The sequence below is a fragment of the Panthera tigris genome, chromosome B3, assembly GCF_018350195.1.
Source record: "Panthera tigris isolate Pti1 chromosome B3, P.tigris_Pti1_mat1.1, whole genome shotgun sequence".
In the NCBI taxonomy this organism is placed as follows: Eukaryota; Metazoa; Chordata; class Mammalia; order Carnivora; family Felidae; genus Panthera; species Panthera tigris.
In genome coordinates, this window is record NC_056665.1 from 25,548,772 (window position 1) to 25,620,860 (window position 72,089).

Genomic DNA, 72,089 nt, shown 5'->3' on the forward strand with positions numbered 1-72,089 from the left:
TTTTGGTTGGCACATTTAATCATTTACGTTCAGTGTTATTATAGAAAGATACGGGTTTCGAGTCATTGTGATGTCTGTATGTTTTATGCTTGTAGCAATGTCTCTGGTACTTTGTCTCACGGAATCCCCCTTAGGATCTCTTGTAGGGCTGGTTTAGTGGTGACAAATCCCTTCAGTTTTTGTTTGTTTGGTAAGACCTTTATCTCTCCTTCTATTCTAAATGACAGACTTGCTGGATAAAGGATTCTTGGCTGCATATTTTTTCTGTTCAACACATTGAAGATCTGGTGCCAATCCTTTCTGGCCTGCCAAGTTTCAAAGGAGAGATCAGTCACGAGTCTTATAGGTCTCCCTTTATATGTGAGGGCACGTTAATCTCTTGCTGCTTTCAGAATTTTCTCTTTATCCTTGTATTTTGCCAGGTTCACTATGATATGTTGTGCGGAAGATAGATTCAAGTTACGTCTGAAGGGAGATCTCTCTGCCTCTTGGATTTCAATGCCTTTTTCCTTCCCCAGTTCAGGCAAGTTCTCAGCTATAATTTCTTCAAGTACCCCTTCAGCACCTTTCCCTCTCTCTTCCTCCTCTGGGATACTAATTATGCGTATATTATTTCTTTTTAGTGTATCACTTCGTTCTCTAATTTTCCCCTCATACTCCTGGATTTTTTTATCTCTCTTCTTCTCAGCTTCCTCTTTTTCCATAATTTTATCTTCTAGTTCACCTATTCTCTCCTCTGCCTCTTCAAGCCGAGCCGTCATCTTTTCCATTTTATTTTGCATGTCGTTTAAAGCGCCTTTCAGCTCCTCCTGACTGTTCCTTATTCCCTTGATCTCTGTAGCAAGAGATTCTCTGCTGTCCTCTATACTATTTTCAAGCCCAGCGATTAATTTTATGACTATTATTCTAAATTCACTTTCTGTTATATTATTTAAATCCTTTTTTGATCAGTTCATTAGCTGCTGTTATTTCCTGGAGATTCTTCTGAGGGGAATTCTTCCTTTTGGTGATTTTGGATAGTCCTGGAGTGGTGAGGACCTGCAGGGCACTTCCCCTGTGCTGTGGTGTATAACTGGAGTTGGTGGGCGGGGCCACAGTCAGACCTGATATCTGCCCCCAGCCCACCACTGGGGCCACAGTCAGACTGGTGTGTGCCTTCTCTTCCCCTCTCCTAGGGGCGGGATTCACTGTGGGTGGCATGGCCCATCTGGGCTACTTGCACACTGCCAGGCTTGTGGTGCTAGAGATCTGGTGTATTAGCTGGGGTGGGTAGGCAAGTGCACGGGGGCAGGAGGGGCAGGCTTAGCTTGCTTCTCCTTAGGTGATCCACTTCAGGAGGGGCCCTGTGTCAGCGGGAGGGCGTCAGACCCTCTTCGGAGGGGTGGCCCTGCAGAAGCACAGTGTTGGGTGTTTGTGTGGAGCAAGTTCCCTGGCAGGAACTGGTTCCCTTTGGGATTTTGGCTGGAGGATGGGCAAGGGAGATGGCCCTGGCGAGCGCCTTTGTTCCCCACCAAACTGAGCTCTGTCGTCAGGGGACTCAGCAACTCTCCCTCCCTTTGTCCTCCAGCCTTCCTGCTTTCCCGCAGAGCTGTTAACTTATGACCTCCCAGATGCTAAGTCCAGCTTGCTGTCGGAACACACTCCGTCTGGCCCCTCCGCTTTTGCAATTCAGACTCGGGGGCTCTGCTTGGCCGGCGGGCCACCCCTCTGCCCCGGCTCCCCCCCCCCCCGCCAGTCACTGCAGTGCACACCACCTCTCCACCCTTCCTACCCTCTTCCGTGGGCCTCTCGTCCGCGCTTGGCTCTGGAGACTCCGTTCTGCTATTCTTCTGGCGGTTTTCTGGGTTATTTAGGCAGGTGTAAGTGGAATCTAAGTGATCAACAGGACGCGCGGTGAGCCCAGCGTCCTCCTATGCCGCCATCTTCTGCCGGTCTCCGGGCTAATTGATTTTATACAGTACTAGTCTGGAGTTCAAAGCACTTAGCGACACAATCAGAAAAGAGGATGTGGTTAAAGAGGGGAAAACATATCAGATGATGAGACTTTTCTTCTGTGACAGACTCATCTCAGGGCCTAGGATGATGAACTGATTTATTGGTTAAATAAACTCATGGGTGCCTGAACTCTATTGTTTCATAAAGTTCACTTTAAAAGGAAAATTGTATGGGTGATGGGTACTAAGGATGGCACTTCTTGTGATGAGCACTGGGTGTTGCATGTAGGGGATGAATCACTGAATTCTACTCTTAAAACCAGTATTGCACTGTTTGTTATCTAACTAAAATTTAAATTGAAAAAAAGTGAAAAAATGTACAAAATAACAATAAATAAAATAAAACAAAAAGACAATTGTATGAAAGCAAGTAATGAAGTAAAGAACTCAGTTTTATAGAGCTAACACATGCCAATCCATATTTTGACTAAGGTATGCTCAGTGAACCATCAAATCAAGTTGTAGTTCCTGCTTCAAAGTTTGGCATTTATCTAACAACCATTTATTCCTTCCAATTTACTATGATAGCATTGGCATTGAATTCCCAAACTAGAGAGCTACTGTGTGGTAAACACAGAGACAGAAAACAACTAGCAAAGAAAAAAGGCTGGGGAAAGAGAACACTATTAGAAACATTTACCAGCCTAAAAATGACTACTGGACTACAACAAAGGTAGGGATCACCTATTAATGGAACATAAATCGACTGTTTTAAGCACAGTGTGTTCAGACTGCTTGCAGGTACTTCTGATTATTTTTAAAAGATGGCAAAGTTTAGTTCTGTTCTGCACAGTTTGGCAGCTAAAATAATAGAACATTGGAAATTTCCCTTACCAGTACTTTCTTTTATTGCATTATAAATTGTTTTTCCTATAGTAACTCACTGGGTAAAGAATAATAACCATGCCAAAATTAGAGTAAATAATTAAAAACAAGTACAATTTTAATATGTTTTTTCTGTACATTATTTAATATTAAGTTGCAGTGAAACTGCTGAGGAAGTGTTGAATTTGTATACCCAGCATGCACAGGAATTCCTTTTGATGATAGAGACGCAATAAAAATAAAATCAATGGTCATAATGTTATATTAAATGACTTACATTGAGCCTGAAGACATTCCCTCTATTTGTCTTTTTGAAGCATACATTAGTTTATTATTTCTGTAGTCTGTCATGACTAACAGGTATTGCCATAAATTATATTTTCTGAGTCTAATAAATTCTTAATATTATGCTGTTTCAATTGTTTTTATTTTCTAAAAGTCTTCATTAAAATATACTCTGGAATTTTAGAATCTTAAAATCAACACAGGTTTTCTAGATGCATCCGTGATGCATAATTATCTTGTTCATGTCTTATTTAGCTTTCCCTTGAACATGGGCCAGGCTGAGGTCAATGGAAGTATATTCCAACAGCACACTGCACTGGAGAATCTTGTTAAGTTTCTGAAGTTAGCATTCAGTCCTTTCATTTATTATTTGTCTTGGTATTCTGTATAAAATTTATTAATTCATTGATTCTAAAAACGTTTACGATGTTCTTGTTATGTATAAAGTATATTAATAACACTCAGATAGAAAATGCATAGTTGGGGTGCCTGGGTGGCTCAGTCGGTTGAGCATCCGGCTTTGGCTCAGGTCATGATCTCGCAGTTAGTGAGTTCGAGCCCTGCATCAGGCTCTGTGCTGACAGCTCGGAGCCTAGACGCTGCTTTGGATTCTGTGTCTCCCTCTCTCTGCCCCTTGCCCGCTCATGTATGAATAAACGTTAAAAAAAAAAGAAAGAAAGAAAGAATGCATAGTTGATTTTTACCTCCAAAGAGTTCATAATCTGGTAGAAAGGTAATGCAATATGCTAAATGTAATGGTGGAGTTATGTATGTTAATTTTTATGAGTAAAGAGAAAGATTTCTAATTGGCATTGAGAAGAGAAGGAGATTAAAAAAAAAACTTTCAGAAGATGGTGATTCAGGAGTTTACTATTAAGTAAAAGTTATGAGTTGGCTAGATATGAGGAGAACCATAAAGGAAGCAGGAAGTGGGGAGGTGTTTGTATTTCCTATTTCCTTTCCTTTATTCCTCTTTTTCTTCCAATAAATATCCTTTGAAACTTATGTGCCAGATATACCACAGATGAATGAGATAAAGTCTAAAGAAAAGGTACAAAGAAGCAAAGAGATACAGGCAAAAAAGATATGGTGTGTGTGTATAAATATACAAAATTCAGAGGCAAGAGTGGAAAGCTAGCCAGAGTTCAGGTTACAAAGGATTGTTTATGTCCAGAGATGGATTTTGGACATTATCCTATAGATAAAAGTTATCTTTGAAAAGTAATTAATATTTAATATTAATTGTAATGTAAAAGTAACTAACAGACTTTGAATTCATTATACTAACTAAAATAAGTCAGACAGAGAGATGGATATTAATTATACTTATAAATAAGTTAGGAGAGAAAATAATTTGAATTTAGAGACTTAATATATAGATGTGGAAATTGAGGAAGAGGGGAGAGTAAGAAATGACAATTCATATTTAGACTGAGTAATGTGGTAGTGCCAGCATGGGAGAATAGGTATGAGTAGGATTCAGTTTTGAATATGCTGTATTTAAGGCTACTAGTGTACCCAGGTAGGTGTGTCCATGAGTCAGTTGTTTATGTGAGTCTGAAGCTGAGTGTAGAGTCTTGGATGCATATTCAAATTTTAGACTCATCAGCTTTTAGTTGATAGCCAAACTAATAAAAGCATATGATATTATTGATAAAGAATTGAAGATAGAGAATAAAAGTGACCCCCAAATAGTGGTGGGAGATATTATTTTAGGGATTGATGAAGGATGAGGAAGGAACCACTGGATAAGCAGAAAAGAGGAAATCAGAGGTGGATGAGAAAAATTAGGAGTGCATTAAAAACTAAGGGAATGGAGAGCCTAAAGAACAGGGTTGGTTGACTACTGAGTGGAACAAAAAAGCCAATAACATGGGACATGAAATATGAGTGCTGGATTCGGCTTGTTGGCAGTCATTCCTGACTCCTTGAAAAGGTGGCATCAGTTAGGTGGGAAAAAAAAGAAGCAAATTTGGGATGAGATGAAAGATAAATGGAACAAGAAGTAACTGGTACTTGTTTTATGCTGTTGTTTGAGAAGTTTAGATGTGATAAGAGGAGATAGACTTTTCTAGAGGAAGTTGTGGAGTTGTGGAAAGTCTCTTCAGGATGTGAAGGAGTGGAGATCAAAAATGATCAAAAATACTTTGGGGAAGTACCATGGGAAAGGGAGAGTTTCCAGTACCCGATCTAGTTCCTGGCACTTCCTTTGGTGGTAGGCCTTAATGCAGTTAGTTTTAGATCAAGAAGAGGGATAGATGAAGCAAGGTCCCAGAGAAAGAGAGGCAGGAGGGATCATGGGTGGAGAGGCTGACTTTGAACAAGAGTACACTTCTCTAGGAATCTTGGAGACAGTCTAAGAAGGATGAATGTGGATGTAGAGAAGTTAAGAGTTAGTGGGGAAAGAACAGAAAGTGAGGAAGCAAGGATAAGGCCGGTTGAGGAAGCTAATGATTGATCTTCTTAATTTGAAGGGACTAGTTAGGAATGGCCCTCTGCTAAGAGTTGAAGGGAGGCAGGTAGCAATGAAGTATAGGATTTCTGGGAGCAACAAGTGTTCAGTATATTTGATGAAGAGAATGGAAATGGGAGCTGAGCAAGGACCAAGGAACAAGTACCCCCTGAAGCTAGGGACCATGAATTCATTCTCCAGTCCCATTCTGGCTATAGAAATGAGTAAAAGAAGGTAACAATATAAATCTTGGACCAGACTTTTGTTAGGGTGGGGTGCAGCAGAAGGCTAGGAAAAGCAGGGGATTGACAGTGCTGATGAAAGTGTAGTACAGATGATCAAGCATGGGATTTGTGCATCTACCCTGGGTCTGGCTCAGGGCCAGGTGAGCAAGTGCATGGTCCTGAGCAGGGTCCCTTCTATGGCCAAGATGACAGAAGTTGCAAGAAGAGCAAATCTCAAGGGCAGTACTGGTAGTGGAACTAGTAGAACATTACTATTGATGAAGCAAAGCAGCCCTCATAAAAAATCTATGTTCATGTTAGGGATATTAATATACAGTGGTTCAACAAACAAAGATGCCCTTGATATTATACTCCCTTAGAAAAATACCAAGAATCATGTCTGTATATGTGTATGTGCATGTGTATGTGTGTGTGTGTATGTATATATATACATCTTTAATGTTTTACTAATTAAATTTCTGTAACTGTTTTCAAGTGTATGTAAAAGTGCTTCTTCAAAATAGCCTTTTGAGATTATCATCCTGGGATTTAATCATACATCTATTGGCAAATATTTTGCACTGTTGTATTCTCTATATGTATTGGCCTACCTAATAATGTACTGTAGCCAAAGAAAATCCATATTTCATAGATTTATTGAGATATAATTTACATTCCAGAACATTCACTGACTTAAACTGTAAAAATCAATGTTTTTTTTAGTATATTTACAGAGTTGTACAACCATAGTTAAGCAGCCATTAGTATAATCTAATTTTAGAATATTTTCATCAGCAGCAAAGAAACCTCACAACCATTAACAGTCATGCTCCAGAGCTTCCCAGTTCTAGGTGGCCACTAATCTACTTTCCATCTCTGTAGATTTGCTTATTCTGGACATTTAAACCCTTGTGTTTTAGTATTCCTTTTTGTCCCCCCCCCTTAAATACATAAGCTTATGTCTAGAAAAGTCTGTGTATTTCCTCTAGTTTATGGCTAATTGTTCCACTTGTTTCTTTCCCACCACAATGGTCTTTCCCACCACAATGTCAGTGGTGAAAGCAGTAGTCTATGATCTGGATGTGATGGCAGTGTTGTATAGTCTTTATGTTTGATTTGAGACACTGGCCCTGGCAGTGTAGCTCCAGATAGTTCCAAGCCTGTTTCTTTAGCATTCCAAATGGTTCAATAGCCTCATTTTCTGTTTCCTTTATTTTTTTAAGTTTATTTATTTATTTTGAGAGAGACAGAGATAGCACAAGTAGGGGAAGGACAGAGAGAGATGGGTGGAAAGAGAGAATCCCAAGCAGGCTCCGCACTATCAGCACAGAGCCTGACATGGGGCTTGAACTCACAAAACTGCAAGATGATGACCTGAGCTGAAACCAAGAATCTGATGTTTAACAGACTGAGCCACCCAGGTACCCATCAGTTTCCTTTAATTTTAATCAAAGGTGTGTATGAACATACTTTAAAGAGTCAAATCATTCTCTGTAGCTACATTTGAAAGCCAGCATCCTCCTAACCAGTTGATACTCCATCCCAATTTTCAGATGCTCAGAGATTTTCAACGTTTTTAGTTATCATCATCATCATCGTCATTATCATTTTGGCATTTACTTCCATAATTCTAGATACCATGTTTGTATTGCTACTTCTTAATTTTTTTTTTTTAGTTTTAGAAGTCACCACTGACTTAACCTCCCTTTTACCACCTCCATGCACATATGCATGCATATCATTCATCTATCATTTCAATATGGTTAAATATATTCAATGCATAACCATATTTTGGGTTAGATTGGCATTCAATGTTTCAGAGCTGAAACCTATAGTACATACTAACCTATACTTTCTTGAGTTTTTTCTTTTATGAGATTAATAATCATATTTTTGTTATTGTTTGCTTAGCTTCCATCATCACTAATTTGTCCCTAATCTTCCCCTAGTTATCTAAATCTCCTTAAATATATATTCTACCAATTTTACCTTTTTTGGAGGCATTTCTTCTTGAGCTTTCTGCAAGCTGCAATCTAGATTTGTTCCTTTTTCAAGAGGCCTGGTACACAGCTATCATATTGAGTTGCCCTTGGCCATCATCCTTGGGATCTCCTGTCCCTTGGATCTCATTGTCTTTCTCTTTTTGTGTTTTGTTTTCTCATTTGGGGGAGTTATATCCTTCAATAACTTTTGGAGAGAAGATTAATAGATAATTTTTTGAAATTTTGAATACTTTAAATTGTTGTTTATTTTCACTCATAATTTATATTTCTGTCGAGTATAGAATTTTTATTAAGGTTAGTCATTCTTCAGAATTTTCAAGGTAATGTTCAATCATTTTTTGTAGTTTAAATGTTGAGGAGACTTAAGAAAATTTGATTTTTAATTTTGTTTTTGCCTTGCTTTTCTCTAGAAGCTTTTAGAATCTTCTCCTTATCCCCAGTTATATTAGAAAACATAAGTGTCTTCTTTTATTACTCATACAGAACACTTCACCTCTGACACTTCTGGTCACCGAATATGTGTTTGTTTGTTTGTTTTTTTTCCCTCTCACCAAATAATCTATGACACCAGCTGGATGTCTTATAATTTAAATCAATCCTGACACCATCTAGCTGGAAGTAGCATCAGATCCCACAGGTTAAGGGCTCAGCCTCACAAGACTACCCCCAACTTTAAGTGTCAGTCACAAGTCCAGGTTGTCACCAGTGCTTCTGACTGATCCATTACAAAGCTGAGGTTCCCATGCTCCCCTATTTTGGTTCAGCTAATTTTCTATAGTGGCTTGCAGAATACTTATGTTTATCAGTTTATTAAAGGATATGATAAAGAACACAGAAGAATAGTCAGATGAAGAGATACACAGGGTGAGGTCTGGGAGGTTGTGTGTGTGTGTGTGGGGGGGGGGTCCCAAGTGCAGGGGTTTTGTCCCTGTGGAGTTGTGGTGCATCACCCTCCCAATGCATTGATGTGTTCCCTTACCTGGAGGCACACTGAACCCCATATTTTTGGAATTTTTATGGAGGCTTCATCATGTAGGCATGATCAATTATTAATTTCATTTCCAGTCCCTCTCCTTTCTCTAGAGAAGTGGGGTGGGGGAGCTTAAATTCCAAGCTTCTAATTATGTTTTGGCCTTTCTGATGACAAGCTCTCATCCAGGAGCCACCTAGGATCCCACCCAGAGTCCCCTCATTAAAACAAAATATGCTGTTAGTGTTCTTATCACTTAGGAAATTACAAGGGTTTTAGGAGTTCTTGGTCCATAACCTGGGGCAGAGACCTATATATTTCTATATATACCTCACACTAGCATTCTTAGATTGTATCTTGAGGCAGATCTATTTTTGCCCCATTTTTCAGAAAGTCATATAATCTTTCAGTCTGAAAATATATGCTTCAAATCCTAAAAGAGGTCTTTAAATATATCTAGATAATATATCCTCATTGTATTAATTTCTTCTATTTTTGGAGTTGCTTCAATTTGACTGTTAGACTTTCTAGAATGACTTTAATATTCTTATATACTTTTTTCTTTTACTTTCTATTAGAAGTCTTTGACTTTAATTTTTGAGAGATTTTCTCCACTTTATATTTCAATCCATCTATTTAATTTTTAATATTTGCAACACATTTTTAATATCTAAGAGGATTATTTTTCTCTCTGAATGTCCTGCTCCTCTTTTATTTATAGCACTCTGTTCTTTTATTTATAGCACTCTTGTTTTCACAAGTATATTTTTTCTTACTCCTCTGAAGGTATTGTTGCTAACTCATTTTTAGAAGTTTTCATCTCTGTGCTATGCATAATCTCTATTTTCTCAAAGTTGCTTTTTCTGTTTTTTTAAATGTTTTTTATTTTATTTTCGAGAGAGACAGAGCATGAGCAGGGGATGGCAGAGAGAGAGGAAGACTGAATTGGAAGCAGACTCCAGACGCTGAGCGTGTCTGCACAGAGCCCAACATGGGGCTTCAACCCACGAACCATGAGATCATGACCTGAGTGGAAGTCAGATGCTTAACCAGCTGAGCCACCCAGGTGCTCCATCTTTGTTTTGATCTCTTTCATGTGAGAGAACTTCCGCAGATACAGGATGATCCTTGACTGTCTACCTGTATTTGAGACTAGGGCAATAAAAAGCTAGGTAGCAATTCTCTTTGAATTAGAGCTCTTGACTGTAAGTTTTATTTTGTGGTAATATGACTAGGGCATTATATAAAGAAGTCCCAAATCACCAGTATCTTTAGTTTTTGTCCCCCTACCTCCTTTTGGAACTTGTCATCTTCCCCAGAAAAGAAACTTCTAATGCCCTCCAAAGCCTATTGCTTATGTTTTATCTATTGAGATGGGGAAGAGGTCTGGAGGTTTTCTTGAGTCTCTCTGCTGCATTTTAATGAACATTTCTTAGCTCGTATAAGTCAATTATCACTCTTTTAATACCTTTAGACTTTCCAATTTTTATTGCTTATTTCTCTTCTTTTATTCTTTTGGATTTATGAGTTTATTCCTTTAAAACTCATTCCTTGCTTCTTTTTAAAATTTTTTTAATGTTTATTTATTTCTGAGAGAGAGAGAGAGACAGAGCACGAGCAGGATAGGGGCAGAGAGAGAGGAAAACCTGGAGTCCAAAGCAGGTTCCAGGCTCTGAGCTGTCAACACAGAGCCCTACATGGGGCTCGAACTCATGAGCCCGGAGATCATGACCTGAGCCACCCAGGAGCCCCTCTTTCTTTTTAGTAGAGCTTCAAGAAGGAACAAATTCTATGAATTAATTATCCACTTTTTTCCACTTAATCATTCATAGCTAAGTTCTATAGCTTACACTATGTACTTCACCTTATATACAGACACATGAATAATTTTAATTCAACTTAATAAATGTTATAATAAAGGAAAGAAATGTACTGAGTGCATAGAGGGTAAGACTGAACTTAATTAGAAAAGTTCAGAAAGGTTTGTAATTTTATTTATTTATTTATTTATTTATTTAATATTTGGGCTAGAACTTAAAACATAAAAATCAGATTTGCTATTCATTAAAGGAAGTGAAGGAAATCTTGACACCACGACTTTAAATTAGGAAGGTACATTTCTGGGTTGTTTCACAGACTTCATATTTATATCCTCAAAATAATTCTCTTAATTGGGATAATATCCCATATTGTAGATAACAAAAGTGGGACTCAGGAGATTTATTTTTAAAAGAATAAAATTATCTAACAGGAGATGATAGAGCTTGAATGGAAATATAGTTTCCTATTTCTCCAAAGCTATGCTTTGGGTGTAGAAATATAACAAGAATGAAATAAGAATCTTTATCAGAAACAAAAATGGCACTGCTATTAACTGATAAAATAATCACCCCTCAGAGTTTTCAGGAGTGATTATCTAATTTACATTATACCAAAGTGCATTTTCTCCCCTTATCTCACTGATAAATATCCCACTCTGTTGGATTTTTTTTATTTGTTTGTTTGTTTTACTTCTTTCCTACACTTGTACTTATTTTGTGTACAGAGAAAGGGCATTTTTTTTTTTCTTCTGGGGATTGTGGAAGGAAGCTAAATCAAATCACTTAACTTATATTTTGAGACTCATGGATTAATTTCTTCACACCCTTTCTGTCCCAAGTTTCAATGACCTCCAGATATATCTCCCATGTGTGTTAGCAGAGGCAGAACTATAAGACAGGTTTCACGTGTTCAGCATTTATGGATTTATGGATGCTCAAACATGATTTCTACCTGCTCCATCTTCCACCTTCCCTTCCCTTTTGGGGCTTGTCATCCTTGCTTCAAGACTGAGCACGAGTAAACTCTCCTTATATGAATTCCTTTCTCTCAGGTGGTTTGGACACAAGTGGCATGAAGTGTATCTCTTGATTTTCTGTAAAGTATTGCAACAATACCATTTGATCAACCTTTTGCTCATTTATTCCCTTATTTGATCTTTTATGAGACACTGAATACAAACTTTGCATAGGGAACTAATTAACTGTAGGGAAACAGAAATGACAAGACCTAAAATTTATTGAGTGCTTTTTTTGCACTAGATCCATTCTAAATATATATACTGTATCAGTTCTCACTATTTCAAACTTCTATGAATTTCCATTTATTATTATTATCATTATTCCATTTTACAGATGAGAATTTTGGGGTACAGATTTAAGTAAGTTTCCTCCAATCCAGTACACAGTACTAGGTAGAGTCTATATTTGAACAAGTATAGTCTGGCCAGGAAAAAAGCTTCCACTCAACCCCTTGTGGGTCAAGATCAGCCTTGTTCTGCAGGGATGCGTTTAGCACTTACTACCTGGAAGTTTCAGTTAACATTTTAAACTTATTTGTGTGTTCATGGACATTTTATAAGCATTGAAAGAGTAGAGGCCCTTCAGGCAAGCAGAATAACAAAGTAGGCACTTAGACTTTACAGAGGAGTTTAGCCCAAATGCCCTTAGGGTTAGAAATCTCTTAGGCACCTCAATCCACAACAACTCATAGGCTAATCTTAAATGGACCCAAAACAATGTAGTCAGGTTTCCCAGTGCCATATGGTAGAAGAAAGAACACTGGACTAGACTTGGAAGACTTTGTCTTAATTCTGGCTCTTTCTCTTATTTTAGTATGAAATTGGGGAATTGAAAGCCAGTCACTCTTTCTACACCTTGGATTTTACATCTGGAAAACAGTGAACCTAATACCTGATGCCTTACCTTGTACTGTTTGAGTATAAAATTATACAGTGTATGGAAGAGGTATATAAACTTTAGAGCACTAAAAAAGACAATCATTCATTGGGTCAATGTGAAAAAGGTAAGCAGTTGAACTGTAAAAGTAATCATACATTAAGTCTTGTTTCTTTTTCTCCATTGAAAAGATTTTCATCTGTCTTCTAGGAGATCATACTTGCCCAGTTTTCTTCCTACTTTACTGGCTGCACCTTTTCAGACTTTTCTGATAATTCCTCTTCTTCATTCTGACCTTTTCAAACTGGAGATTTCCAAGCTCAGTCCATGGACCACTTCTCTCTCACTCTTGACATGATCTCTTCCATTGTTCTGGTATTAAATGCCATACATATGCTAATGAATCTGAATTATACCTTCAGCTCAGTCCTCTTTCCTGAGCTCCAGATCCAATACCCAGGGTGATGATTAAAAAAAAAAAAAAAAAGTTGGGGCGCCTGGGTGGCTCAGTCAGTTAAGCGTCCGACTTTGGCTCAGGTCATGATCTCACGGTTCGTGGGTTGGAGCCCCACATCGGGCTCTGTGCTGACAGCTCAGAGCCCGGACCCTGTTTCAGATTCTGTGTCTCCCTCTCTCTATGCCCCTCCGCAACTCATGTTCTGTCTCCCTCTGTCTCAAACATAAATAAACATTAAAAAAAATTTAAAAAAATTAAGGGCACCTAGGTGGCTCAGTCAGTTAAGCGTCCCACTATTGATTTTGGCTCAGGTCACAATCTCATGGTTTGTAAGATTAAGCCCTGCATCTGGCTCTGCACCGATAGTGTGGAGCCTGCTTGGGATTCTGCCTCTCTCCCTCTCTTTCTGCCCCTCCCCTGCTCTCTCTCTCTCTCTCTCAAAATAAATAAATAAATAACTAAAAACATTTTTTAAAAAGATCGTGTTGACCATACTCAAAACCTTCCAATGCCTCTTGATTCCATTCAGAGTAAAAGCTAAAGTCCTTACAGTGACTGACAAGGTCATATCTGTCTTAGCCCCTTATAGATCTCCAAAATCTCCTGTTTGTCTTTACCTGGCTCCCTGGGTTCCAGCCATTTGAGCCTCCTTAATGTTCCTTAAACACAGTGAGCACTCTTGGTTACAGAGCCTTTGTGCAGCTTGGGCACCCATCCTGCTGATGTTCATATGGACAAATCCCTTGACTTCCTCAAGTCCTTCCTCAATATCCCCTTCCAATGAGACCCAACCTGGACCAAAGTATTTTTTTTTTTGACCAGCCTATTTAAATATGCTTGTCCCCATGTTCTGAGAACCCTGAACACATTACACTGCCTACATTTTTCCTTAGCCCTTGTCTACTAATATACTCTATTTACTATTACTGTCTGCCTATTCTATGCTAAAATATAACCTTCATGAAGGTAGAAATGGTTTTCATTTGTTTTATTCAGTGATGTTTCACAAGTACCCAGAATACTGTCTGGCATATGATGGACACTTAACTGACATCCACTGAATGAATGAGTGAATTGATGAATGAGTTCCAAGACATAAAACAAACTGTTAAAATGTATCAGAAAGAACATCATTTAGAAATCTTGGCATAAAGGGAGGGTAGGATTGGATCTATAAAGCTACTGTCACACACATGGACAGGTCAACTTGTTGGTTCCCAAACCTCCCTACTCCATGCAACTCCTGATACTACATACCCAGGAGCCTATCTCTTACTCACCCTCAGTAGGAAAACAGAGGAATTTTTGGAGAAGAAGCTTAAAAAAATCATAATTTTCTATTATGTTTTAAAGATTTATTTTTAGTTCTACTTGGATAATAAGGAAAGAATTTTTGTGCTCTTCAACATATTTGAACATTTGAACATATTATTTTCTTATAAATAATTGACACCCCTTTAACCAGTGATGACAAAATCTTATTCCACAGTTGAGAGAGAAAGAGCGCCCAAATCTAAATGCTTTTTTAACATTTGTACCTAATCTAATCTAGTCTAATCTAATCTAAATTGTAATGAAGTAATCAAGCAATACATATAAATAGCTATTATCAGATGCTTTCCTATTTATTTCCATAAAAGGAAGAGCTTAAGTTACTTAGGAGGCTCAATATTCTGAATACTGGGGTCACCCTAATGAGGGAAAGGGGCACACAATTGGAGGTTGAAAATGACAGTGGTAAATGTGTAAATTTAGACAAAAATCATAGCCATGCTTGGTTATCTTTGACAGACAGAGTTTTTACAGACTTTGCCTAGGAACAGAGAACAGGTGGCACTGAATCAGAGATGTGCCCTGTGTCAGTCTTTCAAGGGTGCTCCAGGCCTTCAAACACAGGAGGATGAGGATCCTGCTATAGACTGAATGCTTGTGTCCAAGCAAAATTTTTTATGATAAATCCTAATCCTTAGCGTGATGGTATTTGGAAGTGAGGTCTTTGAGCACTGGTAGCTCATGAAAGAGAAACCAACGTAAAGGAGATTTGTGACCTTATAAAGGAGATTCCAGAAAGCTAGCTGGCTCTTCCAACATGTGAGGTCATAATGAAAAGATGGCTGTCTATGAACAAGGAAGCAGGCTCTCAGCAGACGCTGAGTCTTCCAGTGCCTTGATTTTAGAATTCTTTGACTCCAGAACTGTGAGATATTAATGTGTATGTACTATTTATAAGCCATTCAGTTTATGATTTTCTGTTGTAACAGCCTGAATGGATTAAGATAGACCCATGGGTGTTGCTGCCACCACCTTTAGGCATGCTACCTCTGTTTCCCTCTACTATCTACTATGTCTTTTAAAAAAAATAGATAATTTTTTATATTGAGAGGAATAATTAACCAAGTATTATTGTTCTTAAAATAAAAATTAATTAATTCTTTGATCAAATGATAAGAGTTTGGTAAACTGCTTCAGCTCAGCCTGACTATAGCACCAGAAGGAACAGCTTGTATAAATACAGTTCTCTCTGCTGAGTGGAGTGAATTTCCTACTTAATTTTCAACCCTTTCTATTGGCTATTTTTCCAGAAATAATTCCATTTTGTGCCTATTTTGACGACTTATGATGATACCTACTTATAAAAATACTCACCATTCATAATTCTTCATATCATCTGTGCCCAAGTACACGTATAGGCACATGAAACAGACTGAATCTAAGGGTCTGAGAAGAAAGTGGGCTTACAGAAAAATTGTTTTACAAAATCTCTTCCTTGGTTTAATAATGTATTTATTTAGGTGCCAGCAAAATTGCAAAGATTGTGACATATTCTGATTGATATTTTATGGGTTAACACATTGGTCATTTACTTTAAGAATAAATCATAGAAGTCTTCTCCCCTCAGTTAAGATACTAAATTAGACACAAACTTGACTGTAACAAGTCACAGAGGGAAGGGATATCAAGAAATACATACCATTTTCCCCAAAATTTCCTCATGACGTTGAATATAAATGTCTTTCTCATTTACATTGCTGGGGTTAATATTGTTGGTCACATGTCTTACAGTAATTTCAAGTCCATAGAAAAACAAAACAAAACAAAACAAAACAAAAACTTTGCCTAAAATTTCATATGTTAGAAAATTGCATATTTTTTGTTAATTGTCAATTCACTGGACTATTAAATCCACTTTAGTCTGTATTTTGTGGAGTGATCTAAAGAAACTGTGAAATTATCTCATGTTGTTAACAGGAGGGGCAGCTTAAACTTATAAACAACTTGTTAGCACAGGTTTTAAACCTTTAAATATTCTTTTGGTATGAATCATGTTTCAAAGCCTGTCTTCCATATTATTTCTAAATGTACAAAAACAGAATCAATTGGTTACTGGAGCCAGCTTCATAAACTCAGCCCTCAGTATTTTCTTCCCTTAGTTTATCAATTTCTTCAGGCTGGGTGACAAGAATATCCCCATCCCCTGTTCTTGTCCAAAAGGAAATGGAGTACTACAGATGCATTCCAAGGTATTTGGAAACCTCATTCTAACATAAGGATCATTCCTCCTATTGGAGAGAACACTGCGGAACCACAGATGGTTCAGGAACAAGCAACTGGGCCAAGTTTTAACATTTTAGTGTTGCCACATTGGGTTTTGTTTCCTACTAATAATGCAGCCAAGTATCTTGAAGCTCTTGCCCCTAACAGGAGGCTGCTTCTCAGTGGTCCTTAGTCAGGGATTAGGATCCTATTTTTTTCCTTCATTAGATGGGTATTAAGTCAATGCACTGCCTAATAATATTTGGCCCAAACATATCATTCCTTATTTTTAAGTTGGACAACTTATAGCTCCAGGAAACATAAATAATTGAAACACACTTTATATTTTATCAGTTTCTCACAACACTTTTATGAAGTGGGGTAGTGTTACTGAGATATCATTGCAAATGAAATGATGGGTGATATGTTTCCTTTTCACATAATGAACTGCAAAATAAGGTCACCAAGGGAAAATCTGGAATCCATTAGAATTTTTCTTTTAAAACTAATCATTATCATTTACAAGGAAATAATAAATCACCTTAAATTGAATGTAGCCTGCATTTATGTCTATAGAGTAGTAAGTGCAGAAGAGGGTTGGTCCCCCAGTGACCCAGGAGAGGGAAGGTCAAATCTTCTGCCTGTACCCATATTGTAAGAAGCTGAAAGAAATCCTGGAATCTTATGAGATTCTAGCTCATACTTTCTAAGGTATGTATTTTTTTTTACATCATGAATTGCAAAGGGAGATCTGTGGAAAGTCTCAGATCCTAGTCAGGTGAGCCACAGCAGTAGAGGCCATGACTCACTGGCTAAGGTGATGTTTATTTGCTTTGTGCTGTGCCACTTTCTCAGCTCCTCTGGGTCCTTTTCTTCCAAATTGAAAGCAGTCCCTAAAAATGAGAAATAAAGTAATAGGAAAAGTCATTTCTTTAAGGACTAGGTTACTAAAAGAGCCTGCGTTTCTGTTCCTGGCATTTTCCTCTTGCCTAGCCCTAGCCTACTGCCATTGGTGTGCCACTTTGTTTATTGGAGTGGACAAAATGCATCTTCCTTTACAGTTGAGCTGTTGAATGCCAGCTATGTTGTGTGCTAAGGCTCTGTCCAGCCTCATTTGTCTAATATTGGAGCTGCTAAATCTGTAAGGACACAGCATGAAGCAGAAAGTGCACATTCAAATAAGAATTTCCTGAGTGCACACTCTGATGGTCCGGCATGGCAGGTTCCCAGGGGAGAGGAGAGAAGCACAAGGATGGGCTCTGACTTCCCCTTTAACCCCTTTCTCCTAAGTCAGAATGAGTAGCAGTGGGATAGTGAAGAAGTACAAATAAGTAATCTGAATTACTTCTGAACTTGTGCCAGCATGTCTAGACAATCCTTTAATCAACACCAGTTTCCTAGTCATTTAAGTAGCTTCATTTATTGCTTCATTCTAGAAGTACATCTGGGAACTTTCCAAACATACAGACTCTAAGCATTCTAACAGCTAAGTCAAGATAAGTCCCAGTAAGTGGCTCTTCAGTTGTGGGTTTATGTGATGGTGAACTTTGTCTTTTCTTTGGTGACAAGTTTACTAAGAACAGACCACTACAACTCCTCTGGTTCTATCTTTGTGGTTCAGATAGAGAAGCATTAAAATAACCGAAGATATGTCACAGCCTTTCTGTCTAAAATATCTTTAGATGGCATGTCCTCAGTTGTAAATCTATTTCTTGCAAAAGGAACTCCTGGGTTGGAAATTTTCCCATACTTTTACATTACGGCTTTCTTTGAAATATTAGAAATTATCTCCAATTCTAACCCTGTCTATTTTATTGACAGAGACATGGAAAAGTGAGGGATATGGAGAAAAAATAATTGCATGCTAAATTCCCAGTCTTCTAGGAAAAGCATAATGAAATGTGTTGCTATTAGATAAATTAATAGATTATTATAATATTTTTTTCTAAGGAAGTTGGTCATACCTGAATCTTGTTCCAGATAAACCATTTGTATCTTCCTGATCTCCAGTAAAAGTGAATATACAGAATATATTCAGCAGAGCAAGGCAAATAACATGTGAATCTTTGACCCCAATTTAGGCTGGCTCTTGAGGACATCATTGTACCCTAGTGTTGGTGGGCTCAAGAGGTTATTATTGACCTGATCCCACAGCTGATCTTTATGATGAGTTATTTGTTCCAAAGTCATAGGCCCTGGGAGCTGTTTGCCAGGTGGTGTGTATGACATTATTGCCACTACAGGCAAAACAAAACAAACAAACAAAAAAACAAACAAAAAAAAACTTGGTGAAGAGGAATACTATACTGATACCTTAAAATCTTGATGTGTTTCATTCACTGGGGCTGATTCAGTAATAGCTTAAATTCTTCGGATTGTACAGGTGGTGAAGACAGAATGTAGCCTGTCAAAAAGCAGATTTATTGACTGTGGATGCAGAAAATGCAGGGTTTTAGTTGATGGGTAACTGAAAGCAGGGGCTCCATACCTCTTGCCTGGCTCATCTCCTTCTGCATTTTCCTTGAAAGTGAGGCATGGTGCTTACACATTTGTGTTAACTTCCTTACAAGTCACTGCCAAAGAGGAAAGGATGTACATGTTTCCTGGCTTCCATTTAGAAATCCTAGGGGCACTTTTAATAGGGCCAACTTGAGTCCTTCCAGCAATTATTGTGGCCAGGGAGATGAAAGACAGTGATGGATCTGTCAGATTTTGATACTGTCATTTCCAAGGGTTAAGGTCAGCTGTCAGTGTACATATGGACTCAGGGGTTAGATGCTGTACTGAGCAATTGCTGATGTTGGTCTGGCACCTTAACCTCTGTTTACAGCCATTGTCCAGGATGTAATGAATTAGATCACTATTTTTTGCCTTGGGTGAATTAAGTGTAGTTAGAGAGGAATGGAGGACTCAAAGCTTTTCTTTTTCCTTCCTTCCTTCCTTCCTTCCTTCTTTCTTTCTTTTTTTTTTCTTTAATAGGGAAAATTCACATATTTCTAATTCTCTTTGGCAGAGATTTTAAGAGCATATTTGAGGTGTGAAGAGTTTGGAAATAAGGCAGCATTGAGGTTCCCTTGTACTTCTCTGCCTTACTGGTTCTGATAGTGCGTCCTGAGGTTTCACTAGTATGCTTTTATCAGTACACACTGCTACATGTACTTTTATTTTCCCCAGTGACCATAATTGCAATTTGGTATTTATAAACAAAAGTTGCTTCACAGAGCTAGAACAAACAATCCCAAAATTTGTTTGGAACTGCAAAATATCCTGAATAGCCAAAGCAATTCTGAAAAAGAAAAACAAAACTGGAAGCATCATGATTCCAGATTCCAAGCTATATTACAATGCTGTAGTCATCAAGACAGTATGGTACTGGCACAAAAATAGATAGATACATAGATCAATGGAACAGAATAGAAAACCCAGAAATGGACCCACAACAATATGGTCAACTTATCTTCAATAAAGAAGGAAAGAATATCTAATGAAAAAAAGGTACTCTCTTCAACAAATGATGCTGAGAAAACTAGGCAATGAATGCAGAAGAATGAAACACATCAAAGAAGGCAAAGGGAACAAAAGCAAACATGAACTATTGGGGCTTCATCAAGAAAAAAAGCTTCTGCACAGCAAAGAAAACAATCCACAAAACTAAAAGGCAGCCTACAGAATGTGAGAAGATATTTGCAAATGATATATGATAAAAAATTAGTATCCAAAATTTATAAAGAACTTACCAAACTCAACACCCAAAAAACAAATAATCCAGTGAAGAAATGGGTAGAAAACATGAATAGATACATTTCCAAAGGAGACATCCAGACTCCTGGTGAACTGGTGAAGCCACTTTGGAAAACTGTGGTGGAGGTTCCTCCAAAAGTTAAAAATAGAACTACCCTATGATCCCACAATTGCACTACTAGGTATTTACCCAAAGGACGCAAAAATAATGATTCTAAGGGTTAAATGCTCCTCAGTGTTTAGAGCACCATTATCAACAGTAGCCAAACTATGGACACAGCCCAAATGTCCATCGACTGATGAATGGACAAAAAAGATGTGGTATGTATGTACAATGGAATATTGCTCACCCATCCAAAAGAAAGAAATCTTGCCACTTGCAATGACATGGATGGAGCTAGAATGTATTATGCTAAGCAAAATATGTCAATCAGAGAAAGAAAATACCGCATGATTTCACTAATAGGTAGAATTTAAGAAACAGATGAATATATGGGAAGGAAGAGAAAAAGAGAAGAGGGGGAAACAAACCACAAGGGACTTTTAACCATAGAGAACAAACTGAGGGTTGATGGAGGGAGGTGGGTGGGAAATGGACTAGATGGGTGATGGGTACTAAAGAGGGTACCTATAATGAACACTCGGTGGTGTATGTAATTGATAAATCACTGAATTCTACTCCTGAAACCAATACTGCTGTATATGTTAACTAAAATTCAATTTAAAAAAAGATTTCTTTGATACTAATTTTTTTTTTTAATGAAAACAAAAGTTTTTATTTGATTACCTCTTGGTATGAACCACAAGCAACAAAGCTGAGGGCTCTTTTTGTTTCTGCTTTTTTTTTCTTTTTCACTCTCTACTCAGACTGAATTAAAAATTTAATTTTAGTTAAAAACTGTTAAAACTAGAAGGCTCAGAAATGTCACAGGTCACACTTAAGTGACAGTGACAGCACTAGAATCAGGATCTTCTGGCTCTCAATTCAGTATCATGTACAGCTTTGCTGTATCATCAAGCCTTGTGACTTATCCATGCAAAGTTTAGCATTATAATTAAAAAAAAACCAAAATAAGGTCTATATACTACGTATTTAATGATTTGTATGATAGTTTCAGTGTGTGGCAAATGGACACAATGAATAAGCAATTTATATAGATTCTTATTATTCATAATATTGCTATGTACCCAAACCAAACATTTCTTTTTTTTTTTAATATATGAAATTTATTGTCAAATTGGTTTCCATACAACACCCAGTGCTCATCCCAAAAGGTGCCCTCCTCAATACCCATCACCCACCCTCCCCACCCTCCCAACCCCCATCAACCCTCAGTTTGTTCTCAGTTTTTAACAGTCTCTTATGCTTTGACTCTCTCCCACTCTAACCTCTTTTTTTTTTTCTTCCCCTCCCCCATGGGTTTCTGTTACGTTTCTCAGGATCCACATAAGAGTGAAACCATATGGTATCTGTCTTTCTCTGTATGGCTTATTTCACTTAGCATCACACTCTCCAGTTCCATCCACATTGCTACAAAAGGCCATATTTCATTCTTTCTCATTGCCACGTAGTATTCCATTGTGTATATAAACCACAATTTCTTTATCCATTCATCAGTTGATGGACATTTAGGCTCTTTCCATAATTTGGCGATTGTTGAGAGTGCTGCTATAAACATTGGGGTACAAGTGCCCCTATGCATCAGTACTCCTGTATCCCTTGGATAAATTCCTAGCAGTGCTATTGCTGGGTCATAGGGTAGGTCTATTTTTAATTTTCTGAGGAACCTCCACACTGCTTTCCAGAGCGGCTGCACCATTTTGCATTCCCACCAACAGTGCAAGAGGGTTCCCGTTTCTCCACATCCTCTCCAGCATCTATAGTCTCCTGATTTCTTCATTTTGGCCACTCTGACTGGCGTGAGGTGATATCTGAGTGTGGTTTTGATTTGTATTTCCCTGATAAGGAGCGACATGGAACATCTTTTCATGTGCCTGTTGGCCATCCGGATGTCTTCTTTAGAGAAGTGTCTATTCATGTTTTCTGCCCAATTCTTCACTGGGTTATTTGTTTTTCGGGTGTGGAGTTTGGTGAGCTCTTTATAGATTTTGGATACTAGCCCTTTGTCCGATGTGTCATTTGCAAATATCTTTTCCCATTCCGTTGGTTGCCTTTTAGTTTCTAACCTCATATTAGCTTCCTATTGCTGCTGTAACAAATTGCCACACAAATAGTGGCTTAAAAGAAGATGAATCTATTCATTCTGTAGGTCAGAAGCCCTAAAATGAAGGCATTGTTGGGCCTGCCTTCCTTCTGGAGGCTCTAGGAAAGAATACATTCTTTGTCTTTTCCAGGGTCTAAAGGTTACTCACATTCCTAGGTTTATGGTCCAAATCACTCCAAATCATGTTTTGATCACATCTCCTCCTTGATCTGGACTCCCCCACTTCTTTCTGTAATTTATAAGGACTTTTGTGATTAGATTGGGCTCCCTAGATAATCCAGAATAATTATCCCAAGATCCTTAACCATATCTATAAAATTCCTTTCCATGTAAGTTAAAATAGTCATGGATTCCAGGCATTAGTACTTAGACATCTTTGGGGACTGTTATTTTGCATACCACAAGGATCATTTAGGAATAAACAGAGAAATCTGAGAAAAGAAGCTCCAATGTCCCTCAGAATTTCTGGGTGTGTAACCCATATTTTAACAGGAAGGTCCCATGCAGAACACCCAGGTAGTGAGAATCCTCCCCTTCCCTGACTCACTCAAGCCAATTAGTCTATGGGGTGGGGTTTTCAGGGGGGGTTTTCAAGAGAGACAAGGATGTGTGGAAAGGGAGTTCTTTTAAGTGTGCAGGCAAGCTGAAGATCTGCTGCCTGGGGCTCTGTATAAACTAAGGAGAATGAGAACACATTCCTCATGAGGGACAGGAGGACAGAACTGTTGGAAGAAGGATGGACTTGCTGTGAGGTTATTATCTCAAAGATAAAGGAAGACTTTGCTATTGCTTCCTTTTCATTATTGAGCACTTTTTTTCTCTTTTTTTATGTCTCATTATTTTATTATTATGGCAGAACATTTATTATCAGATGGCCACTGTTAAAATAGGCTATGTTCCTCAGGTTGTTCATGCAAGCAGAAATATATGCCCCCACTACTGGCCAGGTGGGCTGGGAGAACTGCTAAGGATACCCAGAGGGTTAGCCTGCAGCTGAAGCAGGGGGCAGGCTCTGCACCCCTCACATTTCTTATGCTTCCCTGATTGCTATACAATCAAAACACAATGACAGGAATAAAATCTCTGTCTTTAGGGACGGCAAATGTCTTTAATGGTTACTCACATTAAATAAGCATTTGTAAGTAGGACTATGTCCAAAGTATTGCTGAATAACTCCAGGTGTATCAATTCATTTCTCCAGTGGAATCAGAAAGCAGGCATCAATCTGTCCCCAAATGGATAGCAAGTCAGGAAGTTCCCTAGAGACTGGATCAAGAGTCTTTCCCATGGTGAGGGCCGCATAGGTGGCTCAGTTGGTTAAGCGTCTGACTCTGGATTTCAGCTGAGATGATGATCTCATGGTTTGTGAGATTGATTCCCATGTTGGGCTCTGCACTGACAGCACTGAGCTTGCTTAGGATTCTCTCTCTCTTTCTGCCCCCTTCTCTAAATAAATAAATAAATATTGAAAAAAATATTAAAAGCAAAAGAGTCTTTCCCATGGTGAACAGGAAGTCAAGTAAATGAAGTGAAACATGAATATTCTCTTAAGAGATGAACAAACAGGGGCTCTCTGGGTCCTAGGGCATTATGACAGGTGTCTATGCAATAGGTTCAAAGTCAGACTATATCTCTTAAATAATAAAGACCTGCAGATTATCAGATCAAGACTCCAGTATGTATTTGAGCCCTGTAATAAACTAGTCATATCCTGAATCCACACTCAGCTAAGCAGCCTCCAACTTCACCTCCCTTGAGATTGTTCCTGAAGTAGTCCTGTGCACATGAGGGCTTTGACTTTATTGGACATCATGAAATCAGCTTTCTTGAAAGCCTGGGTAAAGTCCTAGGTTTGGGATGCTATTCTGGGAGAGTGAGGGCATCATTTGGTCAGTGCTGCTGTGTGCTCACCTCTGAGCAATGCATATTTGTTTCCTGTCTTTACATATATTTTAAAAGAATCTCCATTTTTATCCATACATCCAGAAAGACTTGTATGGAACATAGGACAGGGAGATGCCACCTAACTGACCACCTGCTTCTCAGTAATGCATTGTGTGTCAGAGTTCCAGGGTATTCCAGAGGCTGAACTGGATGCCTCAGGGTCTTGCAGCAATGAAGCAGCTGCAGAGCCAGTACCTGTATTTCAGATAGACTATTGTAACCTGATGGTTTCTCCACTTGTCATACTGAACATCACCCTCAGATCCATCCATCCACACACCACTTTATTGTGTTGCTCACCGTAGAGGAAAGCCCAGTGTAGAAGCTTGCTGACAAGCCTGATGTCTGCTGCTGCCTTGGCCCTGTGGGAAGTTTGCCTTGGTGGCTTTTCATGGCCCTTTAGAAACCACTTTGCCATTAATCCCTCCCTCTCTTATCTCATATGCTCATGTTACATTCTGGCAGTTCAAAATCCCCACCTTTTCTGATCCAGGTTTGTGTTTCAATTGCAAAATGTCCACAGCCTCATCCAGTCCTGTGTCCTCAACATACTATAGTACTTGGGGCCTGATCAAGGTAGGTCATTTCTGAAAATGAGCTGAAACTTACTAAGTTGGTGTTTTAATTTCCTGAAAAAGATACTGGCTGAGTTGAAGAAGCATCCAGTATAATTCAAAGATTCGACATTTCAACAACGTGGCACAGTTTGTCTCCCATACCTTTTTAGGGAAAACAGACCAGGTGCGTGGTGTAGGTAGAGGGGAGAGAGTGACTGTCTGGGTGAGTGGAGTATGGGAATGGTGCAGAAGCACATTTCCCTCACTTAGTTGTGTTCAGCAAATGAGCAGGTGCAAAGTTACTTTTAATTGAGTTCTACCCCAGGGGCCTACAGTGAACTGAAGCTGTCTGTTGTGACCAGCTTTCTGCACATTCAGAGCTACTCATGGACCCCACAAGGAAACTTTTCAGTTCATCAACTGTGTCATCTATAAAGATAGAAAGCATTATAGAAAAAAAAATACTAATCACTCTAAAACAGTCCTCAAAAGAGCACAGAGGTAAAACCCAATATTTCTGGTTGACAACTGGTTAATGCAATAATTGCACTCTGCAATAGAACTTTCCATGGTGATGGAATGTTCTATATCTGCTCTGTTATTGAGCACTTGAATTGTGGTTTGTGTGATTAGGGAACTAAATTTTTTATTTAATTTAATTTTAGTTTAAGTAGCCAGATGTGGCTGGTGGCTATTATACTGTAGAGTGCCAGGGTAGTGTGGTTTGGATTATGCCAATAAAATCTATGCTAATAGCTACAGAATTGAATGTAATTACTTAAGAATAATTACATTATTCTTACTACTCTTACTTACTCTTACTTACTTACTACTACATACTCTTGCTAATCTGCTGTATATTTGGGATGTCCTATTATTTCTAATAAAAAAATGAGTGTAATAGGACTTGATATGTTTTACCACTTTAATAAAATGCTTTTCATTTTGTGCTTATGTTTGGATAAGTAAAGAAGATTATAGCTGTAAACTATATTTTAAGCTAGTATAACTTCCAATGGAGAAAAAATAACTGTCTTTTTCCATACATGAGGTTAATGAAACACTATTATGCCTTTTACACTTATTTGAGGAGATTTTGATTGCTAAAATAAAGAGAAAGAAAAGGATTTTAAAAATGTTGTGTTTGTATATCATTTCAAAAATAGAAACTTTGGGAGGAGAAAAAATTATCAATTACAATTACTTCTAGTAGCATGGAAGTTAAGAATACCCACTGGAAGTGTTTTATTCTATCAGGCTGTTGCTGAAATTTGTATTTCCCTAGCAACAAAGCAGTAGATAGGTTTTTCCTTCCAAGATAATTAGGCATGTACTGACACACAACCACATTTTATGCTATTCTACACAGTGAAATAACAACAACTAACATTTATTTAGTACTTGCTAAGAGTCAGGCACTATTCTTTGCAATTTACATGTATTAACTCTTTTTAACCTTATTACTGTTATTATTCACATTTTATGGTTGGATAAAGAGAGAAGTTGGGTAAGTTTCCCAAGGTTACAAAGTAGTAAACAAAGAGGTCTCTAATTTTGTGAGTTTATTCACAGGCTAACATAGATATTTAGTTTCTACGACTTGATTATAATTGTACTAAGCCATGACGATGTAAAACCGAAGAAAACATTTTTTTTTCCATACTCCTGGTCTATACACAGATATAGTTAAGTAAACCAAAAGATAAAATATATTGTAAAAGAAGTGGTTAACAATGTTACATTTTTGCAGTTACATCCCCTACTCCCATGCACCTTTGTTTTTTCCTTTTGTTGCAATCTGGTTCCTTCCACTTATAGATCTGTCTGTGGGGACTGTTGACTAGTAAAGTCTGGGGCAGATGCATACTTGAACAGAGCTATTCACATGTGGCCTAAAATCAGAAGGATCATCATCACCTGAAAACTGGCTAGAAAATTCAAGTTCCCAGACCCCCTCCCAGTGATACTCATTCAAATAGATGATGAGGGTGAGGTGCCTTTTGGGTCTGGCTTCTTTCACTTAGCAAAATGCATTTAAAGTTCATTTCTTAAAATGTTTATTTATTTTGAGAGAGAGAAAAATATTATAGAGAGTGAACCAGGAGGGGCAGAGAGAGAGAGGGAGACAGAGAATCTCAAGAAGGCTCTGCAGCTGTCAGCACAGAGCGCCGCAACATGGGGCTCAAACTCGTGAACCATGAGATCATGACCTGAGCCAAAACCAAGAGTCTGACACTTAACTGATTGAGCCACCCAGGCACCCCAAGACTCATCCATGTTCTTAAGTGAATCAGTAGCCCATTACTATTTATTGCTGAGCATTATTACATTTTATGACTATTTGGCAGTTTGTTTATCCATTACAAGTGAAAGGGTATCTTGCCTATTTATAGTTCCAGCTATTATGAAAAAAAAGCTGCCATAAACATTTGCATACAGGATTTTGTTGAGCAAAGTCTCTCAATTCACTTGGATAAACACCCAGGAGTAGGATTGCTTGATTTTTTAATAAGTGTATGGTTTTATTTTATAACAAGCTGTTTTCCAAATTGGCGGTCTCATTTTGCATTTCCACCAGTGATGAATGAGATTTCCTGGTGTCCTGCATCATTGCAAATATTTGGTATTGTCCTTGTTTGTTTGTTTTGCCCTTCTAATAGGCATTTAGTGGTATGTCTGAGCCAAACAGGGGCCTCATGCATAATTAATGTCTTAAAAAAATGGAATATTGTAATCCATAAACATGATATGCCTCTTCATTTAGAACTAAAAAAAACCCCACAAACAAAAACCTTTATTTTCTTTTATCAGTGTTTTGCAGTTTTCAGCATACAGATCCTGCACTTTTTCTGTTAGATTTGTACCTGTGTGTTTTTTTCTGTATGTGTGCTTATGTGCATGCAGTGGAAATGACTACTAGAAATGCCTGTTTTTTTATTTTGTTTTATATTTATTTTTTTATCATTTCAAGTCCCGATTGTCATTGTTGCCACAGATTTACTTAGGAATACAGACAACTTTTGTATTTTGATCATGTATAAAGATGAACTTGCCAAACTATTAGTTATAAACTGATTTTGTAGATTCTTTTGAATTTTCTATGTAAATCATGTTGCCTGGGAATTGAGATTTTTTTTTTTTTCTTCTTCTTCTCCTGCCACTCCCCTGATTCATTGGTTGTGACTATCAGGACAAGGTTGTTCCTGATGCTGAAGAGTGGGTGGAGATATTGCCTCCTTTACCATTAAGCATGATTAAGCTGTAGGGTTTCTTCTGTGAATACTATTTATCAGGTTAAGAAGATTTGGTTTAATTGCATTTGCTTAGAGTTTTTATCAATAAATGGATATTGAATTTTAATGCTTTTTCTGTATCAATTGAGAAGATCATATGGTTTTTCTAGTTAGTCTGTTAATCTAGTGAATTATATTGATTGATTTTCAAATATTGAGCCAGTCTTGCATTCTGGCATGAGCCCTACGTGGCAGTGATATGTTATCCTTTTTATATATTCTGTATTCAATTTCCTAATAACACTTTATTGAAGATTTTTACATCTATGATCATGCGGGATTTTGGTCTTTTGTTTTTCTTCTTGTTATTTTTGTGTCCAGTTTTGGGATTAGGGTAATATTAGCCTTATAAAATAGGTTGGGAGGTGTTTTCTATATTCTAGAAAAGATTATGTAGAATATATATTGTCTCTTTCTTGAATGCTTGGAAGAATTTGTTAGTGAACTCATATGGACCTGAAGTTTTCGTTTTTTGTTGTTGTTTTTTTTCCTTTAGGAAGAGAAGCACATATTTAACTGAAAATTCAATTAGAAAATAGATATAGAACTATTCATATTATTTTTTTAGTAAGTTTTGATAAATTTTTGCCTTTGAAGAATTAGTACATTTTGTCTTATTTATTGAATTTAGGGCCATAGAATTTATTAAGTTTATTGAACTTAAGGCCTGTTTATCCTGTTAATATCTATGAAGTCGGTATATATGTCTAGTTTTTCATTTCTAATATTGGAAGTGTGTTTTTCTTTTTCCCCTATCAGACTGGCTAGAGTTTCATCAATTTTTAAAATTTTTAAAGAAGCAGCTTTTAGTTTCATTGCTTTTCTACATTTATGTTTCACTTTTACTGATTTCTGCTCACATATTTTTATAATTTGTTTCATTCTGCAAGCTTTTGAATTATTTTTTTTTGCCCAGTAGTTTCTTAAGCTATGTATTTAGATAATTGACTTGAGAACTTTCTTAATTTCTATCATGTTTATTTAATACTATAAATTTCCATCTAAGTAGTGCTTAAAGGATACCCCACAAATTTTGACATGTTGTGTTTTCATTTTTCTTTATTTAAAAAAATATTCCCTTAAGACTTCATCTTTTTTTCTTGAGTTATTTTAAATATTTGAAAGTTTTTAAGATACTTTCACTGATTTCTAGCTTAATTTTATTATGATATGACACTTTATATAATTTCTATTCTTTTAATTTTTGTTTTGTATCCCAAAATATGGTCCATCTTGGTGAAATGAATTGTGTACATTTGAGAAGAGTGTTTTCTGCCATTGGCATGTGGACTAATATATACTAGGTTAATGGTATTTGTATAACCACCTGGAAGAGTCAACCCTCCAGTTCTCTTGCCCACCCATTCTTAAGGAAATTACTCCTGCCTCTAGGGGTTTACGAGTCTTGCTTATGCCATCAACTCTGGTGAAGTGTGTGGGTTTTCCTGGTCTCCTAGTGTTCTGCTTGGCTTCTTACCAGAAGAGCTTTCTTTCTTCCTCACCCAGCAAAGTCTAACCTTTTCCACTGAGAAATGTAGCTTCCTATCATGATCCTGTGTACATATTATTTACATTTTAGTCGTTTAGTCATTCAATAAATATTTATTGACTACTGTATGCCAGGTCATGAATATGGTGATGAAAAAAAGAGAAGGAAAAACTCCTGGCCTCAAAGAATGTTTGTGTTTTGTGGTTCAATTTCATCATCCTAAGCTTCTAAGGTAGTCAGATGAAATATCCACAATTGGCCCATCTTCCTGCTCCATTTCCTAGAGTTATGATGACAGTGATTAGAGGAATCTGGTTGTTATTTTCAAGCACTCTTTATTGTTATATGCAAATAATCTTGTTTTAGGGAATGACTGGGGGATGAAGGTTTTTGACTACTGTCTCTATGCTGAGCTCTGTGAGATAGCTGGTTCAGAACCATTTCTTTGTTTGATACAGTCTTGTGGCACCTGTGAACCAAAGTTCTGCTGGCCACCAGAGTCAGGGGCTTAAGAGATGTAGGCTGCCAAAACTAGGCACCAGACATGCTCACAAGCTCTCTTTGAGGAGACTTCAGTGATCTGGAGCTGAGCAGAGGGAAAACACAAAAATGATACATGTTAGCCTCATCAGTCTCTGGAAAGAATTGCAACAGGCCCCTTAATATGTATTAAATTAGAACAGTGAGTCCTCTCAACATCACTCATCATCAAGGAAATACAAATCAAAACCACAATGAGATACCACCTCACACCTGTCAGAATGGCTAACATTAACAACTCGGGCAACAACAGATGTTGGTGAGGATGCGGAGAAAGAGGATCTCTTTTGCATTCTTGGTGGGAATGCAAGCTGGTGCAGCCACTCTGGAAAACAGTGTGGAGGTTTCTCAAAAAACTAAAAATAGAACTACCCTATGACCCAGCAATTGTACTACTAGACATTTACCCATGGGATATAGGTGTGCTGTTTTGAAGGTACACATGCACCCCATGTTTATAGCAGCACTACCAACAATAGGCAAAGTATGGAAAGAGCCCATATGTCCATTGATGGATGAATGGATAAAGAAGATGTGGTATATATATATATATATATATATATACACACACACACACACACACAATGGAGTATTACTCAGCAGTCATAAAGAATGAAATCTTGCCAACTACATGGATGGAACTGGAGGGTATTATGCTAAGTGAAATAAGTCAGTCATAGAAAGACAAAAATCATATGATTTCACTCATATGCGGACTTTAAGAGACAAAACAGATGAACATAAGGGAAGGGAAATAAAAATAATATAAAAACAGAGGGACAAAACAGAAGAGACTCGTAAATATGGAGAACAAACTGAGCTTTACTGGAGGGGTTGTTGGAGGGGGGATGGGCTAAATGGGTAAAGAGCATTAAGGAATCTACTCCTGAAATCATTTTTACACTATATGCCTACTAACTTGGATGTAAATTTAAAATAAAATAAAATTAAAATTAAAATGCCATCACTAATTTAAAAAAAATCAGAACAGTGAGTCCTCAATAACCCATAAGAACTATTTCTATGTTGTAGTCAATGGGTCTCATGGACACAAGCTCCATCGGCTTTCAGACCCAGATATTTTGGGGTTTTATCCTTCAGGTGGAAGTCTTAAAAGTTGGAGTGCTGGATTTGGGGTCTAAATCCTTTGCTATTTGGGGAGAAGATGGGAGTTGAGATTTCCCTTCCTATCATATTTCCATCCCCAGGGTGGGGCTGTGGTGAGATTGTGTCTACCTCTCCTATCCAGTTCGATGTGTTTTTTTTTTCTTGTTCACCAGATGTGTAGGGGTCACTCAGCTAGTTTCTAGATTTCTTTCAGAGGGTATTCTTCTGTGTGTAGTTGTAGTTTCAATGGTCAGAGGGAGGAAATGAGTGCAGGAGCCTCCTACATCTCCATCTTGAACCAAAACTTCATTAAATTTCTATTGAATCAAAGCACTCTTTATTAGGTAGACTGCATACTTAGTTATGTAGTTTTATTGTGGCTGTCAAAATATGGAATATGAATATGGCTGTGCTTCAGCCACACTGTTGTTGTGAAAACACTATTCCTTTCTGTGATTTATAGTCTCCATCATCGACAGCCCAAATATCACCACCTACCCTACTCTGCTACTTTAGATTCTCTCAGTCCCTCTGCCTCTAGATTCCTTCTGCATTATTCCAGCTTCACTGGAACAATGAGGCAGCCAGCTCCATGTAGGCATAACCCAATAGCACCTTGCCTCCTGCCTTACTCATCACTTTTCATCACCCGCCATAGGTTTGCTTATTGGTATTGAGGCATAAGATTCCATAGGATATGCTTTGTACCCACGTCTATGCAACTGGAAATGCAGGAATACCAAAATACTATAAGGATGATCTTCCAACCAGTAGGAGGTGAAGATCAGTCAATATATTCTTCTTCTTTACTTTCCCTGTTTCAGCTCCCCTGAGAGGTAGGCAATCACATTGCCTTTCAGGAGATGAACCCACAAGGTTGCATGGACCAGGTGGCTGGTTGTCTCTCCTTCCTTGTCTTGCTGCTTTTGTGCTCACTCATACTTCCCTGGAATTCTACTATCTAAGTAGTAATGCCTAACTTTTGTCTCAGGCTTTGATTTGATGTCATTCTTCTCTTAACAAATATAAACTTGTAAAGGTGAGATGACACCAAAGGCAAAGCTTGTAAGGAAAGATTAAACAAAATGTCTCAGTCAGAAGCATCCGATATATGATCTCTACTCTTCTAGCACTTGTCACTCAGAAAGCACTATTTCATTCTTAAATAGTCCTTGTAGGAAGAATCTCAAGGAAACCAAGATGTGAAATGTACCTTATGGGAATGGAGCCCAAGTATTTTAGCTTTTATCACTGACAGAGCAGTGGAAGGCAATGTTTTAAAATAAAATGTATTCAATAAAGGAACTAGTTATGCCAAGATGAGTAAGTTCTACAGATCTGCTGTACAATGTGCCTGCAGTTGACAATCCTGTGTTGCACACTTACAAATTGGTTATGAAGGTAATCTCACGTTAAGTGCTCTTATAACTCCCCACACACATAAACAAACACAAAGGAGCACAAAGATAATTTTTGGAGGTGATGGATATGTTTATTACCTTGATTGTGATGATGGTTCCATGCATATGCATATGTCCAAATTCATTAAATTCTATACATTAAATATATACATCTTTCGGTATATCAATTATACCTCAATAAATCTGTTAAAAAATAATAGTAGGGGAACTGAATTCTGGAAGAGGGGATAAATGGTAACTCTGTGCAGTATCTGCTCAGTTTTTCTATGAACCTAAAACTGCCTAATGAAATAAGTCCGCCGATTAAAAAAATAAAAGCCAATTGTCTAAGTAGATGTAAGTGAAAAGTTAAGTCAGAAGCAGACAGTCAAAAGGTGAGAACACATAGCCTAGATTAGAAATGAAAATGCGAGAATCTGAGCTTCCTAGGGACCAGTTCCAAACACAGAAGAGTGATAATAACTTTCAGTCAAAAAAGCGTGAAGGCTGGGAGAAAAAAACTGCACGGCTGAATACTAGAAAAATAGTACCAAAATAGCACAGAAAATGGAAAGAAAAGCCTCTTGCAAGCCTGTTGCTTTTTAATCTCAGAGGAAAAGTTCATAGTAGAAATATGGAAGGTGGGGGGTGGGGGGGGGCTCCAAACACCTGTTCTTTAAAAAGTCCTTCCATCTCAGAGCCACTTTTGAAATGCAATCTAGATCTCATTTTGTCATACACCTGGCTTTCATGTTATCCTCTGATACCTGGTTCTGTGTATGGCAAACAAGATCTACTGAGTCCTGCCTGGAAGAAATCAGAGGCAAATGTAAATTTGCTGTTTTTCTGTAGACAAAAACATGTGCAATATTTTTCCTGTTGCACATGAAATGTCAGCAGGGTCAGAAAGGGTGTTTGAAACTCCCAGCACAACCTCTGATATCATGGAATGCCTTCTAACTTTTGGCCTATTTCGAGCATTGAATTGAACACAAATTATTCAGAGAATGATATGGGTCAACTGAAAGAGATTGTTCTAAATATAACACTATTGCACATAATAGAAAATGTAGAGGAAAGTAGCAATTATTTACTGAGTACTAATTATTTTCCAGGACTCACTCTGCCAAATGCATTTTGCATCAACCCTGAGAAGTATACACTACCATTAATCCTTTTTATTTTTTTTAATATATGAAATTTATTGTCAAATTGGTTTCCATACAACACCCAGTGCTCATCCCAAAAGGTGCCCTCCTCAATACCCATCACCCACCCTCCCCTCCCTCCCACCCCCCATCAACCCTCAGTTTGTTCTCAGTTTTTAACAGTCTCTTATGTTTTGGCTCTCTCCCACTCTAACCTCTTTTTTTTTTTTCCTTCCCTTCCCCCATGGGTTTCTGTTAAGTTTCTCAGGATCCACATAAGAGTGAAACCATATGGTATCTGTCTTTCTCTGTATGGCTTATTTCACTTAACATCACACTCTCCAGTTCCATCCACGTTGCTACAAAAGGCCATATTTCATTCTTTCTCATTGCCACATAGTATTCCATTGTGTATATAAACCACAATTTCTTTATCCATTCATCAGTTGATGGACACTTAGGCTCTTTCCATAATTTGGCGATTGCTGAGAGTGTTGCTATAAACATTGGGGTACAAGTGCCCCTATGCATCAGTACTCCTGTATCCCTTGGATAAATTCCTAGCAGTGCTATTGCTGGGTCATAGGGTAGGTCTATTTTTAATTTTCTGAGGAACCTCCACACTGCTTTCCAGAGCGGCTGCACCAATTTGCATTCCCACCAACAGTGCAAGAGGGTTCCCATTTCTCCACATCCTCTCCAGCATCTATAGTCTCCTGATTTCTTCATTTTGGCCACTCTGACTGGCATGAGGTGATATCTGAGTGTGGTTTTGATTTGTTATTTCCCTGATAAGAAGCGATGTTGAACATCTTTTCATGTGCCTGTTGGCCATCCGGATGTCTTCTTTAGAGAAGTGTCTATTCATGTTTTCTGCCCATTTCTTCACTGGGTTATTTGTTTTTCGGGTGTGGAGTTTGGTGAGCTCTTTATAGATTTTGGATACTAGCCCTTTGTCCGATATGTCATTTGCAAATATCTTTTCCCATTCCGTTGGATGCCTTTTAGTTTTGTTGGTTGTTTCCTTTGCAGTGCAGAAGCTTTTTATCTTCATAAGGTCCCAGTAATTCACTTTTGCTTTTAATTCCCTTGCCTTTGGGGATGTGTCCAGTAAGAGATTGCTACGGTTGAGGTCAGAGAGGTCTTTTCCTGCTTTCTCCTCTAAGGTTTGGATGGTTTCCTGTCTCACATTCAGGTCCTTTATCCATTTTGAGTTTATTTTTGTGAATGGTGTGAGAAAGTGGTTTAGTTTCAACCTTCTGCATGTTGCTGTCCAGTTCTCCCAGCACCGTTTGTTAAAGAGACTGTCTTTCTTCCATTGGATGTTCTTTCCTGCTTTGTCAAAGATGAGTTGGCCATACGTTTGTGGGTCTAGTTCTGGGGCTTCTATTCTATTCCATTGGTCTATGTGTCTGTTTCTGTGCCAATACCATGCTGTCTTGATGATGACAGCTTTGTAGTAGAGGCTAAAGTCTGGGATTGTGATGCCTCCTGCTTTGGTCTTCTTCTTCAAAATTACTTTGGCTATTCGGGGCCTTTTGTGGTTCCATATGAATTTTAGGATTGCTTGTTCTAGTTTCGAGAAGAATGCTGGTGCAATTTTGACTGGGATTGCATTGAATGTGTAGATAGCTTTGGGTAGTATTGACATTTTGACAATATTTATTCTTCCAATCCATGAGCAGGGAATGTCTTTCCATTTCTTTATATCTTCTTCAATTACCTTCATAAGCTTTCTATAGTTTTCAGCATACAGATCTTTTACATCTTTGGTTAGATTTATTCCTAGGTATTTTATGCTTCTTGGTGCAATTGTGAATGGGATAAGTTTCTTTATCTGTCTTTCTGTTGCTTCATTGTTAGTGTATAAGAATGCAACTGATTTCTGTACATTGATTTTGTATCCTGCAACTTTGCTGAATTCATGTATCAGTTCTAGCAGACTTTTGGTGGAGTCTATCGGGTTTTCCATGTATAATATCATGTCATCTGCAAAAAGCGAAAGCTTGACTTCATCTTTGCCAATTTGGATGCCTTTGATTTCCTTTTGTTGTCTGATTGCTGATGCTAGAACTTCCAGCACTATATTAAACAACAGCGGTGAGAGTGGGCATCCCTGTCGTGTTCCTGATCTCAGGGAAAAAGCTCTCAGTTTTTCCCCGTTGAGGATGATGTTAGCTGTGGGCTTTTCATAAATGGCTTTTATGATCTTTAAGTATATTCCTTCTATCCCGACTTTCTCAAGGGATTTTATTAAGAAAGGGTGCTGGATTTTGTCAAAGGCCTTTTCTGCATCGATTGACAGGATCATATGGTTCTTCTCTTTTTTTTTTTTTTTTGTTAATGTGATGTATCACGTTGATTGATTTGCGAATGTTGAACCAGCCCTGCATCCCAGGAATGAATCCCACTTGATCATGGTGAATACTTCTTTTTATATGCCGTTGAATTCAATTTGCTAGTATCTTATTGAGAATTTTTGCGTCCATATTCATCAGGGATATTGGCCTGGAGTTCTCTTTTTTTACTGGGTCTCTGTCTGGCTTAGGAATCAAAGTAATACTGGCTTCATAGAATGAGTCTGGAAGTTTTCCTTCCCTTTCTATTTCTTGGAATAGCTTGAGAAACATAGGTATTATCTCTGCCCTAAACGTCTGGTAGAACTCCCCTGGGAAGCCATCTGGTCCTGGACTCTTATTTGTTGGGAGATTTTTGATAAACGATTCAATTTCTTCGCTGGTTATGGGTCTGTTCAAGCTTTCTATTTCCTCCTGATTGAGTTTTGGAAGAGTGTGGGTGTTTAGGAATTTGTCCATTTCTTCCAGGTTGTCCAATTTGTTGGCATATAATTTTTCATAGTATTCCCTGATAATTGTTTGTATCTCTGAGGGATTGGTTGTAATAATTCCATTTTCATTCATGATTTTATCTATTTGGGTCATCTCCCTTTTCTTTTTGAGAAGCCTGGCTAGAGGTTTGTCACTTTTGTTTATTTTTTCAAAAAACCAACTCTTGGTTTCGTTGATCTGCTCTACAGTGTTTTTAGATTCTATATTGTTTATTTCTGCTCTGCTCTTTATTATTTCTCTTCTTTTGCGGGGTTTGGGGTGTCTTTGCTGTTCTGCTTCTATTTCCTTTAGGTGTGCTGTTAGATTTTGTATTTGGGATTTTTCTTGTTTCTGGAGATAAGCCTGGATTGCAATGTATTTTCCTCTCAGGACTGCCTTCACTGCGTCCCAAAGCGTTTGGATTGTTGTATTTTCATTTTCGTTTGTTTCATATATTTTTTTAATTTCTTCTCTAATTGCCTGGTTGACCCACTCATTCGTTGGTAGGGTGTTCTTTAACCTCCATGGTTTTGGAGGTTTTCCAGACTTCTTCCTGTGGTTGATTTCAAGCTTCATAGCATTGTGGTCTGAAAGTATGCATGGTATGATTTCAATTCTTGTAAACTTATGAAGGGCTGTTTTGTGACCCAGTATGTGATCTATCTTGGAGAAGGTTCCATGTGCACTGGAGAAGAAAGTATATTGTGTTGCTTTGGGATGCAGAGTTCTAAATATATCTGTCAAGTCCATCTGATCCAATGTATCATTCAGGGCCCTTGTTTCTTTATTGACCATGTGTCTAGATGATCTATCCATTTCTGTAAGTGGGGTGTTAAAGTCCCCTGCAATTACCACATTCTTATCAATAAGGTTGCTTATGTTTATGAGTAATTGTTTTATATATTTGGGGGCTCCGGTATTCGGCGCATAGACATTTATAATTGTTAGCTCTTCCTGATGGATAGACCCTGTAATTATTATATAATGCCCTTCTTCATCTTTTGTTACAGCCTTTAATTTAAAGTCTAGTTTGTCTGATATAAGTATGGCTACTCCAGCTTTCTTTTGGCTTCCAGTAGCATGATAAATAGTTCTCCATCCCCTCACTCTCAATCTAAAGGTGTCCTCAGATCTAAAATGAGTCTCTTGTAGACAGCAAATAGATGGGTCTTGTTTTTTTATCCATTCTGATACCCTATGTTTTTCGGTTGGCGCATTTAATCCATTTACATTGAGTGTTATTATTGAAAGATACGGGTTTAGAGTCATTGTGATGTCTGTATGTTTTATGCTTGTAGTGATGTCTCTGGTACTTTGTCTCACAGGATCCCCCTTAGGATCTCTTGTAGGGCTGGTTTAGTGGTGATGAATTCCTTCAGTTTTTGTTTGTTTGGTAAGACCTTTATCTCTCCTTCTATTCTAAATGACAGACTTGCTGGATAAAGGATTCTCGGCTGCATATTTTTTCTGTTTAGCACACTGAAGATATCGTGCCAGTCCTTTCTGGCCAGGCAACTTTCAAAAGAGAGATCAGACACTCAAAAGAGAGTCTTATAGGTCTCCCTTTATATTTGAGGGCATGTTTATCCCTTGCTGCTTTCAGAATTTTCTCTTTATCCTTGTATTTTGCCAGTTTCACTATGATATGTCGTGCAGAAGATCGATTCAAGTTACGTCTGAAGGGAGTTCTCTGTGCCTCTTGGATTTCAATGCCTTTTTCCTTCCCCAGTTCAGGGAAGTCTCAGCTATAATTTCTTCAAGTACCCCTTCAGCACCTTTCCCTCTCTCTTCCTCCTCTGGGATACCAATTATGCGTCGATTATTTCTTTTTAGTGTATCACTTAGTTCTCTAATTTTCCCCTCATACTCCTGGATTTTTTTTATCTCTCTTTCTCTCAGCTTCCTCTTTCCCCATAACTTTATCTTCTAGTTCACCTATTCTCTCCTCTGCCTCTTCAATCCAAGCCGTCGTGGTTTCCATTTTGTTTTGCATTTCAGTTAAAGCGTTTTTCAGCTCCTCGTGACTGTTCCTTAGTCCCTTGATCTCTGTGGCAAGAGATTCTCTGCTGTCCTCTATACTGTTTTCAAGCCCAGTGATTAATTTTATGACTATTATTCTAAATTCACTTTCTTTTATATTATTTAAATCCTTTTTGATCAGTTCATTAGCTGTTGTTATTTCCTGGAGATTCTTCTGAGGGGAATTCTTGCGTTTGGTCATTTTGGATAGTCCCTGGAGTGGTGAGGACCTGCAGGGCACTTCCTCTGTGCTGTGGTGTATAACTGGAGTTAGTGGGCTGGGCTGCAGTCCGACCTGATGTCTTCCCCCAGCTCACCGCTGGGGCCACAGTCAGACTGGTGTGTGCCTTCTCTTCCCCTCTCCTAGGGGCGGGATTCACTGTGGGGTGGCCTGGCAGTCTGGGCTACTTGCACACTGCCAGGCTTGTGGTGCTGGGGATCTGGCGTATTAGCTGGGGTGGGTAGGCAAGGTGCATGGGTGCAGGAGGGACAGGCTTAGCTCCCTTCTCCTTAGGTGATCCACTTCAGGAGGGGCCCTGTGGCAACAGGCGGGAGTCAGATCTGCTGCCGGAGGTTTGACTCTGCAGAAGCACAGAGTCGGGTGTTTGTGTGGAGCGAGCAAGTTCCTTGGCAGGAACTGGTTCCCTTTGGGATTTTGGCTGGGGGATGGGCGGGGGAGATGGCGATGGCGAGCGCCTTTGTTCCCCACCAAACTGAGCTCTGCCGTCCGGGGGCTCAGCAGCTCTCCCTCCTTTTGTCCTCCAGCTTTCCCGCTTTCCGAGCAGAGCTGTTAACTTATGACCTCCCAGAGGCTAAGTCTCGCTTGCTGTCGGAACACAGTCCCTCCGGCCCCTCTGCTTTTGCCAGCCAGACTCGGGGGCTCTGCTTGGCCGGTGAGCCGCCCCTCCGCCCGGCTCCCTCCCGCCAGTCTGTGGAGTGCGCACCGCCTCGCCGCCCTTCCTACCCTCTTCCGTGGGCCTCTCATCTGCGCTTGGCTCCGGAGACTCCGTTCTGCTAATCCTCTGACCGTTTTCTGGGTAATTTAGGCAGGTGTAGGTGGAATCTAAGTGATCAGCAGGATGCACAGTGAGCCCAGCATCCTCCTATGCCACAGTCTTCCAGGTCCTCCCCCCGTTAATCCTTTTTAAACATGAGGAAACAGACTTTGAGAAACTCATCCCTTGTTTTCACAAAAAGAGTACAGAAAGCAGAGATGTGACATATGGCATCTATATTCCATGTGTCAGTCAGTAATGGTACCAATAGCCACTGCTGAAGGAAACCCATTGTGTGCTATGGTTTACAGGTACTATTTTTTTCAAGTTTATTTATTTGTTTTTAGAGAGGGGGGAGAGATAGCACGAGCAAGCATAGGGTAGGGGCAGAGAGAGAGAGAGGGAGAGAGAATCCAAAGCAGGCTCCACTGTCAACACAGAACCAGACAAAGGATTTAAATCCATAAACTGTGAGATCATGACCTGAGCTGAAATCAAGTGTTGGACACTTAACCAACTGAACCACCCAGGTGCCCCTACAGATAATATTTTTAATTCACACAGAATTTTGAAAAAATGGTGGTTATTATTACTTTACTGATAAAAAATCTGAGTCTCACCAGGCTGAATAGCTTAATCAAGGTGACACAGTAAGTAAGGAGAAAAGTCAGAATCTGAACACAAGTTAACTAGACTTAAGAATGTATGATGTCAACCTTAAAAATAAAACTGCCACTGGGATGCCTGAGTGGCTCAGTGGGTTAGGCCTCTGACTTCAGCTCAAGTCATGATCTTGCAGTCCACGAATTCGAGCCCCGCGTTGGGCTCTGTTGCTGACAGCTCAGAGCCTAGAACCTGCTTCAGATTCTTTCTCTCTCTCTGCCCCTCCCTCACTCACAATCTCTCAAAAATGAACAAATGTTAAAAAAAGTAAAACTGCCAGTTATTTTACTAGCAAAAGATTGGTTTATTTGAGAAAAGCAGAAAATTACAATCCATGGCTAGCAAGTCACAGCAAAATCATAAGTCAGTCCAACAACAACAAAAAAAAGAGAGGGACATTATTTTATAGAGAAGGAGGAAGTTGAGAGGAGTTGTTTTGAGGGAAAGTCCTTTGGAGAAAAGCAAGAGTTCGGGGTGGTGAAGGTTTCTCATTGGCTAAGTTGCAGGGGTAAATTCTTGTAGAAGATGCAATGTACTTTCCCTGGGTGGCCTAGAATTGATCATTCTTTCTTGTTAAGGAATCTTCTGTTGGGTCTGTAGTTGACAATTCTTCTTGTGATTAGCATTGAATGGTATGGCTCCCCCTAGTAGCCTTCCTGTCTAGCATCCTGAATCTACTTTTTTGGTTTCTCTTTATTAATTTTCACAGCTGGAGTCTTATTTATTTGTTTTGCTTTATTTTTAATACACTGATATCACTATAAAATAAATATATATTAATGATATATGAAGCTTTCCATGTAACACTGGGTCCATTGTGGATGCTCAAAACATATTGGTGCTTTTTTCTGCATGGTCTCAGACAAGGTGGTTGAAATCTAGTACTCTGTCTAGAGTTAGCCAAAACAACAATAACAGCAGCCAGGGTCATTAAACAGTAAGCACAGTGAATCTACCATTCCTTGTCAGTTTGTCTTTCAGAGTTCTAACAAGGTAAACCTAATCAGTATAAGTCACTCCATTTTTTTTTTTTTTTTTGCATACCAGAAAGCAAATGTCTGCAGAAGAGTATTTGAGAATCAGTAAAGCAACTATGATTTCCTGAGAGACAGATCCCAGAAAGAAACAGCTCCAGGAAACCAGGAATCCATCATTGGTGAGTCACCATCCAGTTACTCTGCACCTACTGACTACTTGTGTTATGTATATTAACAGCAGATTAGAACCCCAGAGTCATTATTTGTCTGTGTGTACCCCCAGAAGGAATCTCAAAGGTCATCTATCTTACCCACCCCCCCCAATTGTCCAGATAAGAAGATTAAGACTCTGAAAGGTAAAATGTCTCACTAAGTTCACGTGTTTTGAATTCCTCTTGTCCTATGTTATGCCAGATTTTCAGCCTCAAGTCCAGGGACTGACCTACACTGAAGGTTCAGCAGGCTGGATGGAGGACTGCCCTGAGGTCTGTGGTGACTGAAATCAAGCTACAGTGTGTAGAGTAATGTTGGTTTGAGAAGGGTCTGCTTCCCTGCCAGAACACTTTCCTCCTTGTTAAGTGGAGCAAGTATTCCTCTACTTTTTCTTGGGGAATACTCCTGCACTCACTTTGTAGCAAATGAGAGGGAGTAAGTTACTTCATGTTAGTATAACCAATCTTCCCATACATAATCAGAGACAGAATCTCAGGAACTAATATTAAGAGAACATGCCTTTTTTAAATTATTATTATTTGAAGTATAGTTTGCACACAATGTTACAGAGTTTCAGATATCCAATATAGTGATCCAACAACTCTATACTGATGCTATCTATACTCACCACAAGTATAGCTACCATCTATCACCATATAATGCAACCACAATACCATTGATTAAATTTCCAGGGAACATATCTTGTTTTGAAGACAGTAGCCTAGTACTTAACTTACCTAATTTTATTTTATCTTCCTAATGACATTGTGTAAGGTAGTAATTATCTCTGTACTACAGGGGTAGAAACAGAGGCTCACAGAAGTCCAGATATTTTTTCCCTGTTAGAAAGTGGATGAACAATGGTATGTGTGATTCCAAATCCCAGACATCCTGAGAAGTGTTTAGTTAGAATAATAGCCTCATGTTGAAGCAACCCAAAGAATAAGTAAAATTATTTTTCCAAGTATGTGATTTACAGCCACAGCAGTTGAAGATTTTCTTTCTTTCTATTTTCCTTTAATTAGAGGACTGATATTAGTAAAATTGCAAAATGAAAACCCAAGCTGGTAAATCTGTGGAAAAATGGACACTAAGGCCACATTTATATATCTAGAATCAACATTTAGAGGGGGTAGATTAATAGAGCAAACAGAGTGATGGCGATTACCCTGGTAACATAATCTCCATTGAGCCTTGCTTGAGGAGAAAATGAAAAGCTCCAACATCTGTCAGGTTCAACCAGAGTTCATTGAAGATAGAAAGTGTTACATGCTTTGCTTTCTCTTTTTTTTTTCCTTAAAAATCAAAGGTGGCAGAATTAACACAGATGATCTAGCGTCTGGAGGACAGTGGTTCAAAGCTTTCATTAGAGTCCTGGTTACCGAGTAGAATGAACCAGTGGCACCAACACAGTCTTTGGGGCTCAACTCAAGATTCTTTCCATGAAAAAAATAAAAAAACAAACCATTACCAGAAATTATAACATTTCTCTAAATGAAATTTAGCCAACCAATTTCAGGCTCACTTTGAAAGGAAATATTATCATAGGAGTTGGCTTTAGTATTGGACCATTTTTTGTTTAAGTTGCTCTTCTTGTCTAAGTAGAGGAAGAGGTATTTGCCATAAAAGTCAGTTTTTCTTATCCTCTTGGGCATAAAAGTTTAAGCAAACCCCCTCACATGAAAAGAATAGCAGGTGTATCCTGGTGTATCCTCCCACCCCACACTCACTCACTTTTTACCCTGCCAACATCTATCCATTTGGTAACATCTTGTCATACTTTTTTTTTTTAAGTTTATTTTCAAGTTAATTAACATACAGTGTAGTCTTGGTTTCAGGAGTAGAATCAAGTGATTCATCTCTTACATATGACACTCAGTATTCATCCCCAAAAGTGCCCTCTTTAATACCCTTTTCCCATTTAACCCACCCCTTTACTTTTGTTTTTAGTTGAAATATATTTGACACATAACATTGTGTAAATTTAAGGTGCACAACATCTTAATTTGATACATTTATATGTTGTAATGTGATTGAGACTAGCCATAATTAACACCTACCATATTAATTATCATTTTTTTAATGGTTGGAAGAATTAAATTCTAGTCTCTCAGCAAGTTTGATGATTATAATACAATACTGTGCATTAAGTCTCTAGGGCTTATTTAGTACTTGTTGCAAGTTTGCACCCTTCAACGTCTGTCCTACCCTCCCCCCATATCTTAATAACCACCATTTTCCTTTGTCTGTTTTTACATATTTGGCTTTTTAAAATTCCACATACAAGTGATATTATTCAGTACTTATCTTTTTCTTTCTGACCTACCTCACTTAACATAATGTCCTCATGTTCTATACATGTTATCACAAACAGCACGATGTCCTTTCTTTTCATGGCTGAATAATATTTCATTTGGTCAACAGGTACATGAAAAGATGTTCAACATCAGTAATCATCAGGAAAATGCAGATCAAAACCACAATGATGTATTACTTCATCCTGTTATAATGGCTATCATCAAGAAGATAAGGGATAATAAGTGCTGGCCAGGATGTGGAGAAAAGAGAACACTTGTGCACTGTTGATGGGAATGTAAATTGGTTCAGCTACTATGGAAAACAGTATGAAAGTGCTTCAAAAAGTTAAAAATAGGTCTATCATATTGCCATACTTCTTAAAGGCATGTAGACACATGAATGTACCAAATAAAAATAGTATTTTGTGCTGTTTGCTATTTTATATATCATTTTGCAGGGGTTTATTTTCACTAGTATGTTTTGGGGGGTTGTTCATTCTATAAAAATCTTCCTTATCATGCACAACTGCTATAGTATATTCTCTAGTATGCCTTATCCATTCAATCATTGATAGTATTTTACAACTTTTTTTTTTTTTTTTTCACAAACAAGATGCTAAAAACACCCTGGGACAAGCCTACTTGTTTGTCTGGGTTTCCCTACGATTGTGTTCTACTGATTCACACTGCATCATATCTATCCTGCCCTTGTCATGTCTCTAAGCAAGCAAAGCACATTCCCTGTCCCATTATTGGCTTTGGACCAGTGAGCACCACATCAGAAGGGACACTCTGCTTCGGATGGTGTAGTTCAGCTCCACCTGTTGCTCTTTCTCCCTTTGCCTCAGGAACAGCATATCTGAGATAAGGTCTGCTTTCCTCCATCTATGACTCCATAATGGGAGCACATGCAGAGAAGACCAGAGCTGACCCACATTCCCAAGTGGTGGTAACAGAGAAAGAGAGATTTCTTATTATACTACTCTGGGATATTAGGGACATTCAATACCATTGCAAAAGCTGAATAGTGTAACTAAATTCTAACAAGTAGAATGGTTGAGTCATAAGTTTAAGTCAATTCTACAAATATTTTGAAGTAAAAGATTTTGAACCTACTGTTCTAGATTCTGGGGTTCATAGCAGTGTAGAGCAGTGAAGAAAGTCAAGTTCCTACTGGCAGGGTGCTTATGTTCTGCACGTTATAAATTTTTAAAGTTTTAATAAATGCCATCAAATTGCCTTCCCCTAATATATAGTTATATATAGAGAGGAAATTTAGGGTGCTTTGTCTTTCCAGATTGCTTCTCCTCTATTCCCTAACCTGCAAAGAAGTGCTTTCATTCTAAGCATGAGCTCAGCAAAGCTGGCTGTACAACTAACCCTCACCTTATAGACCCTGGCAGCCAGTCTGGCTGTGGATATTCTACCTGGTAATATCATCTTTAACCTTACTTTTTAGTTTTCAGCATGAAGGGATGCTCTATCTTTACTCATACCATAAGGACAAATGAGATTATGGAAACTCATGGCTTACAATGTCTTGAAATCTTAGGCCTTTCTGTGGTTGCATGGCCATGATAGGCCATAGAACTGACAGAACTTAGTGCAGTGGAGTGAATGGAGAAGTCAGAGAGAGAACAGCTAGTGCTGTAGGGCAGGTTTAGCAAACTGGCGTCTAGGGGCCACGTCCCAGGGAAAGGAGCAGGAAGAACAACCTGACTCCAGAGTTCAGCCTGACCAGGCAAAGATGCATCTCAGAGGTCCACAATATCCTTATTGCCTTTTTCCTGATGCCCTGGAAACTGTGAATGAGCCCTGGCCCCTGCATGTCCTCTAAGTCATATACTTCTTACCAGACTCTTCTCCTCGTTTCAACATCCAGTGTCCTACTAAAGTCTTGGCCCTTTTCTGAAGTACTTAAGCAGGCTCCTGATATCCTGTTGGACAACTCTTGTCAAAATCCGTTTTAGAGAAACTGAGGCCAGCTTCTCCTATTAAAGTAGGCATTGGTTCTTCAGAACTTCTATCCTGGCTAGATGCTTTTTAGTCCAGCCTATCTTCTCTTCTCCCTGTGCTGTCTGTCTCTGCTGTGCTGTATCTCTTGGGGCTCTTCAGCCTCTATTCTAGGCAACTCTTTTGAGCTCCTGTCTTCTGCAAACCTGGTTTATCCACATAGTCTGTGTCACTGAGGCTTCGTGTTACCTTCCCAGCCAAGTGCACAGGATTATAGGCAATATACTCCTATGCTCTTGAATTGCCTGGGTATCATTTTTCAGAAAAATTCCTGAAGAAATCTTGATTTTGAATCACATTCTGAATATAGAAAGAACACACTTTCCAGAAGTCATGCATGACCACACAGTAACAGCAGCAAATGTATATTTAAGGCTCAATTTTTGTGTGTACTATTCTAAGAATTTTACATATATTAATCTTCACACAATGCTATGGAGTAGCTCACCTTTTTAAAGGTAAGAAAATTGAAGCACAGAGAAGAAAAGTGCCTCACCCAATATCACACATTTAGAGACATCATTGAAAGGAGACTCTGGGGCACCTGGGTGGTTCAGTCAGTTGAGCCTATGACTTCGGCTCAGGTCATGATTTCCCAGCGCATGAGTTCAAGCCCCGCGTTGGGCTGTGTGCTGACAGCTTAGAGCCCGGAGACTGCTTCAGATTCTGTGTCCCCCTCTCTCTCTCTGCCCCACCCCTTCTTGTGCTCTGTCTCTCTCTCTTTCAAAAATTAATAAACATCAAAAAAATTTTTTTAATTAAAAAAAGAAAAAAAAAGAAAGGAGACTCAGAATATTCCCAGGTGATATAGTTCTGGAGACAGAAGTAATTTCTTCCCACCAATAAAGGAATTTCCTGATCAGCATCATTGGAGATTACTTGAATATTTCAAAGGCTTACGAGCACAAGTTTTTTGCTACATTACCATATGTACCGAGTATATTTTTTTGGATGAGTAGTTTGAATAAAGTTTACTCTCAATTTGAAAAAAGATAATCTCAATCCAAAGTCTGTGCTTAACATTGCCTTTAAACAAAATATTAAAGTGGCAAATACTATAGTGGTGACTATTAAGGGAGAAAAATCAGCAGAATTTGCTAATTCCTTGTTTGTAAGGAGTGAAGGGGAGGGGGCAATAAAAATGACTCCCAAGTTTCTGGTTTACATTGAACCTCTTGGTACTTGCAAGAGAATCAAAAGGCAGAGTCACAGGCTCTTGGGGCAATAGGCTGGGTGCTAAATTTGGGGCTGTCAGATGGACAGTGCCCTCAGGATTGTCAGCTGGACCACAGTTATTTGTGTCCCAGAAAGTCAGACTCCAGTTTGCATCTGGGCCCCAGCCCTACTCCTCTGCCTGTAACCTGTGAAAGTTATTTCATATTGGGACCATTATTTTCTCACTGATGATGTGGGGTGATGGTAATTCCTGTTTCATGGAATCATTTGATATAGGCCTTTAAACTGTAGATAATAATATAGGCTTGAACATTCTTGTGTAAACCCCACATGGAAACAGGCATGGTGGCAGCAGCCTCCCAGTCAGCTTTCCCTGTCACCAGAGAATCCCCAAAAGCCATTGATGGGTATACCCCTTTCAGAGAGGTGGGAAGTCCACTAAGTAAGAGGTTGGTACCACTCCTTACCTCTGGATCTTTCCTTAGATAAATGTTTTAGGTTTTACTTGGTTTTGGATAAACCGATTCATCCAATATATATCAGTCTTACAAACTAAGTAACAGCAAAATAACTTAGTGGCAAATGCCAACTCACCTATGGCCTAGAATTTCAGAAATAATTTCTGAAGCTGGAAAAGGGGTTTTGTGTTCCTTGAGAGTGCTGCTGTTACTACCTGAAACACCAATTGCCATGGAGGTGGGGTTGGGGGACAACCTACTGATTCAGAGCACATGCCTGAAATGGGTTGGTGGATTAGAACAAAATAAGTACTGACTTGTTTCAGAACCAAACAGCCACTATCGAGAGAAACTATTTTTTTTAACATTTATTTATTTTTCAGAGAGAGAGAGACTGGGGGACTGAGGATCTGATGTGGGGCTCAGAGCAGAGCCCAATGTCAGCGCAGAGCCCGATGTGGGGCTCAAACTCACGAACCTTGAGATGATATCCTGAGGGGAAATCAAGAGATGGCTGCTTACCAGACTGAGCCACCCAGGCACCCTAGAGAAATTATTTTTATAAACACATCTTAGTTCTGAGATTGGAATATCTAACAGCCCACTTAACTATTTTAAGTGTTTAAAATAGATCAGATTCTAAGTTTGAATTAGTTTATACTTCATCAGGTGGACTATTCACAATAAGAGATGGTTTATTGATTCAACTCCACAGAACATAAAGCAAGATGAAAAATGAGGCCATGATTGAACACCATGTACAATGACAAAGAGAATATCATCTTTTCTGGGCATGCTGTCTCTTTATTTGACAATGTTGGAAAAACTATTAGACAAAAAGAGAAATAAAAATTGTGGTATCCACGACACATTCAACTGGGGTCATTTAAGCCATCTATGTAAAATGATGGCTTGGAAAGGGAATGGCGGAATACCCCATTTAGCTATAGACTTGCTCTGACACCCAGAAAAGTGAAGCACTGCTAACAGTGTAGTGCTGGGGGGTTAGTACCTAGATCTCCTGATTCATGATCTTCTTGATTTCTAGTAACCAGGTTTTATTTTTATTTTTTTAAATTTTTTTAACATTTATTTATTTTTGAGACAGAGAGAGACAGAGCAGGAATGGGGGAGGGTCAGAGAGAGAGGGAGACACAGAATCTGAAACAGGCTCCAGGCTCTGAGCTGTCAGCACAGAGCCCAACGCGGGGCTCCAACTCACAAACCGTGAGATCATGACCTGAGCCGAAGTCAGAAGCTTACCCGACTGAGCCACCCAGGCGCCCCAACCAGGTTTTATTTTTATTTACTTCCTGTCTTCTGGCTCAATGCCCAACTTCTCTGTGGAGCATCCCTTGGCCTTTCTGGCCTGATGAAGTATTTCCCCACTCTGACTTCCATGCTTCCACTTTCTGACAGCTTCAGGTAATGATACTGCTCTGCCTTCTATCATTTCTCCTCTGCCCAAGGCTGAAAATGTGCTTCAACCTTTTGTTGCTGTGTCACTTTATGGACTACAAACAATGGCCCTATACACAAAAGTTCACAGAAATCCAAGATTGCTTTCTCTCTTTTCGTGTTTTCCCTCTTGGGTCCAACCTGGTGACCCATGGAGGAAAGTAGAGATTATTTCCTTTATAAGATTGCTACTGTTTCTTAGAGACATTGTGGGAAGGAATAAAAATACTTGATTTACTCTGGAATGTAGGTAGTTGCACTTGTTTTGAGAATTAAAAGATCTTTCCCATTGTTCATGGGAAAAACTGTAGCATACAATGGCTGGATGTCATTCCACATCAATAAAACTGCAGGTGTTTACTCTTTTTGTTAAGAAAGTGAAATTTTCACAGGTACTAATTTTCTTGAGTTATTGGGTTTTATGATAAATCTACATTTAATTTTCAGTAGTGGAAAAGAGAAACAAAGTTTCAGACATAAAAGGATTTTGCACAATCCAATATGTGTTTAATTATAAGTATCAAGAATGATGAAAGCAAGGCATTGAGCAGTCAAGTGGCTGTGAAACTTAGTTACTATGGCAACAAGGGTGATTATAATGTTGTGGAGTTATGTGGCTGTTCTAGGTGGACCGAGAGAGTGTACAAAGGGAAAAGGGGAATTTGAAGGTGTGATGTCCCCAACTCAAAACATGCATAGACAAATCTGCAAATCTGTATGAGTGAGTAACATCTTTACTTTCTTTACTGCAGGGAAGATGTGAAAAACAAGTCCTGGTTCTATTAGTTGTAGAGTTGCAGTTCCATTTAATTAGTTAGTTAGTTACCTATTGTGGGAGGGATTTGCTGGTTGGTGATGACTTTTCCCCTGGTTTATTGAGATATAATTGACATATAACATTGCATTAGGCATGAAGCATAATGAGTGGATATATGTATATATTTCAAAATGATCATTGCTCACATAGTTGCAATTAGCAACTTTCAAATATACAATACAGTATTGTTAACTACAGTCACCATCCCAGAACTCATTTACATTCCAGAACTTATCTATCTTATAACAGGACATTTGTACCTTTGATCACCTTTACCCATTCCCCCTACCTCCCAACCCCACATCTGGCAACCAAACTGTTCTCTGTATCTGTAAGTTTCTTTTATATTTATATTTTGCATATAAGTGACATCATAAGGTATTTGTCTTTCTTTGACTTATTTCACTTAACATAATGTCCTCAAGTTCCATTCATGTTGCTGCAAATGCCAGGATGTCCTTCTTTTCCATGTTTGAATAGTATTCCATTGTATACATATATGACATTTTATTTGGTCATTCATCTCTAGATGGACACTTGGGTTATTTCCACATCTAAGCTGTTAAATATAATGCTGTAATGAACATGAGAGTTTACATATCTCTTTGAGATAATGATTTTGTTTCCTTCAGATACATACCTAGAAGTGAGATTGGTGGGTCATATGGTAGTTTTATTTTTAATTTTTGAGGTATCTCCACACTGTGGCTGCACCAATTTACATCCTTACCCATAATGCACAAGACTTCTACTTCCACCTAAATATACAACCTTGCCAAGTCCCTTATATTAAGATCAGGGTACTGGTGGAGAAGATGAGGGTCTAAGATGAAGGATGGAGATTGTGCTGGACAGTTGCTATAGTGGCTTTCATGATCACTGCCTCCCAGTATTCACACTCTTATATAATCCACTACCTTTGTGTGTGAGTAGTAACTGTGACTTGCTTCAAAACACTGGAAGATGGCAAAGGTGATGGGATCCATGTGATTACATTTCATAGGATGTAATTTGTCTTGCTAGGAGAATCTCTCTCACTCTCTGTGACTTTGCAGAAGTGAGCTGCCATATTGTGAGCTACCACATGGAGAGGACCATGTGGAATAGAGCTGAAGGTGGTCTCTAACATACAACCATAAAGAGACTGAGGCTCTTAGTGTGACGCTATAAGAAATGCTGTCAACAACCACATGATCTTGGAACCAGATCCTTTCCTATTTGAGCCTCAGATGAGAGAGCAGCCCCTGCTGACATCTTGCTTGCAGCTTGTGAGACCCTGAGGCAAAGATGTTAGCAGATTGATGCCCACACTTCTGACACGAAAAACACATTAGATTTGTGTTGTTTTAAGCCAGTAGTTCTGCAGTAATCTGGTTATACAGCAATAAGTAACTAATGCAGGGGTTAGAATTTGCCCAGAGATCGAGCTGAGCATTTTGACCCCACATTCCATGTGAACTTTCCTCCTCACCCTCCTCTCCCACCCTCAAGTGAAGGGACCTATTCTCTTCAGGAAAAAGTCTTTTCAATGACTGTATCTAAGGCAATTGCCTGAGAAGGAGATGTTAATTTTTCTCAGCTCTCCCCATGGCATCCAGATCCATAGTGGGCATTAGATCCCAGGAAAGCCAGTCAGAGAACTAGTCATTTTTAGAAAGATAATAAAAATACCAAAAAAGCTGCAAAAACTTACCAATTTTTATCTGCAAGAGTAAGAGGAAACATGCATGAGAGTGAATTTTAAGAATATTATAACAAAATGGACAAAATTTGAGATGAGATTGAACTGAAATTATTAACACAGATGTGTTCACATGGATGTAATTTGTTGGCTTACCCATGTGGAATGATATTACCAGTATGCTAAGTTGTGTAATTAAAAGCTGCATTCAACTGTTGCCCACAATTAATGAGACTGAGAAGTCAAAAGTTTCCCCGCAGCCTCTAGAGTTCAGGAAATGGGCATGTTGGAGTGGATCTCTTATGTGCTAACTACTCAGCCATTCTTTAAATAGCTACACAGAGGACCTGGAAGACACTCTTTTCACCAAGATACAAAGAATTAATTGGTGTAGATGGTACTAGTACACCTGAAAAATTCTTTGATGTCTGCCCTCTGTAATCAGAAATTAATAGTAGAAGGCACTATACTGGATACTGGATTCCCTGCTCATAGTTAGAATAATATGATTCTGGAATGGTAGACGCCAGATGATGGAACTAAAAAGTTGGAGGATGGATTGACAATTAGGGTGATTTTAAAAAGAAAAGCCTATTTATTTTGGAGTACTTTTAGATTTACTGAAAATTTGCAAAGATAGTACAGAGAGTTCTCATATATGCTTCACCCAGCTTTCTTTAATATTAGCATCATATATATCTGTGGCAAATTTGCCAAAACTAAGAAATTAACATTACACAGTACTATTAACTAACTACAGACTTCACTGGAATTTAGCTAGTTTTTTTTCTCTCTTGTTTTGCTCTGCTTTCAGATCCAATCCGTGTTGCATTTATTCTCCTTTGTCTCCTCTGATCTATGATAGTGTCTTATTCTTTCCCCACCCCACCCCCCATGATCTTGACTATATTAGAGAGTACTTGGGTATTTAGGCAAGTATTTTGTAATGTGTTCCTCCATTTGGATTTGTCTGATGATTTAATGATTAGACTAGGGTTAAGGACTTTGGGGAAGGATACCACAAAAGTAAAGTGCCCTTCTCATCACATCATGTCAGGGGATACCAGATAGTAACTGACTCATTATTGATGATATTAACCTATATAACTTGGTTAAGGTAGTATTGATGAAGTTTCTCCACTATAATGTTGTCAATTTTTTTTTTTTTCCTTTTCATACTTTCTTGTTTGGGAGAGAGTCACTAAGTCCAACCCAAACCCAAGAGGAGAGGAATTAAGTTTCACCTTTTGGAAAGGAAAGTATTTGTATATTATTTGGAATTCTTTTGCAAGAAAGATTTGTACCTTCTCACATTTATTTATTATTCAGCTATTTATTTATATCATTATGGATTCGTGGATTTTTTCTTTGGATTATAACTCAATATTTTCATTATTTATAGTATTGTTCAAAATGTGCCAGCTTTGACTATTGGCAGCTGTTTTAGGATGGTCTATATATCCTTTTTATATCTAACATTTTTTAAAGTACTTCCAAAATTACTTTCTGGCATTTCAAGATGCACTAAACCTGTTTGAATTTCCCTTCTGCAAGCCTAGAATCAACCATTTCTCTTAGTAAACCTGGTTCTATTTGTTGGAGAATGAAATTGAAAACGAGATCTGGGTGCTGGGTATGTCATTACTGTAGGCTTGTTACTGCTTCTAAACCCTCTCAGTGGGTAGCTAGAAAAAAAATATATATATATATATAATCCATTTACACATAATGCATTTCTGTCTACCTACCTACCTACCTACCCTGACCTACCTACCTATAAAAGTGATACATAGATAAAAATTAACATGAGTTCATGGTAATTCCAGCTCAGCATCTAGGGTTTATTCTATCTTTCCCTCTCCTTACATATTATTAACTTTATATCTGACAACAAAAAAACCTAGTTTTCATTTTCTACAATTTAGTTATTTATTTAAATCCATTGTACATGCAACTTTAATTCATGATTCCTTTTTTTTTTCTTAATTCATGATTCTTAACTCAAACCCACTAGTGTAACTTTTTACATACAGGTTTGTTTTGTTGTTTTTCCTTTTGTGTGTGTGTTTTTTTGTTTGTTTTGTCTTTAACCTTATCATATTTAGTCAAAACAATTTTCCAAAGTTACTTAAGGTCAAGCTATTTTTGCCACATTCAATTTAAATGTTTGTTTGTTTTTGAGAGAGGGGGAGAGAGAGAGAGAGACAGAGACAGAGACAGAGAGAGACACACAGAGAGAGAGAGAGAGAGAGAGGAAAAAGAAAGAGAGAATCCCAAGCAGGATCCCTGCTGTCAGTGCACAGCTTCATGGGGGCTCGATCTTAGGAACTGTGAGCCTGAGCCAAAATCAAGAGTTGGACACACCCAACTGAGCCACCCAGGCACACCTTGCCACACTCAATTTAATAAGACTATGCATACATTTATAATACAGTAGATTTCTTTATTATACTGGGCATCCTGCCTTGGGATTTCCCAAATCCTTAATGATTTATTTGATATTAGCATGCAAATAAGTTCACTCTGTAGCATTTCATTCACTTCTATGAGTCTTAACAAATTCATGGATTCATGTATCTACCATCATAGTGCCATATAAAACTGTTCCATTACCCTGAATATCCATGTGTGTTCCCTTTAAAGTCAACCACACCTTCATCAATCATTGGCAACCCCCTGTGATTTTGCTTTTTTTTTTTTTTAAATGAGTTATATACATGGAACCGTGTAGCCTATTGGGTCTTGCTTCTTTCACTTTGCACAATTTAATATTGATCCAATACTTATAAATTCATTTATGGTCCAACTTATTTAATACTAATTATGTGATTCAGTAGCTCATTTATTTTATTTATTTATTTTTTAACTCACAGACACTTTAATGGTTGGTTTATCAATCTCTCCTTGTAGCTCTAGCAAATATTCCTAAATATTTTAGGCTTTAATTTTAAAGGAATGCAAGAGTTGAATTGTTACACTTTTCTGGTAAATTTAACTTTTTATCATTAAGTTGTGGTCCTTTTTATTTTTTCTAATTCACAATTCATTTTTATTTATTTTTATTTTTTAAAATGTTTAAAATTTTAAAAATTTGTTTTAAATTTACATCCAAATTCGTTACCATATAGTGCAACAATTATTTCAGGAGTAGATTCCATAATGATATTTACCCATTTAGCCCATTCCCCCTTCCACAATCCCTCCAGTAACCTTCTGTTTGTTCTCCATATGTAAGAGTTTCTTATGTTTTGTCCCCTTCCCTGTTTTTATATTGTTTTTGCTTCCCTTCCCTTATATTCATCTGTTCTGTGTCTTAAAGTCCTCATATGAGTGAAGTCATATATTTGTCTTTCTCTGACTAATTTCGCTTAGCATAATACTCTCCAGTTCCATCCACGTAGTTGTAAATGGCAAGATTTCATTTTTTTTGATTGCCAAGTAATACTCCATTGTGTGTGTGTGTGTGTGTGTGTGTGTGTGTGTGTATCACATCTTCTTTATCCATTCATCCATTTATGGACACTGGGCTCTTTCCATACTTTGGCTATTGTTGATAGTGCTGCTATAAGCATTGGGGTGCATGTGTCCCTTCAAAACAGCATACCTGTATCACTTGGAAAAATACCTAGTAGTGCAATTACTGGGTCGTAGGGTAGTTCTGTTTTTAGTTTTTTGAGGAACCTCAATACTGTTTTCCGGAGTGGCTGCACCAGCTTGCATCCCCACCAGCAATGCAAAAGAGATCCTTTTTCTCCGCATCCTCACCAACATCTGTTGTTGCCTGAGTTGTTAATGTTAGGTGTGAGGTGGTATCTCATTGTGGTTTTGATTTGTATTTCCCTGATGATGAGTGATGTTGAGCATTGTTTCATGTGTCTGTTAGCCATCTGGATGTCTCCTTTGGAAAAGTTTCCATTCATGTCTTCTGCCCATTTCTTCACTGGATTATTTGTTTTTTGGGTGTTGAGTTTGATAAGTTCTTTATAGATTTTGGATACTAACCCTTTATCTCATACGTAGTTTGCAAGTATCTTATCCCATTCTACTGGTTGCCTTTTAGTTTTGCTGATTGTTTCCTTCACTGTGCAGAAGCATTTTATTTTGATGCAGTCCCAATAGTTCATTTTTCCTTTTGTTTCCCTTGCCTCTGGAGACGTGTTGAGTAAGAAGTTGCTGTGGCCAAGATCAAAGAGGTTTTTGCCAGCTTTCTCCTTGAGGATTTTGATGGCTTCCTGTCTTACATTTAGGTCTTTCATCCATTTTGAGTTTATTTTTGTGTATGGTGTAAGAAAGTGGTCCATGTTCATTTTTCTGCATGTCGCTGTCCAGTTTTCCCAGCACCACTTGCTGAAGAGACTGTCTTTATTCCATTGGATATTCCTTCCTTCTTTGTCAAAGATTAGTTGGCCATATGTTTGTGGGTCCATTTCTGGGTTCTCTATTCTGTTCCATTGATCCGAGTGTCTGTTTTTCTGCCAGCTCATTTGTTTTTATTGCTGAATGATATTCCATTGTATTATATGCCACAATTTTTTTTATCAATTTATTGGTCATCTTGGTCAACTATTTGGACAGAGACTTTTGCTTTTTTATATTTTTGGGCAAAGATTTTATCTACAAATTTAATTTATTTAATAATTATAGAGCTTTTCAGGTTATCTATTTCTTTTTGAGTGAGTTTTGTAATTTGAGGCTCCCAAGGAATTGGTCTATATCACAAAAGTTTTCAAATTTAGGGTCACAATGATGTTTGTGGGATTCTGTTATTTTTTTAATGTTTATTTATTGTTTAGAGAGAGATACAGACAGAGCATGAGCAGGAGAGGAGCAGAGAAAGAGGGAGGCACAGAATCTGAAGCAGGATCCAGACTCTGATCTGTCAGCACAGAGCTCAACGTGAGTCTCTAACTCAGGAATCACAAGATCAAGACCCGAGCAGAAGTTGGATGCTTAACTGTTTGAGCCACCCAGACGCTCCAGGACTCTGTTATTTTTTAATACCTGTAGGATCAGTATTGAGGTTGCCTGTTTATTTCATTACATTGGTAATTTGTGTTTACCTTCCTTTATCTCCGTGATCCTCACTAGAGGTATATTCATTGTATTGATCTCTTTTAGAGCAAACTATGATAATTTTCCTTATTGTTTTTCCATTTTCTGTTATCAAATGTATTGACTTGCTCTAATTTGTCTTATTTCATTCTTTCTGTTTATTTTAGCTTTAATTTTCTCCTTCTCTCATTTCTAGTTTGTCTTTGTGGAATATGAAGTTGCTAATTTTTCTAATAGAAGAATTTCATGTTATAAATTTCCTCCTACTGTTGAATAAAGTATGCCAAAGATGGCCAACGGGACTAAAACAAGCTCTGGTCTCTAGCTTAGAGACCCCCTCCTCCGGGTTCTTCCTTTGTTTGTTGCATGCGTGAAAACCCCCCACAGATATGGAAGCTGACAACATAAATTACTACACTGTAAGGGACATCAGAAAGGAGACGACCCCATAACTTGAGGAAATCACCTGGCCCACAAAACTGCCAGAGCGGCCGTCTGTCGTGACCCAGGCAAAGCTCCTACCTACAGTATGACTCTTGTGCCCCAGAGGGAAGCCTCTCCACCCCAGTACACAAAAGAAAGAAATTGGGCCTCAACAGAAGGGGGAACACTAAGCGAAGAGGGATGGTAGGTTATGCCAAATGGACACACCTTTGTCCCGTCATCTACGGGGAAACACCTAATGAAAGAATATCACCAACTCACGACCTAGGGAAAACTTCACCAGAGGCCCCCCTCTAAAAGAACTACTATAACAGCCAGCTGCCAGCATTATGCTGAGCTGTGGGTGAACAATGTGTAACGTTTGCCAAAAACAATGCTTGGTCTGCCCCATAGCCCCTGCCTGGCACACAAAAGATGGGGGCCACCCCTTTTGAAGACTTAGAGGTGGACTTTACTGACATACAACCAAATAAAGGGTTCAGGTATCTCCTTGTAATAATCTGTACATATTCAGGATGGGTCGAAGCATTCCTGACCAGAATGGAATGAAGTCACGAGGTGCCAAAGCCCTTCTACGGGAGACTGTGCCTGGGTTTGGTCTACTCTTAACCATTCACAGTGATAATGGACCTGCATTTGTGGCAGATATAATACAAACCCTGACAAAGTCCTTCAACATTACCTGGAAACTGCATACTGCTTACCAACCCCAGAGCTCAGGGAAAGTAGAGAAGATGAATCACACCCTCAAGGAAACCCTGGCTAAGTTCCACCAAGAGACTAATCTCCCATGGCCAGATTTACTACCGCTGGCCTTCCTGCATGCCCAATGCATGCCTGGGGCACTGGGATTCTCCCCTTTTGAGTTATTATATGAGAACCCCCCCGTTTAGCCACCCCCCCCCATGTAACTCCAAGGAGACCTACCCCCAGATTGGAGACAAGGGAATAAGAGAATAGCTCCAGACCTTGGGGGCAGTCCTAAAGAAGTTACAGAGAGACACCATAGAGAAGGCCCCAATTTCCTTAGGGATCCCCATTAACCCCTTTCAGCCAGGAGACTCTGTATGGGTCAAAGATTGGAAGAGGGAACCTCTTAGACCACGGTGGACTGGGCCTCATACTGTTATTCTAGCAACTTCTACAGTGCTTAAAAGTTTCAGGTATCACCCCATGGGTCCATCACTCCAGAGTTAAGAAGGCCAACTCAGAAGAACCCACAACCTGGCAAAGTGATCCAGATCCAGTCAACCCACTTAAACTGACCCTCAAAAGGGAAACTGGCCCCTGATACCTCCAGCCCTGCTCCAGCCACAACCTGGAAGCTGGCTGGCCTGCGAACAGCAGAAGCCTGGGGAATCAATATGTGAACATAGCCCAGGGATTTGGATGCAACTCTGCCAGTCCTTGCCCCTTACTTGTGTCATATCCCTGATCTTACTTCTTACTGTTGGGCTGATAGAGACTGCACCAACAAGCTATACATGGGGCAAAAGATGCATGCTTTGTCTCACACACCTCCTCTGGATGGGAGGATTTTTAAGTGTTGTCTGTATATTATGATAACCTCTCTCACCCTCACAACAGCTGCTTACCCACTTTGCCCCCAGGATTGTTATATGACAATAACGGTGTCAAGAACATTCAGCGCCTTCACCTCCCTCCACAAAGATTGCTACAAGGGAAAAACACACACTCTCTGCCAGTCACCCGGTGCCCCAAGGACTAAGTATTGGACAGTAGAGATAACCCAAAATGTTAGGAACCCATGTCACAACAAGGGCCTCCAGAGAGGGAAGCACGCTTGCTACACTTACCTTCCTCAATGGGGGATCTCTGACGGGGGAAGGGTGCAAGACAGGGTCCTTCAAAATGTTATAAAGGATACCCAGGATAGGGTAATACAAGCCATACAGGCGACTACTCCCCCAGCAGCCTACCAGGGTTTGAACCTTTCAGCCTTCAATCAGATGCTTACCAATCTCCCACTCTGGCATTGGGCCAACACTACTCTACAAGTCTTCCATAAAATAGATAATCACACCCAAACCTGCTGGATCTGCTTGCCCCTCAGCCACTCCCAACTCTTTGACCTGGAAGCTCCTGAAAAATCTCAAAACCAACACCTCTGTCTTAATTGGACCACTGGCCACTGGAATCTGTCTCATAAATGCCAACAATCTAATCTGTACAGTCCCTGAAGGTATGAATAGCACTTCTCTATGCGGAAGAAATATAACTTTAAGATTAATACAACCCTATGTTCAACCTCTGGGGTGTTCTATCTGTGTTCTAATTTGGCCTACCAATGCTTAGAGGCCAACTGGACTCAGATATGTTATTCCATCTTTCTAACCCCAGAGATATCCGTATACACTGAAGATCGGTTCCTAACAGCCTTTAGCCCCAAGTCCTGGGCTAAAGGGGCAATCCTGCTACCCGTTCTGATAGGAACAGGAATTGCAACAGAAATAGGAACTGGAATAGGGGGCATAGGTTCATTCATAGGACTGTACCATAGACTATCTCAAGAGCTAAATGAAGATGTGGAACAGGTGGCAGTTTCTCTGGTAACCTTATAAAGCCAAATAAACTCTCTGGCAGCAATGACCCTCCAAAATAGGTGAGCCCTTGACCTCCTCACTTCAGAAAAAGGAGGGACTTGCATCTTTCTGGGGGAGGAATGTTGCTATTTCATAAACCAGTCAGGAATACTTACAACTAAGGTTAAGGAACTCAAGGAAAGAATTCAATGTAGACAACAAGAAAGTATCAATCAATGGAAAGAATGGGATCTCATGGATTGGGCATCCTGGCTTCCTGCCCTGACAGGGCCCTCCCTCCATAATTTTACTTGTATCCATCTGCCCCTATATACTGAATGTTGTGGTACATTTTATTGAAAACAATGTTGCTCGCCAAACTACTGCACGTATCTTAGCCCTCCGAGAGTACCAACCTGTAAAACTGAAAGGTGATGCCTACTAAAAGTTTTTTTAAAAAGGCATCAAAGTTGGGGGGAATGTTGGAGAAGTAAATAAAGTACACCAAAGATGGCTGATAGGACTAAAACAAGCTCTGGTCTCTAGCTTAGAGACCCATCTTCTGGGTTCTTCTTCCTTGGTGTGCTGCACGTGCAAAACCCCCCACAGATATGGAAGCTGACAATAAATTACCCTCCCCACTTATTCGTTGCTCAGATCTTTGGAGAAGTGGTCTCCTCTGAGCCCATGGGTGTTAAATAAATCTCTGATCACCAAGATCTCTGAGTGCCACTTGGTTTTTCTGCCAGCCTGGTTCTGTAACACTACAGAATGTGTATTTACTAAATTATCTGTATTTCCTAAATTTTGATGTTTTCTTTTCATTCTCTTTTTTCTTCTTTTAAATTAATATACTTTAATATTTAGAACAATTTTAGGTTTACAGTAATATTGAGTGATGATTCAGAGAATTCCAGTTTACCTCTCATATCTGTGGTACACATATAGAGTTTACACTACTATTAACATCTGGCATTAGTGTGACACATTTGTTACAATTGACCAATGTTGATATATTCTTAAGGTAAATAATTTGCATAAGGATTAACTCTTTGTGTTATACATTCTGTGGGTTTTGACAGATGTATAATGACAAGAATCCACCATTGCAAAGCCATACAAGATAGTTTTACTGTCATGAAAATCCTCTCTGCTCTGCCTATTCATATATCTCTTCCCCATAACCCATGGCAACTACTAAATTTCACCATCTCTGTAGTTTTGCCCTTTCAGAAAGACATATAATTGGGATCATATGTAGCCTTTTCAGATTGGCTTCTTTTACTTAATAATATATATTTAAGTTCTTTTCATGTCTTTTTGTGGTTTTACACCTCATTTGTTTTTATCCCATTTTATAGATGTACCACAGTTTATCCATTCACTTATTAAAGAATATCTTGATTGCTTGCAATTTGGGCAGTTATGAATGAAACTGCTAAAAATATTCATGTGCATGTTTTTGTGTGAACATAAGTTTTCAACTCATTTGGGTAAATACCTAGGAGTGTAATTGCTGTATCATATGGTAAGCATATGTTTGACTTTGTAAGAAACCTCCAAACTGTCTTCCAAAGTAGCTGTACTATTTTGCATTCCCACCAGCACTGAATGAGAATTCTTGTTACTCCATATTTTTGCCAGCATTTGGTGTTGTCGGTGTTTTCAATTTCATAAATTCCAATATGTGTATAGTGTTATCTCTTTGTTGTTTTAATTTGCAATTATTTAATGACACATGATGTTGAGCATCTTTTCATGTGCTTACTTGCCATCTGTGTATCTTCTTTGGTGAGAGGTCTATTCAGATCTTTTATCCATTTTAAAAAATGGATTGTTTTCTTATTGTTGAGTTTTAAGAGTTTTTGTTATTTTGGAATCCAGCCCTTTATCAGATATGCATTTTGCAAATATTTTCTCTAAATCTGTGGTTTCTTATTTTTTAATAATATTTTTGCAATGCATAATTTTTAAAATTTTGATGAAGTCTAACTCACCAAATTTTTCTTAAAAAAATTTTAATGTTTATTTATTTTTGAGAGAGAGAGAGAGAGAGAGAGCAGGGGAGGAGCAGAGAGAGGGAGACACATAATCTGAAGCAGGCTTCAGGCTCTGAGCTGTCAGCACAGAGCCCAATGTGGGGCTCAAACTCACAAACCACTAAATCATTACCTGAGCCAAAGTCAGATGCTTAACTGACTGAGCCATCCAGGTGCTCCTAACTCATCAAATTTTTCCTCCATGTATCATGTTTTTGGTGTTTTATCTAAAAGTTCATCATCAAATCTAAGGTTACCTAGATTTTCTCCTTTGTTATCTTCTAGTAGTTTAATAGTTTTGTATTTTACATGTAGGCCTATGATCCATTTTAAGTTAATTTTTGTGAAAGGTGTAAGGTCTGTTTTTTTTTTTTTTAATGTGGATGTTAATTTGCTGAAAGATGTTTTTCTCTCCATTGAATTGATTTTGTTCCTTTGTCAGGCCATATTTTTGAGAGTCTTTAGGGGAGCTCTCTATTCTGTTTCATTGATGTATTTATCTGTTGTTTCACTAAAACCACATTATCCTGATTACTGTAGCTTTATAGTAAGTCTTGAAGTTGTGTAGAATCAGTACTCCTTAAATATTGTATTGGCTTTTGTGGATCTTTTGCCTCTCTGTATAAACTTTAGAATCATCTTGTTGATACCCACAAAATAACTTGATATGATTTTTATTGTGATTACATTGAACTTACAGATCCTGTTGGAAAGAGCTAACATCTTGACAAGATTGTCTTCTCATTCATACATGTAGAATATCTATTTATTTAACTTTTCTTTATTTCTTTATATTTTTGTTTTTTCTCATGGAGGTCTTGCACATATATTGATATATGTGTCTTATATAAATTTTGTTAGATTTATACCTATTTCTTTTGAGGGAGTACCAATGTAAATTGTATTGCATTTTAAATTTCAAATTCTAATTGTTCATTGCTGATATATAAGAAACAATAGATTTTTGTATATTAACCTCATATCCTACCACCTTGCTACAATCACTTGCTAGTTCTAGTTTTTCTGTTGTTGATTCTGTTGATTATACAATCAATATAGGCAGTTATGTCATATGTAAAAAAGATGGTTTTATTTATTTATTTGTTTGCAATCCTTTTCTTGTCTCATTGCATTGTCTAGGTCTTCCAGTAGTCTATTGAACAGGAGAGTTGAGAAAGGACATCATTGCTTTGTTCCTGCCCTTAGCAAGAAAGCCTCTAGCTTCTGACCATTAAGAATGATATTAGCTGTAGGATTTTTTTAGATAAATTTTTTACCTTTGAGAAAGTTTCCCTCTATTCCTTAGTTTGCTGAGAATTTTCATCATGAATGTGTGTTGGATTTTATCTATGTCTATTCTGCATCTATTCACATAATCATATTATTTTTCATCTTTAACCTGCTGATGTGATGTATGATATTAATTGTTTTTCAAATGACATATCAGCCTTGTATATCTGGAATAAATTCCACTTGGTCATGGTGTGTAATTCTTTTAAACATTGTTGAATCCAGTTTGCTAATATTTTGGTGATATTTTTGTTTTTCACTTTTATTTCAAAATATTACTTCCATTTTCTCTTCAGACTTCCTTTTAGCCTATGGGTTAACTTTAGCATTTTTTAATTTCCAAAATATTGGGATTTGTCAGATATCTTCTTTTACTGATTTCCAGTTTAAATTTTTAGGGGGTTAAAAGTGTACTTTGCGTGATTTCTATATTTATAAATTTGTTAACTTTTTTTGTTATGGTCTGGGATGTGCTATGCCTTGGTGTATGTTTCATGTATCATCTGACATTACTAGGTGGATTTTTTTATAACGTCAATTAGATCAGATTGATGGATAATGTTTCTGGTCATCTATATATAACCTTACTGATATTTTGTCTACTGTAATTGTACATCCCTATACTTTTTTCAAATCTCATAGAATTTCTAGTCAACTGTGATGTCATTTCATATTTCCTCATTCTTTTTTTTTGATAAAAATGTTTATTTTTGAGAGAGAGAAATGGGAGATGGGGGAGGGAGGGGGGCAGAGAATCGGATCCAAAGTGGACTCTGTACTGACAGCAGAGACCTGGTTCAGGGCTGGAACTCATGAAATTTGAGATCATGACATAAGAAATCAGATGCCCAGCTAACTGAGCCAGCCAGTTGCCCCACGTATTTCTTCATTCTTAAAGGATAATACCAAAATATACCGATAGTTCTGGACTGACAGGTACCATAGACCCTGGGTCTCATGTTCTCTCTTGTTCAGCAAGAAAGCGGGATGCAGGATTAAAAATGAGAGGGAGGTTGATGTCAGGGAGGAGACAAGAGCCCTAAGACTCCTTACTCCGTTTTTATTAGGATCATAAGGCTTACAAGCATCATGGGCATGCACAGAGAGACAATGAAACAGTGAACATTAACTCATGGGCCTGGGGAAAAGGAGGTTTTGGAGATACGTGGTGTTAGGGGTTTGGGTCAATACAAAACAAGATTGTAGTGCTGGATGGAAGGTTGCTTACAGCAAACATGAGGCTCCACCTCTGTTTACCTAAACTGACCTAGGAGACAAGAAAGATAGAGCATGCTACCTCAGGGTCAACAAGGCACCTTTCTTTTGTTAATTAGCTCTGCTCTGGGCAACTTTGCCCTGCTGCCTCTATAACTCTATTTACCTGTTTACCTAATTTGGTCCTTCCTTCCTGTGGAAGCAGCTTTGTGCTCTTGTACTGTGTTGGGGGGCATTTCCGCCCCAATACCTAACCTTGTTTGCCTCATCTTGGATGTTTTCATTCTGACATTCCCTATTCCTATACGTTTGTCCTATACTGAGGGCCTTTGCTCCACTTGTCCTATACTGGGGACCTTTGCCCCACTTGTCCTATACTGGGGGCTTTTACCCCGTTTACCTAAGCTTATTTACTTAATCTTGTTTACCCAAACTTGTGCATACATCCTATGGCTTTCTAATTCTTTCTGCCTTGTTAACCCATCTGCTCAGACTCAGGGAATTCCTAAACTTATTCCCCACAGACAGGTTATTTTCCTTTTGGCATTTTACACTTTAAACATATTATTCCATTTATTTTCTTGTTTGTGTGATTTTTTATGAGAAGTTTATTTTCATTTTTATCCTGGTTCCCTTTTAGATTATGTGCAGTGTGTGTGTGTGTGTGTGTGTGTGTGTGTGTGTGTGTTTCTCTCCAGTGTTTTGGTATGTATCCTTAATTTTAGAAAATTTTCAATCATTATTTTTCAACTCTTTCACTGACCCAATCTCTCTTTTCTTACTGGAATTTCCAGCTACTCATATGATATCTCGCATATCTCTTGAACTCTCTGTTCTGTTTTTTGTTGGCTAATAGGTTTTAGTTTGTTTATTTTTGGTTGCTCATTATTTGTTGTTTTGTTTTGTTTCTTTTACTCCTTTTTTCTCTTTGCCTTTAGTAATTTTTATCGCACTCTCTCTGTTTACTGATTCTTTGGTCTACTGTGTTGAATGTGATTATAAGCCTATTGAAGATATTTTCCATATCTGTAGCTGTGTTTTTTAAATTCTTTTTCATATCTTTTCATTCTCCTGAAGACCTCTTGGATCTTAAATGTTCTCTATTTTTTTCATTAATAATAATTATTTTAAATTCCCTGATAGTCCCTACATCTGTGTCATATATGGATTTGTTTCTGATTGCTTTGTCTCATCAGACTTTTTTCTTCTCTTTTTATTCTGCAAATTTTTATTGAATGTCAGACATTTTATAGGGTATTAGATATTGAGGTAGTTTTCATGCCTGGAGATGAGCATGCGCTTTCTTCTGCTAAGCATTTAGTGTAAGCTCTTTAAAAATGTGGTTAAAAAAAGCATATCATAAATTTTACCATCTTAACCATTTATACTGTACAGTGCAGTAGTGTTAACTATATTTACATTATTTTGAAACAGATCTCCAGAACTTTTTCATTGTGAAGAATTGAAACTCTGTTCCCATTAAACAACAACTCCCCTTTACTCCCTATCCCCAATTTCTGGTAACCTCCATTCTATTTTTTATACCTATGAATATGACTACTTTAGATACCTCATATAATGGAATCATACAGTATTTGTCCTTTTATGACTGGTTATTTCCCTTCACAGTGTCTTCAATGTTCATCTGATATTGTAGCATGTGATCAAGTTTCCTTCTTTTTTATTGTTGTATTGTATTTCATTGAATGAATATACCACATTTTCTTGATCCATTTATCTATTGACAGACATCTATGTTGCTTCCATCTCTTGGCTATAATAAATAATGTTTCTATGAACATAGGTGTGTAAATGTTTCTTCAAGATTCTGCTTTCAATTCTTTTGGATGCATACCCAGAAGTATAATTGAAGTGTATGAAATTTTGCATTAATTTAGTCAGAGGTTGGTCTGGGTTTGAAGTTTGTTATTACTACGATTACCCTCAGTGCACAAGAGGCCTCTGGTTCAATTCCTTTAGAGATATGCTGTTTTTGTCTCACCATTTTGTCTCCCTTTGTGCTTCTCCCTAAAGAGAGTCTATCTCTTGTAGTTCTTCAGGTCATGCTCTGCTATAATTTTTATCCCACTGTTGTTAGAATGGTAGTGGGGATTGAAGGACACAACAGTTCTCTGAATAACTGTTTTGACCCACATAACTGTGGTTATGGTTGATTGACCATGGATTTTTTTTTTAATTTAAATTATTTTTTCAACTTACATCCAAGTTAGTTAGCATATAGTGCAACAATGATTTCAGGAGTATATTCCTTAATGTCCCTTACCCATTTAGCTCATCCCTCTTCCCATGACCCCTCCAGTAACCCTCTGCTTGTTCTCCATATTTAAGAGTCTCTTATGTTTTGTCCCCCTCCCTGTTTTTATATTATTTTTGCTTCCCTTACCTTATGTTCATCAGTTTTGTATCTTAAAGTTCTCATATGAGTGAAATCATATGATATTTGAATTGACCATGGATTTCTTAAAAATAAAACAGACTACCATGTTGATTAAAAATTTTCAAGGCAGAAAAACTCTAAGCCTACTGGGCAGAAACCTGACACCAGTTGCCTTATGGAGACTTATAGACTTTTCTTCTTAGTGATTGGACCTAAGGCCAGTTCACATAATTGAGGTTCTTAGATTGAGGAGTATGCTGGTTCATTTTGAGGATGGACCTGGCCACACAGCTCCAGGTATGTACTGTGTACCTTCTTCTAAGCCTTCCCCAGAAGGTCATGCTGAGTTATTTGTCAGTTTACTGGAGTTATTTGCCAGAATCATTGCCAGAATCAAAGGAAAACATTCACATTCTAGCTCTAAGATCCCTGGAAAGCCACTGTGATCCATCACTCGGAGTGTGTACCATATATAAGTGAAATGTACTTGGCTTGAATTCAATTCATATTGGATCTTGTGGTAATGTAGACACACTTTGTAGTAATTTTCTAAGTCTTAGAATATAACTAGGAATACTTATACTTAGTAACATGCAGAGTCTCCACATTGGCTTCCTGATTTATATAATGCTTATTTAGGTAGGAAAATCCAGATAGAGGAAAGCCCCTAGAATGCTTGTTCTCTAAGTCACTTAACAAAGCAAAACCATATTCCTGGGGCAATATCAGAGATTAATGGCACTATACAGCTTCTGAAAGATAAAGGGTTTGTGAGTTTTAGTACATCTCATTTAGTTTTCTTGTGCAAAAATTGGAAGGATCTTAGAAAATGACTAAGGTCTATTGAATATTTACTCGGATAATGATATTGCTCAGGATAATATTTTAACTAGAGTAAATCATTGTAGTACCTGGAACCTACTATGTAGCTAATGAATTAATATTCTAAATCTTACCAGCAAAGACAATTATTTCATGCAGTTTGCTTCACATGATAAGGACAACAATGTACCTTTTGGTTTGTTTGTTTTAACCCCTGGCTATATTTGCTTTCTTATTTTCTTTCAACATATTGTTTGGAGAGACCTTGATTATGTTAATGATCCATAGAACATCACACTAGTTCATTATAGTGAGTGATGTTATCATGCTAAATGGATCTTGAAAGTAGAATGTAATAAACAACCCTGGTGAGGTCCAAGAATAACCAAGGCTGAGAAATTAGTTGTCCAAAATTTTAAGAACCTGACAGGTCACTGAGATGTCCAGGGGCATGTGAAAAGAAGAGTGTAATATAAAAGCATTTAGAAAAGCAAATAGAGATTTCCCTGAAGAGTGCAAGAAAGTCAGACTTCAGAAGACTCAGCAAGTCAAACTATAGCAGGCATTCAAATTGGAAAAACTTCTACAAAACTGTCAAGGTTAATGAGTTTATACTTAATCTGTTTATGATGAAGAAAGAGTGATTTTCTCACATGATTACCATATCCATAAAAGCATGGCATATCTTCAGGTACATTCAGTTATTAGATATGAAGATTGAATTTATTTTTGTTAGAGAGTCAGCAACTGGTAGGAAATTCCTATGGTTTTATTTATTCTGAGACCAGAACTATACACGTTATTTTTGGTTTATCTTAGGTAGAAAGTATTGCTTTTTTTAAACCTGTCTGTGGGATGTATACCCACAGGAGAATATGTCAGTTTCGCCCCAAATAGCACATATCAGGAGTTGTTGTGTCTATCCCTACTTTCCTAGGCTTGAAAAGTTTAGAGGATCTGGTGATCAAAAGACAGATGCTTCCTAGCAAAGGAAACAACAAAACTAAAAGACAGCCTACAGAATGGGAGAATATATTTGCAAATGACATATCTGATAAAAGGTTAGTATCCAAAATCTATAAGTTACTTATCCATATCAACATCCCCAAAATAAGTAATCCAGTTAAGAAATGGGAAGAAGACATGAACAGGTATTTTTCCAAAGAAGACATACAGATGGCTAACAGATACAGGGAAATACAAATCAAAGCCATGATGAGATATCACCTTACACCTGTCAGAATGGCTAAAATCAACAATACAAGAAACAAGAGATGTTGGTAAGGATGCAGAGAAAGGGGAACCCTCTAACACTGTTGATGTGAATGCAAACTGATGCTGCTACTTTGGAAAACAGTATGGAGGTTGCTCAAAAAATTAAAAATAGAACTACCTTATGATCCAGTAATTGCACCATTAGGTATTTACCCAAAGGATACACACATACAGTTTTGAAGGGATACATGTACCCCAATGTTTATAGCAGCATTATCAACAGTAACCAAATTATGGAAAGAGCCCAAGTGTCCATCGACTAATGAATGCATAAAGAATATGTGATATATATACACACACACAATGAAATATTATTCAGTTATCAAAAAATAATGAAATCTTGCCATTTGCAATGACATGAGTGGAGCTAGAGTGTATTATGCTAAATGAAATAAGTCAAAGAAAGACAAATAGAACATTATTTTACTCATATGTGGAATTTAAGAAACAAAACTGATGAACATATGGGGAGGGGAAAAAAAAGAAAGAAGGAAGCAAACCATAAAGGGGATGGGCTAAATGGGTGCTAGATATTGAGGAAGGCACTTGTGATGAGCACTGGGTGTTATATGCAAGCGATGAATCACTAAATTTTACTCCTGAAACCAATATTACACTATATATTATGTAACTAGTATTTAAATAAAATCTAGGGGGAGGCAAACAGAAATAAAAACATGTGTTAAAGAGAGAGAGAGAGAGAGAGAGAAAGAGAGAGAGAGAGAGAGAGAGAGAGAGAGAGGCTTCCACTAGAGAACCTAGCCCTGGTGGCATAAAACTGAAACTGTTCATCTGGCACTCCATATGCCCTTGAAACTACGTGCAGTTAAGGAAGTTAACTGTACTGCTCAGTGTACTGTAGGCTTGAGCTGTGTGTGACTGAACTGATATCTCCCCATGATGATCCTGTAACTAATGGGACTGTTTTCCTCTGACTGGAATACTTGTTTTTCATACAAACATAGAAATAACTGGATGTTGATACAGAAAAGTGGAGGATGATGCTGGTTTTCTGTTTTTGCTTTTCTAGGTCCACCTTCAACTTTCTGCATCCATCCATGTCCAGGATGTGCTGATTTATGGAGAGCTACTGTGGACACCCTCATCTTCTGGCTTCTTGATGGGCTGAAGAGAGTGGGGAATGGGGAGAGAGTGCCATCATGGCACTAGACTCCTCCATACTGGGCTTCTGGGTTGGCAGTGGCTACTTCACTTTTCTGGGAGTTTATGTGCTGTGGCTTTCTCTTAAAGCTACAGTTACTTTTATAAGATTTAGTGGTCCCTCTCCCCAGTGGCCCATGCAGGCCTCTGGGAAATTTGGAGTTCTTACTGTTGCTGGACTTGAAGTGTGTCGCCATTCTTTGTCATCTTCTATAACTCTGTTCATGTTGAGTGAATAGATGTTTCATTAAAGTTTCCTTCACTATGCCACTTGTTTCCTATCAGGAGACTGATGGTAACCATCACAATTGCAGGAAATACCAGAGTATGTAAGTGATCAAATAAAAGTCACATCAGAAACATTTTCTTCTTCACTTTTATTCTCCATTGTATTCACTAAAGTTAGTTGAAATGACCTCAAATCACAGCACAGAACTGAATAAATCAATAAAGTTGGGTGATCACTCCTAGAAGCTCTGTAGAACTCAGACATTGGACAATCACTGGACTAAATGACCTTTACTATTCTTTTAATGCTCCCAGCACAGACTCTTACTGGTTCCCGCCTAGCTTGAAGAATCGATTTTATGTTTTCCTACCAAATGTGTTTATGTAATCACATATGAATATGGTTTTGGCTGTAAAGGGCTCTGGTATTTTTCAGAGAGATGGTCTGTCATTCACAAGTCAGAATGAAGAGGATACAGATCTGGAAGCAGACACAAGTCATCTATTATGCCTCTGTTGTAAAGTCAGTTCAGAGATGCTAGTCAACAATGAATAATAATAAAAAAAAAACCTTAGAAATGAAGAGTAGAGTCGAGTGGTAATAGCTGTGCAAAGATGAAGGATTGATTAGACTGCTCAATATGGAATGGCGTAACAAGTGAACAGCTTCAAATAAGATAGGGTGGAGGAAGCTAGAAACCTTGACAAGGCCGACAAAGAAAAAACATAATTTATACTTCATGAAACCATGAAGTAAATCTTATGTACTGTTGACCCTTGAACAACATGGATTTGAACTGCGTAGTTTCACTTATACACAATTAAAAGAATTTTTAATGTTCATTCATTTTTGAGAGACAGAGAGAGACAGAGTGTGAGTGGAGAGGAACAGAAAGAGAGGGAGACAGAATCTGAAGCAGGTTCCAGGCTCCAAGCTGGCAGCACAGAGCCCGATGCGGGGCTTGAACTCACTAACCACAAGATCATGACCTGAGCTGTAGTCATACGCTTAAATGACTGAGCTACCCACTTAAACACAATTTTTTAAAGATAAGTACTATATTGTAAATTTATTTTATCATGTTTTTCTTAATAACATTTTCTTTTCTCTAGCTTAGTTTGGTGTAAGAATACAGTATTTAATACATGTAGCATATAGAATATGCATGTGTTAATTGGCTGTTTATGTTATTGGTAAGACTTACAGTCAACAGTAGGTACTATTTAACTTTTTGAGGAGTCAAAATGTATACACAGATTTTTTGACTGTGTGGAGGGTCAGTGATCCTAAGCCCCGTGTTATTCAAGCCCCTTGAATAATTGTAATTGCAATTGCAATTACAAAATAATTGTAATATAATTACAACTGTAATTATAAGGCTTTGTTTTTTTTGATTTTTGGTTTTCTATATCGCAAAATGTTTTTGGTATTTAGAACAGTATGATGTGTATAATAGGCTCTCAATGAATATTTGGTAAGAGGAAGAATATTATTTCTATTTAAAATTGTAGGAGTGGGCTTAAAAACTCCTGTTGCAATTCGTGTAGATATGTCACATTAAAAAGAAGTTAGTGAGTTTACACAAAATAAATTTCTGTTTATTATGGCAGGAAGGCCAAGGTGCAGAAAGAACTAAACCCTCTCACATGTGTGCCCAAACTCTTGCACAGCCATAAAAGCGATTACTAATAAATACCCAGGCACATGAGTGAGGGGAGGAAAGGCAGTGAGGAGAGGTCTTCCTCCCTTGGTAGCTCAAAGATGGATGACAAAGGAAAATGTTTTCCCTAGCTCTTCAAAAGATTATACTCAACTCCATTTCTTCTTCCATTGTGCTTTGGCATTATTATTCTCATCACCCCGGTCAGTATAGTTGTTAAGCAGAGAGCCAAGAAAAGATTATTGCATTGAACAAAGCTATTGTCCTTCACCCCAGAAACCTACAAGGTGACAGAAATTCCCTCATTTTGCATTCTGCCTGTATATGTTTTATTTCATTTATAGTAGCTGTCCATGAATTATTTCACGAGTGCTGCATGAGCTGCTCCTGAACTAGAGCCCAGCTGTTGCTCTCCTATTCCAGGGAGACCTAGGTTATTATCCACACTATGGGTTGTGAGAT

The 72,089-nt window shown here is 38.2% G+C and overlaps 1 long non-coding RNA gene across 1 annotated transcript; it reads left to right on the forward strand.

The window, feature by feature from the left end:
• The first annotated feature begins 15,054 nt into the window (after window positions 1-15,054).
• LOC122239205 lies at window positions 15,055-44,183 on the forward strand. Its single transcript, XR_006218157.1, has 4 exons — window positions 15,055-15,138; window positions 41,457-41,565; window positions 41,801-41,871; window positions 44,024-44,183. It is a non-coding gene; the product is annotated as an uncharacterized LOC122239205 (long non-coding RNA).
• Window positions 44,184-72,089: the final 27,906 nt, after the last annotated feature.